Source organism: Onychomys torridus, chromosome 12 (assembly GCF_903995425.1).
Source record: "Onychomys torridus chromosome 12, mOncTor1.1, whole genome shotgun sequence".
Lineage (NCBI taxonomy): Eukaryota > Metazoa > Chordata > Mammalia > Rodentia > Cricetidae > Onychomys > Onychomys torridus.
In genome coordinates, this window is record NC_050454.1 from 11,247,066 (window position 1) to 11,319,154 (window position 72,089).

The following is a 72,089-nucleotide window of genomic DNA, read 5'->3' on the forward strand; positions in this document are numbered from 1 at the left end:
TTTTACACGACAGTAACTTCCTCTCTAAGAGACGTCCTGTGTTTCTTATCTCTGTGCTTGGCGTTTTTAAGTTCTCATAATATTTTCTAAGTTCATACATGTTGCAAATGGCAGAATTTCCTTCTTTTAGAAGGTGAACCATGGAGCTTGCTGCTTTTACAGAGGACCCTGGTTTGATCCCCAGCACCCATATGGCAGCTCTAGGAACTCCATATAACTCCAATTCCAGGGGGTCTGATTTATGTGGTGCACATAAACTAATTTGCATACACATATATCAGTAAAATAAATAAATGCACAAATCTTAAAAAAAATAAGTAAAGGGTGAATTCTCTGCCATTTTATACCCATCTGTCTGTGTCAGATTTTCTCTACCCATTTAGCCATTAGTACACTTAAATGTTCAGTACTTGCTGCTGTGAGTGAAAGATGTAATTAAACAGGATGACACGCATCTTTTTGATACACTGATTTTATTTTCCTTGAATATATACCCTGAAGTGATATTGCTGGGTTATATAGTAAATACTATTTTTAAGTTTTTGAAGACACTTGGTATTTTTATTTTTCTGTAACACCTGCATCAATTTACATTTTCACAGAGGGTGTGTCTTTTCTCTACATCCTTGTCAATAATGTCTTTGGGCATTTTGGTGACAGCCATCTTAGCAGATGTGAAATGACACCTCATTTTTGTGGTTTTGATTTTCACCCAATAATTAGTGACATTGAGGATATATTCATATACTTGCTGGCCATTTGTATGTCTTTTAAGAAATGTCTACCTAGGTCCTTTGCTCATTTTAAAATCAAGTTATTTTTAGTTTTCCTATTGAGTTTCACAAGTTCCTTATACACTTTGCACACAGATTCTTTATTGTACCTGTGCCTGGCAAATACTCAGTAGCTCACCTGCCTCTGTCTGCAGGAGGAGATGGGTTTGGAGAGCAGACAGCATTCCAAGCCATCCTGGACTGTCCTCTCCATCTGGTCTCTCATGGTTCTCTGCCCCTACCTTTGTGAGCTTGTCCCTGCCCCTGTGCCCCTGCCCCTGCCCCTGTACACCTACCCTTGTGCCCCTGCCTTGGCATCCTCTCTTTTTGGCTTGGCTTCTGCTGATTCTGCTCTCTAAGCATTTTCTGCATCTGCTTTTGTTCTGCTCTGTTTTTTCTTTTCCCCGTCTCTTTTGTTTCCTTTATTGTTTTTAACCATGTATTTATTTAATGTATATGTGTGTGTGTTTACATATGCACATGCCATGCATGTATATGCACACATGCACATACTATGATACGTGTGTGGAAGCTGGGCCAACCAGGAAGTTGGGGCACTTCCTCCACCATGTGGACGCCAGGGATTGAACTCAGGTGGCCAGGCTTGGTGGCTGGTTCAGTTAGCTGCTGAGCCATCCCACTGGCCCTGTGGCTTTCATCTGTGGTTTCTGTTTAGGCTTCAGATTCCCTCTTACCTGCGTCTACTTCTTTTTGCCTCCCGAGTCTCTCTTCCACACCTTCCCTTCCTCCCTCCCTCCCCCTCCAGTCTTGCCCCTTCCTTTTCTCTTCCCCTCTCCTGCCTTTCTGCTGCTTCTGCACTGATTTCTGCCATCCTCCCAACCACACCCGCTGCTCTCCTGTCTTCCTTCTCCACCTCCTTCCTTCTCTCTCATCTCTCTGGGTCAGTTCTTCACTATCTACTTCTGGCTTAGATGAATTGCTTCTGCTTCTGACATCTCTGCTGCTTCCGTGCCCACCTTCACTTTTCTGCTTGTTTAGAAGCAGCTGTAGATCCTCCTCTTCCTCCTCCCCTTCCTCCTCTTCTTCCTCTTCTTCTTCCTCTTCCACCTCTTCCTCTTCTTCCTCCTCCACCTCTTCCTCTTCTTCCCCTTCCTCCTTTCTCCACCTCCTCCCCTTCCTCCTCTTCTTCCTCTTCTACCTCTTCCTCTTCTTCCTCCTCCACCTCTTCCTTTTCTTCCCCTTCCTCCTTTCTCCACCTCCTCCTCTTCCTCCTCCACTTCCTCTTTCTCCACTTCCTCCTCTTCCTCCCCTTCCTCCTCCACCTCCTCCTCTTCCTCCCTTCTTCCTCCACCTCCTCTCCTTCCTCTTCTTCCTCCTCCCCCTCCTGCCCTCCCTCCTCCTCTTTCTCCTCCCCTTCCCCCCTTCTCTCTTCTTTCCATTCATGTTCAATTTTGAATGCACCAAGCAGACATCTACCTATGTTTACTTTCTCCAGGGCTTTCCAGTGTTCTTTTAAAATTACTTATTTATCATTATTGTATGTGGGGGTGCATGATTATATATGGGACATGTGTGCCGCAGCATGCATGTAGAAGTCAGGACAACTTTGTGGAGTTAGTTCTCTTTTTTCATCCTCATGTGGGTTCCGGGGATTAACTTGCTGGCCCTAGATTTCATTATTTTATTTTATTTTTTGAAAGAATGTCTTACTTAGAGTTTCTATTGATAAACATCATGGCTCAAAAGCAGCTTGGGAGAAAAGGCTTTATTTAACTTATGCTCCCATCGTCCAAGGAAGTCAGGGCAGGAACCCAAGGCAGGAACTCAGGGCAGGAACTCAGGGCAGGAAGTCAGGGCAGGAACTCAAGGCAGGAACTCAAGGCAGGAACTGAAGCAGAGGCCATGGAGGAGTGCTGCTTACTGGCTCTTCCCCATGGCTTGTTCAGCCTGCTTTCTTAATAGAACCCAGGACTACCTGCCCAGGGGTGGCTGCCCACAGTGGCCTGGGCCCTCTCACATCAATCACCAACCAATAAAATACACTACAGGCCAATCACATAGGGCCATTTTTTTTAAAACTGATATTCTCTCTTCCCAAATGACTCTAGTCTGTGTCAAGTTGATAGATTCACAGCAAAATGAAATACACAATGAGTCTCAATAGGGCCTCTTTTAAAACAAAACCAAACCCAAAAAAGATGCTTAGGAAACCCTCTAGTGTTCATGGTTTCACATGTTCAAAAAACACTTCCAACACCAGCAAGATAAGGACACCTACCTGGAGAGAGCTCCCCCAGATCTCTGTCAGAAAGGACTGGTGCCACTCAGGAAAGTGGTTGGGCAGGGAGGGGTGGGTGTGGGGTGGGGCTTCCTAAATAGATCGCCAGTCCCTCCCACTCAGGCCCTGGCACAAGAGAGATCTCAGATCTGGTTCCCCAAGCTTTTCCGTCCTTAGGGAGAATTCTAGTGACCCCATCCCCAGGGCAGAAAACCAGTAACTCCAGGAGCTCTTAAAGAACTCCGTTGATAGGCTGAGAGAGCCACTAGGTCACAGGGCAGTTAGAGTCTGCTGGGCTCCAGCTCCTGAGCAGATGCCATCTTGGTGGAGAGCCAGGCCCTGGGAAGGGAAACACCAGGCCTCCAGAGCCAGCATTGGCAGGGCCCGAGCCAGGCAGTTGGGCTCCTGTTAGACTCTTCCTTCACAGCCAGCACTGCACAGGCCCCTCGAGAATGGGGATGGAACGTGCCCAAATTCAGTCTTGTCTCTGGAGAGGAGATGGCGGTGGCATCTTGGGAAGCTGATTATAAATCAACCCCAGGAGGGAGTCTCACCTGCTTTTACTGCCCATCCTATCCCCAGGGCAGACATCTGCCCCTGGCATGAACCAGGTGCTCAATCCATGTACTCACACACTCTTTTTTCCATCCCAAGACCTCAATGTTTGTAGGGCTCTGGACTAGTTCTAATGGAGTGTCTGCTGTCACGAGGGAATCGGAGACCGTTGTTGGGACTCACAGGGTAATGGAGGCCCAGAGGATAAAGTCACAGGCTTGGAGCTTGCAGGAAAGGAGGAGAATACCCCTGAGGGCTGCTAGGCGTGGGAAGAGGCTTAGGCTTCCCTGGGGAAAGATTCTTGGAAGTGTCCCATTTGGCCATTCAGCAAACTTCTGGCTGTCTTTGGGATGGGTTTTTCCTGGGAAAGGCTTGCACCTCCATGATGGAAAAAAATGGCATCTTTCAGTAAGTTCCTTGAAGAGCATCCTTCGAAGGTGTGACTTGCAGCAGGAGGGCTGATAACTTGAGGTCCCAAGGGCTTGGAAAGGGCTGCCCCACACTTGGCTCCGCTTGGATTTGCAAATGATGATATACTGCCAAGTACACCCCCTGGCTTTGCAGGGTGGAGAAGAGGAAGTACCAGGCCTCTCCAAGAGACGGTCAGGGAGCCTCTTGCAAAATGGTGCAAGATGTCTGTGCAGGTCCGTAGGAATCCCCGTAAAAGACCACCAGACACGATGCAATCAGCAAGAGTATTTACTATCTGGAGAGTGAGGGTGCCGGTATACTGGGGCCGCACATCCAACAAAAAAGCAAAAAGGCGACCCTAAGAGAAGCTTGTAGGTCGCAAGCTCCTTTTAAGCACATTCTACTTAGGATTGGCTTACTCAAGTGGCAATCATATTAGTACATTTCTAATTGGTTAGGGCTAGCGCGGTGGGCTAAGGCTGTAGTTTCTTCATTCTTGGGCAAGTCTATTACCTGTGGGGGGCGAGGGGAGTTGGCTCAGGCTCCGTGCTTGGTCAGGTGTCAGGGGAGTTGGTGATTGCCCTTTGTGAACTTGATTGCCCTTTGTGAAGTGAGGCCTCGTTCTTAAGGAAGTTATTAGGGGCCTGTCATGATATTTGCCTGCCCCTCTCAGAGCTGAACCTGGAAGGCTGTAAGTGGGAGCTGAGGCTGGAAAATAAACTAGTTGAGATTGGAAGAGATCCTTTCCCTTGGGGATCAGCTCCATTCTCTTCTCTCCTCTCCCCTTCCTGTGCTGGCTAGTTTTTAATGTCAGCTTCATTGTTGTAATGTACGCAAAAGACGTGAGTTGTTTTTGTTTGTTTGTTTGCTTTTCAAGACAGGGTTTCTCTGTGTAGTTTTGATGCCTTTCCTGGAACTCACTCTGTAGACCAGGCTGGCCTCGAACTCACAGAAATCTGCCTGTCTCTGCTTCCCGAGTGCTGGGATTAAAGGCGTGTGCCACCACCGCCCGGCAATGATGTGAGGTTTAATGCATCTCATTCATTCTGCTTTTTTTTTTTTTTTTTTTTAACTTGGCACTAAAGTTTTCAGATTGATCTGTACTGCCTACTGTGCATCTAGACAGTGGATCCTGAATGCTACATCCCTGCAGTACCGGAAGAAATGGATCCACTGCATTTTGCTTGTCTGTGTCTCTGAATGGACAGCCACATCTCCCACAAGTGGCTCTATAGGTGGGCTGGTGGCTTTGCTGGGTTGAAGCATGCTCATCAGGTGTAACCTGAGAGCTTGGCTGACAGGTATCTAGAGTTGGGTGGCTGTGACTTCACATCCTTGAGAACTTGCTAGGTTGCTCAGAAGGCTGCCTGTATTCTTTTAACTATGTCATAGTGACTCATGGCACAACTACCAGGTCTCAGGCCTGGCTTTGAAAGGACAATGAGTTCTTTATGCATAATAGGAAGTTTAGGAAGCAAAACCCAGGATGTCTGCTTCCCTGAAGGTCCTCTGTGAGTAAACACAGTCTTTGGTTTGATGTGGAGACAGGCTTGGGGGAGGGGCAGCACACACACACACACACACACACACACACACACACACACACACACACAGCAATTTGGCAGGAATGGAAAGGAATTGGCAGGGAGGGCCCAGAGCTGGTGGTACTTGCCAGTAATTTCAGCACTTGAGGTTGAAGGATGTGGGGAGTAGAGCCAGGAAGGCTGTGAGTTTGAGGTCAGCCTGTGAACTTGTCTGAAAAAAAAAAGTGTGTGTGTGTGTGTGTGTGTGTGTGTGTGTGTGTGTGTGTGTGTACCTGTACCCTGTGTCCTTGCCATGGTTTGGAGATATGCTGCTGCTGGGTCCAGTGGCACCTTCTGACTGTAGCGCACACGGCATAAACTGCTGCTCTGTTTTAGGGGACTTGGCTTTTCGGTGTACCTCATGATTTCAGGCGAATTTGTTTTCAATTCAGAGAGGCTACCACTTTTATCAGAGCCCACAGGCTCCCTCATCAGTGAGTCTGTCTATCTGCGTGGGTAAAGAAGACGTTGAGGGACTCAGGCATGCAGTTTGTGTCTTGGCACCCTCCCATCAGGCTGCCATGGTGGTGCCTGATTGCAGGTTGGCCCTGGCTACACCAGGAACCGTGGCGGGGAAAACCTCTGTGAAGCAGTCAGGAATTCCAGGCATTTCCTCCTCCATGTTCAGGATCCAAGGGCTGAGTCCAGAAGGCGGTTGAAGTGCTTGTCCCACAGAGCCCCCAGGCACCTCAAAGTCCCCTCCAGTCACTCTTCCTGCTCTTGCCCCATCCCTTAGACATCCTTGCCAGCAAAAGGATGTGCGTGGGTCCCACCGTCTCCTCCAGTCTTCTCCGAGCAGCTGACCGCACAGTGACATCAGCATGAAGGGGGGTGGTCACAGAAGGGCCCATCTCAGTTACCGCAATAGGCAAAGTGCAGCGGGGTCTGCTAACGACGAAGCCAACAACAAACTGAGAAAACCACAAATCAAGTGACGGGCTAGGGAAGACGTCTGCTAATCTGTGGAAACGATACTGACAGAGCAGAAGGGGTTTCCTCAAGCAACACTGAATTCCCCACGGTTATTTACCGTCAGGCTTTAACTCCAGCAGCCTTCTTTTAGAAGTGGGAGCTCTTCCTGGTGAGAACCTGGATGCCTCATCCCGACTGCAGCCACGGGCCACAGAACTAGGCTCGAGCATGCGCTCTGAGCTTTGTTTGAGGGCTCCCACACATACCGCCATATTGAATCCTCATCACAGTCTTTGGAAGTTAATCTCCACCAACCAGAAAAGCCACTGAAAGTTCAGAGAGGTGAATTGCTTTTTGGGGGGGAAACTGCTGAGAGAGACCTCCTGGTATAGGGGAAACTTCAGACTCGAAGACCCTCATTTTATGGTCAACCCCGCCCTTTAGGGGGCGCCTCTACCACTTTTCAATCTCTGTCATGAGAAAGTTAACAGATAAGTCTTAGAGTCAAATGCAATTTTAAGCGGAAATCGAGACTGGACATTTTGTGGTGGACTTATTTAGACTATTTAGATACTGACACTGAATTCGTGTTAACAGAAATGATAGTGGCACTTTTAAAAAAAATTAAATCCATTGACAGATGGGAAGGGTGGGAAAAACACTCCTTGACATGACCTGGAGAGTTGCTGTATTTAGACTTTGAAAGACTCAAGAGTATACTTTCACCTCCATGATTGCCTTGGAAAGAAACAGAAATGAGAAGCAAACCCGCCAAACCCACCGTGGTCTTGTAGGCGCCTACGGGCCTTGTGAGGGCCACCAAACTCTGCTAGGCCTTCCTTAACCAGCCAAGGTTTCCTCCCTCTCTCTGATGACCTACATAATGTAGCTCTTCCGAGTTGCTCCGTTTTCTTCCCGGCCCCAGAAGTGTTACTCAACTGGCCTCTTCTTCCCTCTGAGGGACCAGCCTACTCCTACTCCTGCCCCAAGGCCCTTGCGCCACTCCATCTTCTTCTTGGGACGTTTCTCCTCCAAGATCTTTACAGGGCTGGCTCCTTACCATTGCTTAAGTCTAGTCTGGCCTCACATTCTCAGGGAAGCCTGCCTCAACCATCCTATCTAAAGGGCCTCTCTTGGGGCTGGGAAACACCACATGGCATTTGCCTGCCATGCATGGGGCCCTGGATTCATCTATAGCATCCCCAAAATAAGACAAATAAGGGATGTCTTTCTGACTCTGATCGTTCTCATCACTCACTCTCTGTTCCAGAACTCTCTTTTATCTATGACAAGTTATCTTATGTATATAATTGTTAAGGACAGTGCTTACTGCTAACTCTTCCTTTGGAACAAAGGCTTAATGAAAGCAGGCCTTGGCTCCGCCACCTCTGCTTCCCATGGGCCTATTCTGTGCTGTGCATTAACAAACATACATGTGGTTAACGTGGAACAGTAACTGAGAGAGGGACTGAGTCAGCTAAAGTGCAGGCGGTATGGGCGACCTCAGGAACGAAGTCTCTGCCCAAAGCCCTTCCTTGCCTAGCATTGATCCCCCAAAGCCCCTTAACCTATTTGAACTTCTATTTGAACCTCAGTTTCCTCTTCAGGGGCTTCCCACCAAGTGTCACCAGCTGTGAGGGATGGGTGTGGACTCTGCAGACTGGTGTGGACTGGCCTAGTCTTCTGCGCTCATTCCAGGCAGAATGCAGAGGGATATCTTCCGGTGGCTGATTCACGCATTTCCGTTTGTCTGTCAAGCAACTCCTGAGCATCATTAGATACACTGAACTCCTGAGGACTGGGGTCTATATAGGAGGCAGGAATTCACTCGATGATTTAATTGGGGAATAATTAGTAAGCAATGCTAACCAGCCCTTTATTAGTCATGGATCTAATTAGCTGAAACGAAGCATGGCTGGAAAAAAAATTCCATTGACTCTAACCATATTTACACACAATGTCAGCCGTGCCATTTGATGGTTTGAAACAAGCTGCCTTTAATTTATTTCAGCTATTAATTTTGTAGGGAGAGAAAAGAACTTGAATTTCTAAGCATACAAGCAATAACTACAGCTAAAGACAACCCATTGGTTGGTTGGGTTCTCAGCATAGTAAAATTTTCATGAAGTACAAGAGAGAAGTAGCGCAGGCTAGAGTAATAAATAGGATCCCAGGATCCATGCTTGATAAGAGGCTTTTACCTTCTTGTATATATATATGTTTTTTAATCTTAACCATTGTTCGAACAAAATCAGGAAGCTGAAGCTGAATCCTGTGAATTTTAGGGTCTGGATAACCAGGGAACCGGTATAAAACAGAACACCTGTTGTGGGATATTATTTTAAGATGTGTTATAATTTTAAGATGTGTTACATTTGTTTATGCTGCAGAACATTTGTTTTAATGACACAAAGTGTGTTGCATTCTTTTATGTTGCATTTGTTTAACTCTGTGAAGCTGTGGTACTTTGCCTGTCTAAAACACCTGATTGGTCTAATAATAGCAAGGCAGGAGAAAGGATAGGTGGGGCTGGCAGGCAGAGAGAATAAATAGGAGGAGAAATCTTGGAAGAAAAGATCGAGGAGAAGAAAAGGAGGAGGACATCAGGGGCCAGCTACCCAGCTACACAGCAAGCCATGAAGTAAGAAGTAAAGAAAGGTATACAGACATACAGAAAGATAAAGGCCTAGAGTCAAAAGATAGATGGGATAATTTAAGAAAAGCTGGCTAGAAATATGCCAAGTTAAGGCCAGGAATTCATAAGAAAGACTAAAACTCTGTGTGTGATTTATTTGGGAGCTGGGTGGTGGCCCCCCCAAAGAGCAAAGACCAAAGAGTAAGAAACAGCCAACTACAAACACCATCTACTTAGGCTGAGCTGAGTAAGGCATACTATGACACCTGCCTGCAATAGGGTTTGTGCACTGGGAGTGTCTGGGGGAGGGTTTCGAATGACAAGGCTGTGTCAGCAACAGACACTGTGTCAGATGTTTTCAAAGCTTGTTGCATCACTAAGCCCATCTTGCATATCTCCCTGGAAAGTTGACATTGATACCCCTCCCAAGGAGCATGTGTATAGGTCCATTTGTCCCCATCTTCAACCCAGACAGAGTTTTGTGGCTGCCTTGATTATTGGGGTGTGGAAGAAGCGATATTATGTGTGTCTTAGTTAAGGTTTCTGCTACGAGACATAGAACTATGAAGTAGGAATTCAGCTGATTATGACAGCGCATTTACCTGGAAGAGTCAAGGACTTTTTCCAGAGGAAGCCAAGACTCAAGGAAGTATTGGTGCTATTGACTTTTGAATACATCAGCTGTCTCCTGCAGTGAATTTCATGTGTGCTATAATAGCTTTCCCATTTGATTCTTCTAACAGTGTGATTGATCATTCTTTGGGCACAGTTTTTCCCTATATAATTAAGGTATTTGGACAACTTCTTCCAACTGTGCTAACAATAGTCACACAGTCAAGACTTCCTTTTTCCAGGCTTTTATGCCTCTTTTGAGCATTAGCATCAGATGTCTGCCTTCTGTCGATCAATCGGGTCTTTAGCTGGGATGCTGCAAAGGAGCCTCCCCATGGTCTCTGTGTATCTCTCCAGATTAGTAATAGTAACTAAAGAAACAACAAACTAGAAATGTACTATAAGTCCAACAACCAATGTGTTATCTGAGGGGAGAGAAGCTGTACCAGTGTGTGTGTCTGGGGTGGGGAGGGATGAAGGGAGGGAGGTGAGTGGGCATTAAGGCTGAAGAACTTTTCCTCTTATTTCAGCTTCAACAGCTTGGGGTTTCTTCAGGATTGCTTCACAGGACTACCCTGGCAGTAGGCTCTCTGCCAAGACATCCTGCCAGGAAGTTGACATCTGGGACCCAGCTGACCAGGGACAGGGCTGTTAGGCTGACCAAGCATCTGCTGTGGTGAGCACTGCTGTGGGTCAAGCTGTGTGCAGACCCAGCCAGGCCCTTTGAGATCACAGTGTAACTAAGAAGGTGAATACAAACGAGGGATCCAGACCTCGCAGCTGTGCCTAGCAGGAGGCAGGAGGCCAGGGGACAATGTCCATTCAGCCATACCTTCAGTTCAGTGAGTGCTTGATGCTCTGCCACATGCCGCCACTGGCCAGGCCAAATGTGTAAGACCCAGCCAGTCCCGAGGGCAGCTTTCTCATATCTTGGAAATTTACAAAGCTCTCTTTGGCTCTCTTGCTCGTCTGGAAAGCAGGTACATGTGAGAACATTTAGTATTGTAGACACATGGGCCTTGAGAGCATTTTGGCTGAAACTGAGTGTTCTTAGACATCCTTCTTGGACCCTAACTTGATGGGCCCCCAGTTCTCAGCAGCATGAGAAATAGGTTACTAGAGTAGCAGGAAGCTGGGGTATGGTTAGAACAAGAACAAGTCTGGCTGGACACACTGAAAAAAAAAATCTAACAAATGAACTTCCAGAATTATCAGCTGAATAAGCCAAGAAGACCTGAATTCTGGGGTGTTAGAACATCTGCAGGGGCTGGAAGCGCTAACCTGGGGGAGAGAGTAGGGATCATAGCTAATTTATAAAGCAGGGATTCCTGGCTATCCTCTGCTCATTCTAGGTGGCTCAAGCCACCCCACAGCTCCCTCTGAGGTAGCTTCTTCCTTCATCTGTGATGAGCATCTGTCAGGGGAACAGGATGACCCACACCCAGAGGATGTGCCCCTCAGGAAAAGGAAGGGCATTCCGTGGGACAGGGGAGTCAGGCTGGGGTGTTCGAGACCCACGGCTGGGGAGGGGACTTTCAGCCTTGGCTTTGTCGTTATCATGTTTCAGGAACATGAGGTTTAGCCTGAGCAGTCCCGCTGTCCCTGTCCCTGGACACCATCACTGTGGCTGGCATCCACTGCTTTCTTTTCTGCTTCCTGGTTTCTACTGGCATCTTCTGCTCTTTTCTCCTCCATTCTTCTAAACCAGCTCCCACCACATGCCACTCCCCGCCCCACTCCTGACTGCAGCTCACCTTTCCTCTCCCTAAAGACTTTTTCCCACAGCTCCAGCCAACTGTCCTGTCTTCTGAGCACCCCAGGTGTTACACTGAGGATCTTCAGTTTGGTCCTTAAAGCCCGTCTGCTTGATAGCCTTACCAGGTTCTGCAGAAAACCCAAAGCCTCGGCCCACCCAAAGACAACTAAACAGGTGTCCAGGGTCTCTTCAAAGCTGCCCTGGGATGTGGAGTATGCATCCAAGGCTGAGAACACAAAGTGCCTCTGATCTGTGTGTCCTGTGTGGATTCAAATCCTCCTCCTATGAAAACAAACACACAGCCCTTCAAATGCTATTCTTTTGTTTGTTTGTTTTTTTGAGATAGGGTTTCTCTGTGTAGCCCTGTTGGAACTCACTCTGTAGAGCAGGCTGGTCTTGAACTCACAGAAATTTGCCTGCCTCTGCCTCCTGAGTGCTGGGATTAAGGCGTGTGCAACCAACACCCAGCTCAAAAGCCATTTTTTTAAAAAAAAGATTTATTTATTTTTATGTGCATTGATGTTTTGCTTGCATGTATGTCTGCAAAAGGGTGACAGATCCCTTTCAGAGAGTTTCTTGTTGGGATCATATGATCCCAACAGCTATGATCACAGAGACAGTTGATAGTTGCCGTGTGGGTGCTGGGAATTGAACCCAGGTCCTCTGGAAGAACAGCCATTGCTCTTAACCGCTGAGCCATCTCTCCAGCCCCTAAATGCCCTTCTTAATGATACTGCTGGGTTACTGGGCGGTTATATCTTGTCTTCTCTCTTCTTCACACTTCTTTCTTCCCACCTTCCCTGTATTAGTTCCTTATTTATTTTAATATTTTTTGGGGGGATAGGGAGGCTCTCCCTATGTAGCCCAGGCTGCTCTTGGACATGGAATCCTCCTGTCTTAGCCTCCTAAGTAACCCTTTCTTTCCTTTAAAAAGCTTGGACCCCAAGTCCTGAGGGCTGAATCAATGGCATCCCTCAGTCTTTCATGTCACATTCTCATGGTGGCCTCTGCAAGATGTGTCTTTATTGAGTTCCAAAGGTAATTATCCCTATGGCCCAATCCTGCTCTGCTCCTTTATATAAAGATGGCTGTTTTCATTTTGTCTGAATGTGTTCTGACAAAGCCTATTCATTTGTGCATATGTATTTTAATGCAAATCACTTGTCCCTGGCTTCTTCACACCCAGATGCACATTTTTGCACACTCCTCTCCCTGACTTCTCCCTTGAACTCTCCTGTGACTTTTTGAGAGATGAGACAGTTTTTCACAAGGAGATCAAACTTCCAGGTTAAAAAAAAAATTGTGGTAGCATGTGTATCTCCCATCCCTCTGTCCCACAACAGGAAGTTCCAGAGATGCAGATGTGAAGAAATGCCTCACTTCCCACAAGATCCTAGGACCTTGATGCAGAACGGAGCGACTCAGCCTTCTGGAGCCAGAGTACCAAGTCAGCTCGGAGACATTGGCAAACAATTAGCCCAGGCCACACCTTCTCCCACTTGGCCCTGATTTTACAGCCACTAATATGGCTGTTCAAGTTCCTAGTCACCTGGGAAAGCAGGCAACAGCACATTCTCCACGCAGGGACTTGTACTAAGTCGCATAGCAAAGCTGGGATAATGATGCAGAAGCTAGTCATGCCAAGATCCCATTAGAGGGTAGCTCTGCGATCTGCACCCATCGCCCAACAGAAGGATGCCCACACCGTGTCTAGTGTTTGCAGTGCCGTTGGAAACAGAGCTCTGCAGGGGTCATGGCTGAAAGAGTGGCTCTGGGCAGGTGACCCCAGCCCTTACCGGGAGGAATGAAGTGCCCTGGTCCTCTGTCCCTGGCTATGATCTTTATAGTGCCAGCGGTGGGGTCCAGTGCTGAGATGACTTCAGGGTGTTTCCCAGTCACTTGACCACACCTTGAAGGAACTGCATTCTCTTGCCATCTCTGGGAGGTTCTGGCTTGGAGCATGCTCTCTGCAGCTTGTCTCCTACCCCAGCCTGCAGCTTTGGGATCCAGCTGGGATCCCAGAGGAAGCCAGAGGGAACAGTGATGACTGAGCTCCAACAAATGGATTATCTTTGGTCTCTTTACGTAGAACCAAATCCAAACTGTTTTTTTTTTTTTTTTCTGGTTTTGTTTGTTTTGTCTTGTAAGTGATGTGCTGGGCAGAAGGGCCGTGTGTTAGATCTTCTAGTTCAGTGCTCTGGTCTCATAGAACCAAAACTGGGGTCAGATGGACTTGCTGGGGGTGACTGAGCAAGCAGCACAGCACCCCGGGAGAGTCCAGAGTCCCGAGCCCCAAGCTATTCCCCCACAGTGTCATCTGCAGCTAAAGGTTTAATCCCCTGCAGGGCCGCTTGTCCCGAGCATATGGAAGACATCAGCTGCTCTGCAGGAAAGCGGTGGCCTCCCGCCATGAGCTGTAACACAGAGCCTGGTCGGGGCTGACTGGAGCATCTTGCTCTGTGCCTTCGTCCTTGCTTTGCTGACATTTGGCTCTGTGACCTAGGACAGGTCCCACAGTCATGCCACTTAGTTGTCAACACTGAGGGAAAGGAACAGCGGCAGCAAGGCTAAGATCCACACGCTTTGGTTCAGAACGGTCCGCAGGAGAATGAACCCAGTAGAACAACCCAAAAGCTCCCTGCCCAGAGCGTCCAGCTTTCGCCAGCGTTGGGTCCTATGTACCATGTCTACAGAGATGTCCTGAGAAACCAAAACCAGCAACAACAACAAAAAATGCGGGAAGTGCTTGAAAAAACAGCAGAAGGAATGAGAAAAACCTTCAAACAACATTCGTTTAAAAATCGTAAGGCATGTTCTCGGTTGTGTCAAAAAAACCCATTTGTTTTGTTGTTGTTGTTTATTTTGTTTTGTTTTGTTTTTTAAGGGAACGGCTGGGCACTGTGGAACAGGCCTGAAATCCCAGCTACTCAGGATGGCAAGTTGAAGATCAGACAGAGGAACGTATTGAGACCCTGTCTCACAATTAAAACAGCAAAAGGCAACTGGAGGTACATTAGCAGACGGGAAGTTCAACTCTTGCCTGCCTGGACTGCACCCCTCAACATGAGAAAGAGAAAATGCTTTAGGTTCCTAATAGTACAGATTGGTTTTGCTTTGTTTTGTTTTTCTGTTTCTGCTCTCCCTACCCCTTCCTTTTTCTTTACACACATACACAATTTTTAAAGCGGGGGGGGGGGGGGGGGGGAGGAAGGAAGAAAGAAAGAAAAGAAAATTCTAAACCTAGCCTATTCTGTGGTCTTTTAAGTACTTTCCCAGCACCTGCTGTCGGATTAACTCTTATGAGCCTCTGAACAGCCACTGGGTTTGGACTATTCACATGGGGATGCAGAGGCGACTGAGCAGAGGCATAAATGGAGAGACCAGTCAGGAACCCAGCTCCCGGCTCCAGTGGCCTGCTCCTCATAGCCACATGGACAATGGCAACCAAGGATGGTAGGCACAGGCAGCTAGACTCTGGCCTCATCCACAGAGAGGTTCCTGAATGACTGGACACGGGGCTTGGTAAAGCAGGACTTGTCTCTTGAGCTCCCGAGAACTGAGTTGGGTCATTTGAGGGGTGTGGAGGGTGCGGGGAGGACCAGGAGGCAGATATCACATGCTACTCCTCCCCCCCCCCCCCCATTGAATAGCCCTAGCCTAGAAACCAGCAGTGTTCCCTGGGCTGGGCTGCCTCTGCCAGAGTAGTGTGCCCAGGAGTCAGAGGTCATCAGCGGTCACTGGCATTTCCGGCTGCTTTAACTTCTGATTTCTTCCACCCACCTGTTGTTAGAACCCCACAGCTCTCTGGAGAAGCGTGCAGCTCTGGTGGCTCTGGGTGAGGAGAGCTTGGCCAGTTCACAAAGTGACCCACAGCAAGAGCCAAGGGCTCAGGTGTTGATGACATGTGGCTCTACCTTAGAGCCATGGAGTGGGGGGAAGTAAACCTCACACATGCTATCCTATTTCTTCCCATGTTACTTCCTCTGGTTACAGGGTATGGTCACCTCTGTCCGGTGTCCCAGTGTGCTAGTGCATGAACAGTAACTATGCAGTGGTGCCCTGAGTGATGTCACCGTGAGACCAGTGTGGTAAGGTATCCCTAGCAAAGGAGGGAAGACACAACCATTCCCAGAACAGGGTGTTTCCGAGGTCACTGGATGGATGGAATGTGGATGCGGAGGGTGTGGTGTGGGAAAACACAGGCAGCCTGTCTGGGTACTGTCCATCTGGGGCTGCTCAAGGTTCTGCCCCCTCTGCCCCCTCCCTTGGTTACAGGAGGGTGGAGTCAGACTCTGGGTGTGAGGGGGGTATGTGGTAAACACCAAGGCAGAACACAGCACCAGAGAGTCTGCTGGGTGACTTGGCTGTTTTCTTGGGACTGAGCCCGTGGCCTTCACTCACAAACCAACTTCTCCTGGATACCCGCATTCTGATGCATTGAACTCACTGGGAACCTGTTTAAAATGCTTATTCCAGGGTGGTCTTGGGTGGGGCCTAGGCATCAATGTTTAACTGTATTTTCTAGATGCTTCTGATGCGTGTGGCTGACGGATCACATTTGGGGACCACTTCTCTGAAGGTTAGTTGGACCTGCCTACAGAGATGTGTAACCTAAACAGATTCCAGAAGTTGCCTTTTGAACTCTCCGGTTCACAGGCCCCATAGTGCCCTCCGTCTTGGTTGCTCCTGAGGTGGCTTGTTGACAGTTTCTGCCAGTCCCCATGAGAAGGGGCAGCTGATAATTTTCTCAGTGTTCAGTTTGGGATGTCAAAGTGCTTCCCACCATAGGTTACCTGGAGCCACAGTGTCCCGTGGCCTCAGCAGTCAGTCCCTCAAACTGTTCGCCAGAACTGAACCATAACAAAATCTCAGTGCTCTAGAATTCCTTTGTGCACTGACTCCGCCCCCTGGCATAGCGACACTGATTGCATTCACGGCAGGGAACGCTTGTTGAGAGGTCACTGCGTGTTAGACCAGGCTAGCTCAAAGGCCGTATGTTTTCACATCACTGGTTCATCAGTGTGTGGGCAAACAAGTTAGTGTCCTCAAGCAGGCAATGTTGTCCATTACGTTGTCCCACAAAGATAGCAGTATAATAACATTTTAAAAAATGTTCGAAACCCTAGTCTAGATGTTTGTATATGGCCCCCAAAGGATTGTTAATAAATGAAAAATGTTTCACTCACCTTCCCCCTCCTTTGTTGGAAACGATAATGTGTGTTCTCCCTGCAACAATCTGTGCCCCAAACATGTTTCAGAGGTGGCAATGTTACTCATTTTGGGGCCACCTGGGAGGGACTGTTTCCAGGACTGTATCCAGACAGGGCTGCGGTCACCACTTTTGGCTGTCCCTCTCCCTGGTTCATGGTCAGGCCAGGTGTGGCTTCTGGGAGTTCTAATCACACCTGATGTATGGAGAACTTAGTGGCTACATTTAAGGTTCAAATATTAGCAGAAGACTCTCTCCCTGCCTGAAGCCAAGTGATGGATGATTCCGTGTGCCAGCGCACGCCAGCCAGCTGAAAACCCAATAGAGTTTAATTAAGCACATTCTTTCCCGGCAGCAGTGCAGACTCCTGGTGTCAAGCACTGGCATTCTTTTGGGTCTGTGGTTGCATTTCGGGCTCATTCTTTCTGCCTTCTCCAGGAGATCTCAACATCAACTCTACCTCCGGAGAACCCCTGTGGTGTGTACCAGAACCGCTCCTGAGAGGTCTTCTCCCATTGGTCTGGGCCAAGTGTGTTCCCATTTATAATCTTCTGCAGGTGACTCTGACTTGCTTTGGGGAACTACTGACCTATATAAGCTGGTGGTTCTCTTACGTCAAGGCTTTCACTCCAGATCTTCTGGGCTTCAGGCATATGTGGCCCGTTTGCTAGGCAGATCCAGCTGGGGTATCTAACAGGCACACTGGGTTCTTGGCGGACACCCGAGGATAAATTCTATACTTATCTCACCAGCTGTATTCAATTCACTGAATTTACTCTTTCTTCCAAAATGTATCTCAAGTCTGTAGAGAAACTTTGGCCTTTTGTGAACAGTCTGCTGTCACTGGATGGAAAAAGGCATGTCTTCGATTCACAAGGTTTCTTGAGCATGTGTAACCATGGCTCCCATCCCATAGCAATGTGCTAAGAGCTGTTATTCTCCTTGCGTGAACACACAGCTCTTCCTGTTCCTTCCTCTAGCGGAGCCAAGACAGAGCTGGAAAAACTCACAACTTTGTACCACCAGAGACTCATCAATAACAGAAGGGAATAAGCATGGCATAATGTAACACAGGATATGTGATATCCACAGTGCCTGGAGCCTGCACATCCTGCCTTATCCCAGCTCCCTTCCACATCCTCATAATGAACACTCTCTTGGACCTTGAGGCCCGAAGTCTCTACCCAGAAATCTGGAGCACTACCTTGCTTACCTGCTTAGTTCTGTTGTTTTTCAGGGCACTCCCCTCTCTCTCCTTCAAATAGCTGGTGGTGGAGATGAGATCTCCGATCAGGACTCTAGGGCCAAATGGTCTTACCGGCTGCAACACTGCCAACCAAACCAAACCAGGACACAATGCCCCTTAGTTTCATTGCTGTGTAAATATTTCTCCCAAACTGAAACAGAATATAAGAATAATAGAATGCAGAATATAAGAAGACTCATAAGTCTCAGGGAGCTAATGACACCTAGAAGACTCAGAAACTTCTAGATTTACAAGATACCTTCCCAGTCTTATAGAAGCAACAAACAATTCTGTCTGCAAGTTTGTCGGGGATGTCCATGGATTGGCTTTCAAACATCGTCATACAGGCTGGGGTAGGCTTTTCGGTGATGCCGCTCTATTGAGTTAGCCTTTGTTAGAGGTTTCTGTCATTGAGATGAAGACTGACCACAAAAGCAACTTAGGGGAGAAAATGGTTTGTGTCAGCTTCCTGGTCACAGTCCATCACTGAAGGAAGTCAGCAGGAACTCAAGCAGAAACCATGGAGGACTGCCGCTTACTAGCTTGCTTCTCCCACCAAAGGCTGACTTTTACATACAGCCTAGGCTGACCTCTGTAGGGATGGCGCCACCCACAGTGGGCTGGGTCCTCCAACAATAATCAGGATCAACAATCCTCACAGATACGGCCACAGGCCGATTTGATTGAAGTAGTTCTTCAACTGAGGTTTCTTCTGCCAAGGTGACTCTAGGTTGTGTCAAGTTAATAACTAAAACTGACCAAGATACCCAATGCTCATGTAAGAAAACCCAATAGATGCATTGGTTCATCACACTACACTTGAGCGGAATTATTTATCTGATCAGCAGTCGGTGCCTAGGGTAGATAGGAGTTTGTTCCTATCTTTCCAGGAAGAGTTGCATAACACAATAATGAATGCAAGTCGTACACACCCAGCCCATGGTACTGCCGCTGCCTCAGTTTCTTCTCTAACCATCCCTTGGCCAACCTGTAGCACAAGGTGCCTCCTGGCCAGTCCGTGATCTGTCTTCCCCACATTGCTAGGTCTGATCCTCATACCATAGAATCTTACAGCTTAGCAGTTTTCAAACTGCTGCTCTCAGCGTTTGCTTACTCTTTTAGAAATCTGCCAAGGATGAGCCTCCAAGATATTTTGTTTACGTGAATTATCGATTAATATTTGCAGGCAGCATTAAAAAAGAGAAATTAAGTAAAAATACCCTTTACTCTTAAGTGACTGACTGGGAGATATTGGTTCACTGAGCTGTATGCATTTTCTAAATGTTGGCACATCTCTCTATCAAATATTCAAAACCACACACACTAACATGTCTGCTGGAATGCTGCTGGGAAAGTATGTGAGTATCTGGAAGCTGTCAAGCTCACAGTGGTAAACTCAGTTTCCCCAAATCCCAATGCTCACTTAAAAGCTCCGTTTTGTTTTTGTTTTTTAACCTGCAGCAAATCCCATCAGCTGTTTTCCTTGGACTTACGGAGATCCATTTCTAGGAAAATGTCTGCCCAGACCCAGGTCTGAATAATCAGAGCCTGCTTGGCAGTTGTGTCTTTCAAATAGAAACATATTTTCTGAAGGAAAAAAAAAAGTGAATGGTGTAGCTCACTCCTCTTTCTATATGGACACACAAGTAACTTTTCATTGAGACCACCATGTTACTTCATATGTGGCAAAGCAGTGTGGGGATGATCGGACCACACTGGATATTAAAAGAACACGTGCCAGTCATGGTGGTGCACGCCTTTAATCCCAGCACTCGGGAGACAGAGGCAGGCGGATCTCTGGGTTCGAGGCCAACATGGTCTACCTAGTGAGTTCCAGGACAGCCAGGACTACATAGAGAAACCCCATCTCAAACAACAACAACAAAAAACAAAACAAACAAACAAAAAACCCGCTATCCAAGAGCTGAGAATTAAAATAAAGCTCTTGTTCTTTCACCAAGGAGAAACGTATGTGAAGCTGGCCTATTTTAATTAAAAATTGTATTGCATGTATTTATTATATATGTGTGTACACATGCATATGGCATGATGAGGAGATGTGGAGATCCGAGGATACTTTGCAGGAGTCAGTTCTCTCCTCTACCATGTGGGTCCAGGATTCTGAACTCAGATCATCAGGCTTGATGGCAATACCTTGACTCACCGAGTCATCTGACTGGCCTTGGTCTTATTTTTACATTTTTATTTTCACCATGACTGTGCTAGTAGAGAAACAGTGCAGACTCCTCCAGTGTGGTATGGCTGTCTTGATCTGCCCTGAGGGGATGGCAATCTTAACCAGCATTGCTTCCGCAGTATTACTGTGCACGTCGACCTAGAGAGCAAAGGCAGGTGACACCTTTGTTCCATAATGGAGATTGTTGTAACTTCATGGACCCCTTGACTCCGTTGTCCTCCTCGGAGCCATGGCATCCATACCTAGTACCTTCTAATAGATGAACTAACCCAGCCACTTCCAAAGGCTCCTCCTGTCCCTTCTGCAAGGACAGTCTAGACCAGACTACTCACTTTCACGGAGTCCCAAAGTGAAGTAGCAGAGTCAAGTGAGTAAACCTTCAGCATTAGTCAACCATGCATCATGGGGAGGCACCTGGTGGGAGGTGTTCCTCTGCTGCCCCAGGGCCCCTCAGTAGCTTTTGTGCAGAGCTGCAGAGCCCCGTGGGCTTTGCCTGTGAGCCATTTCCAATACTAACTTGATTTCAACGGAGTGACTAACACAAGCATCCTCTAAGGAGACCATTGACGGAGAGCTATGCCCTCGACTGTCTGGTGGGAGAAGTGTGATCTGGTTTTGCCGAAGGGGGATTGGCAAGGTGAGAGGCGGATGACTTGGTAAGTTAAAGAGTGAATCAGCCCTCCCTGCTCTGTGGGTTCAGAGACTTTTGGGGCTCACTCCTAGAGAAAGTAGAGGTGGGCAGAAAGCTGTACTGCAGGCGTGGAGAGACTGCCCTGGGGGTCCAGCACAGCTGTAGGGCAGATGTGTCAATCAGGTGGCATGTGTCTACCCCTCCCCCCCCACATAGGTGGCACTGCGTCCCCTTCTCAAATCTCTTAGTTAGAAAACCTCCTAAAAATGACGTCTGTGGTTCAGTGTATCTTTGTTCTTGGTGATAAAGATTCCAGAGGGAATGGGTAGGAAGATTTCCAGGTCAGTCAGTATTAGTTAGAGCATAGTTTATCCTATTTTATAGGCAAGGGAGATGACTCCCAGAAAGGATACTTGACTTGCCATGACCACAGTATAAGCGGCCGAGCAGGGACCTGGGCTGAGACCTCCGGGCTTGGCTCACAGGTCAATACTCTTCCCATCTAGGCCTTGTGCAAATGCTGCCTGTCATGGCAGTCGTTAAGAGACTCTTTCTACCCGAGACACTTGCTTTTCTTAGCCCATTGGCCAACCTGGCATAGCTTCCTCATAAACACAAACAAAGCGTGCCAACACCGGGAGTGGTTCCAGGCTTTGAATCCCACGACAGTCACCGAGCTTTCGTGTCTGGCTTCTTCAATGCATTTCCACTGAAAACCATAAATCCACAAGGTGTGGGATGTACGCGTATGATCCCAGCACTCGGGAGGCTAAGCATGAGAGCCTAAGAGTTTGAGGCCAGCCTAGGCTACAAAGAGAGGCTGAGACTGGAAGACTGGTGAGCTTGAGGATAGCCTGGGCTACAGAGTGAGACTCTGTCTCACAACAACAAACCAGGAAAAAAAAACAAAAAACCAAACCCAAAAAACAAACAAACAAACAAACAAAAAAACGGAAAGAAAAAGCATACATGGTATTCCCTTTTATTTCCCCTGGGCTGTCCTGAGCTAGAAGGGAGAGCACTAAACTGGAAGACAGTCGAGCAGGGCTTTGGTTCCTTGCTGTTTAGTGTCTGGTTGACTTGCTGCCTTGTCATTATCTCTGTGTGCCTTGGTTTTCTTATGTAACACGAACATATTATATACCATTTATCACAGCCTAGCTTCACACAGCATCAAAGAACATAATTGTTCTAAATGCACCTTTGCGCTGTGAATGTCTTTGAGGGAATTGGGGGTGGGGCAGCCACATGCCTGGATTATTAGCCATGCTTGGGGTGTTAAATGGGGCCATGCTTTCGTCTGAAAAGTAGGACAGACCTTTCAGCTAAGCACTGCCCTCCTAAACTGAGCTCCAGAAATCTCAGTGTCGGGCAAATCTAGACCCACTGGCTGAAGGCAGGCCCAGAGACAACAGGAGAGGCACCACCAGTGGTATTGGATTTGTTTCTTCTCCAGTAGGTTGAGATGGGTGTGGAGCTGCTGTCTGATGTCGGTGTGGCCTGGTGGAAGAATTCACAATTGCTTGGCTCAGGACTCTGGTACCATTCTAGGCTGGGATCTCCTGACCACGCCCTCCAGTACTAGTGTGCATGGTCCTGCCTGGCATACGCATCAGATGCACACTTCAGGGTCCTGCATAGAAGGAAATGGAGTCACTGATGTTTGAGCATAGCCCCCAGACGCTTGCAAAGAGCTTCCCAGCAGCCACTTAGCAACACGGCTTTTTCCAGTCATCTGGGGGGTGGGGCGGGGCTGGCTGGTAATGATTTAGGAGCAAGGACTCCAAAGTCCCAGAGTCTGAACTGGGAGGTTCCTGCCTTCTCTGCCTCTGTATCCGCTTGCTCTCTCTCTCTCTCTTTAACAGGGGTTCTGGGGCTCAGGCTTATGCCCTCATGCTTGCAAGGCAAACACGTGACCAACTGATCCACCCCCTGGCCTCTCTCTGCCTCTTTTACCTGCTTGTTGTGTTGTTATTGTTTGGCTTTTTGAATTTCACTAACCAGCTCAGCCTAGCCAGGAACTCTCCAGCCTGGGCTTTCCTCAAACTCATGGTGATTCCGCCTTAGCCTTTCAAGCGCTAGGACTATAGACGTGAGCCGCCGCCACACCAGCTCTTTAATTCTCTCTCAATTCGGAGACTTGAAAGATACCAGCCTCTTAGCATGTTATGAAAAATTTCTGTGTTAAAATACGTATAAAGGCAGTTAGGACCGTGCTCGACTCCTAGATCAATTTTAGCTACTGTATCTGTATTGGTTACTATAGATTTCAGAGTTCCCAGAGCCCAGGGCAGGTGCTGGTGCTAAAATGCACAGTACTAAGCTGAGGAGTGGCTCCGTCAATCACAGGGCTTCCTGGGGGTGGGTGCACCCAGGCTGCACGGTCAGCAGCTTCTCGGTCCCTTACAGCGTGGTTTGTGGTAGACTTTCCAATGGGGTTCAGGAAAGAGGGGTGCTGTAAAGTGTCCTGCACCTGCCACTCCTCTGCTGTGTTGTTCTACCCACAAGTTGGCCTGCCTTTAGGCCTCACTTGAAAGGAGGGTGGGCTTTTCCAGGCTGGGGGTCAGGGAGATTGGGGTCAGGCCAGAACTTTCTGTCTCCTTCAGAGAGAACTTGGGAGAAGGGTACTAGGTTGCCTCACTCCGTCATCTTTGAAGCCCTGTTCACCTTTCCCTCAGCCTCTTAGAGACATGTAGATGCACACTTAAAATTTGAATCAACACAACAATTACACAGATTTGTGAGGTACAGTACAACATTTCAACAAGTACTTAGTGTGTAATGGCCGGATCAGGTAGCCTGCCCAGCACCTTACACTGTTGCCTTGACATACAGTAAAGTCTCCCGAGTGAATCATGCCTCATTCAGGCTTAGGTGGGAAGTAAATTGGCTTCCTCCTGCAGATGACATCAGAGTGTAGGATGGGGTTGGGGAGGGTGCTGCTGGGGTTGTGGTGGTTGGGAAGAAGGGGAAGAAATGCTCTTTGCGAAAGCAGGAAGTCTTCCAGGTGGCATGATGGGATGTGCCCTGGTTCTCATTTCCTGGATGTCCCCAGGCTGAGAAGCAAACGCAATGAAGACATTTCCACGGGTGCTTTATTGCCTTTTCAGTGGAACCGGATTGAAGCTGGTGTTCTGAAGACTCTTAGCCCTTGAAGTGGTTTCCTTAGTCATGTCGTTAAGAAGACAATTAAGGAGCTATTCCTCTGCACAATAAGCCTATATAAAGTTTGTGTTTGGAAAGGATTTTGCACCAGCTTTAAAGATTAGTAAGACCCAATGGAGCTGGTGTGTGGGCTGTGGTTTATCTAACTATATTAACAGTTTAGATCACACCACTGAAGATCAGCTGTAGCCTAAAGTCTTTATCATCAAAAGACTTTAGACTCCACATACTGGCTTGCTCCTGTGAGTCAACGTGTGATGTCCTGGTGTTAAAACACAGGACCGTATAGCAGTGACTAATGTGTCACATCAAACACAATTTAGTGGAGGAAAAAAGGAGGAAATAGGGAGGGAGGAAAGACGGAAAAGAACAAAGGAGGAAGAGAGTGGGGAAGGGGGAAGATCCTAGTGAATTTCTTTAGAATTATTATTATTATTATCATTTTGTTTTGTTTTTTGAGACAGGCTTTCCCTGTATAATAGCTTTGGCTGTCCTGGAACTCACTCTGTAGACCAGGCTGGCCTTGAACTCTCAGAGATCCACCTGCCTCTGCCTTCTGAATGCTGGGATTAAAGGAGTGAGCCACCACACCTGGCTAGAATTATTTTTACGAAATACTATCCACTACAGTGTGTCTCAACCAATGGGTCTCAAGCCCTTTGGGGGTTGAATGACCCTTTCATAGGGGTCACCTAAGACCATTGGAAATGTTAGATTTGTTACGATTTATAACAGTAGCAAAATTATAGTTACGAAGTAGCAATGAAAATAATTTTGTGGTTGGGGGGCACAACATGAGGAACTGTATTAAAGGGTCGCAGCATTAGGAAGGCGGAGAACCACTACTCTAGTATTTTCTGAAGGTAAGATTTCTGGAAAATAAGATTTAAAAACTTCTTTGCTAAAACAGGTTCTTTTTCTAAATGTCTCAGAAACTCTAGCTTCAGTTAGCCCTTCCAGCTGTCAGATGGCCTGTCACCTGATTGGCTCACATTCCTGTGAGTCCCGCCCCAAGTTCTCAAGGGAAAGTTTCCATTGAGTTATTTGCTCTCAATGGTTTAACTGGAAGCTAGCCTTCTGTTTTTCTCCAAAACCACAAACACCACATTCTTTAAACTCAGTGAGGTGACATGACTTGAGCAAGTATGTGTGCGAATGTGACTTATTTCCACAGCACTGGAGAGACGTGGACGTATTTATTCCTGATGAGAGGCAGCGAGGGGCAGGGTCAGAGCAGACATGACCCCTCATCTCTTTCACTGAAAGAGAATGCTTTCTCGGGGGTGCTGACAAGCAGGCTTGTTGGGGGCAAACTGAGAAACAGGGTCAGAACTGAGGGCATGTCACCCGGAGAATGATATGAGAAAGCTGCTGCTGGCACCTGAGGGTCACCCTGGGGAAAGATTTGCTCTGGATATCCCAAGAAGAACTGGGTCAAAGGGTGGGCGTGAACCTAGGAGAAAATGTTCCTCACGCAGCTCTGTCTAGGGACAGTGATGTCAGCTCTCCTTTGGCGGCTTGTTTTAACTGAGACAAGAAGTCTGTTTGGCAAGCGTGCTGCAGGAGGGATGCCTGGATGAAAGCCAGCTTTGGGCTTCACACTTCTGGCCTTCCCAAACTGTATCGCCAACTCTGCCTCCATAAACACAAGAACACGCCTCTTTAAGAGTCAGGTGTTAGGCCAGGAGACGTCTCAGAGGGCTGTGAGGGGACCTAGAGATTTAGGATTTAGTCAGAGTCTTGCCAAGGGCCTAGAAGAGTGGTCTTGGCCATGTCAACCCAAGCTTCTCCGGCTGCTCAGAGCCTGACATCTTGGGGACTTAACCAGAATCCTTCAGAACACACATGCTTGTGGCTATCATTCCTCTTGTCCCCTCTTTTGGTCCTGAAGGTACGAGTGGAGTTGGAGTGTGGTGGGACAGAGGTGACTCAGTCCCTCCCCCTGCACACTGGGAACTATAGTCTGGTTATAAGTGATGCAACCCAAGTCAGCAATGGAGTGGGGCCTTACTCATTAGGGCTGTCTAGGGTTCAGGGATGCTTCACTGGGGAGTTGGTGTGTGAGGTGCATGCTGAATGACGGGACAGGTTTCTGAATGAGAGAAAGGGGGTGAATGTGATATTCTATCATAATGATCTTCTCTCCCTGAGTAAGATAAGGGTTGGATTCTGTAGCTTTCATTTCTTTCTGATACTCGCTAGCCATGTTTCACCCCAGAAGACACACGTGTCTGTCCCCATTCCATTTCATTGAGGAAACAAGCTCATTTATCAATGGGAACTGTAGGTAGAGGCCAGCAGTGGATGAGAGGTGGGGGCTGCAGGAGGGGGGCAAGGGACACCTTGAAGATGACTGTGAGTTTGGGGATTTAGCTCAGTGGTAGAGCACTTGCCTAGCAATTGCAAGGCCCTGGGTTCGGTCCTCAGCTCCGGAAAAAAAAAAAATGAAGATGACCGTGGATAGACATAAAGTTGACTCATGGGGCCAGTAGTCATTGGTAAGAGTGACAGTTTCAGTAGGCACTGTGCCAAAATGAAGGCAACAATACATGTACATCACGGAGTCGCCCTGCAGGGTGGCTGTGTAGGCCCTTGCGTGACCTGGACAGGCACATATGTGACAGAAGCACAGAAGGGCTGGCTGGGAGGTTCACAGGACAGAGTCCTCATGTGGGATGTGCTCCACTGTGCCTGGGAGCCGAGAGGAGAGGGCAGCCTTCCTAGAGCTGGCATGATGAGATGGTCAAGTGTCATGGCTAGACTCTTGAGCTTGGATTCCTAGGGTTAGACTTTTCTTGGTCAGGCACAAAGGGCTGGCTCTCCCCTTTCATTTACTTTCTCCCCAACCGTGCTCATCCAGACATTACTTCCTCTGTGGGTGACTGGCTCTCGTGGTCACAGGTGCCTCTTCATGGTAGAGTCTCCGTTGGCCAGACTCTGAATTCCCTGATTGTTGGTGGGAGGTGGACCTGATCTTCAGGAAGAGTCCCTGACAGAGAGAGCCATGGTCCTTAGATGACACAACCATAGAGGGGCTTGAAGGAAGGGAAGCATGGCAGGGCAGCCCATGGATAGACATATCCACTGCTAGCGAAGAATTACACACCATCTCCAGCATCCTAATCTACTAACTGCAGCTGTTATTCCTCTCTCTTCCCCCTTCTTCCCCTTCCCTCCTTCCCTCCTTCTCTATTCCCTCCCTCCCTCCCTCCCTCTCTATCCCTTCCCTCCCTTTTTATCCCCTCCCTCTCTCCTCCTTCCCTCTCTCTCTGAGAAAGCAGGTGTGACAAACTTATGACAACAGTTGACCAAGTTGCTTTTTTAGAGGCAGAGAAACAGCAGTTTCTGGGGCTCACTTTCAGCTTCACAGAAACCACATTGCCCCTTACAGGCAGCTGTTTTCAACCCCTGTACATTTGGGGCCTCTTCCTGGTCCTCTTTAATTTACATTTTTTTCTCAGATGTGTATGCAAATATTCCAGATAACTTGGAGAGAACAATTTTCACTCTTACTTTTACAAGCCTATACATATCCAATGCAAATAAGACTGTTCATATTAAGTGGTAACAGGGAGTTCCCATGCCTCGCTTCAAATAGCATCTATTTAAATTTTCATATTGGCAATAAGAACAGTCTCACTGTGCAATGCAGTGATACTTTTAAAGAGGCATTTCTAACTTTTTATGTTAATGGGCTTGAGAACCTATAATGAGTACAGAAATCATGCACATTACCAGGTGTAACGCCAGGAAGAGACCAGAGCAGGAGGAGCCAGCATCACACTGCTGAGAGGTTGGCCTAGCCTCTCAGATAATCTGAATGAAGGGCAGAACCTAGAGGATTTTTTTGTAACAGTTGGTGGTTGTCATTGGTTCCGACTGAAGATGTAGAGGGCTTTTTGGAAGAGATGACATGGAAGTTTGACAGGAAAATCATTTAAGAATTTCAAAAGTTTGTGTTGGCAGAGGGAGTGAGGTAAAGAGGCAGTGGCACTCATGGGGCATCGCCTACATCCCTTTGGCATCACCAAGCCCATGCTAGCTGGGCTTGTATGATACACAGCATGTAGGCAGCAAGCCGGACCATGTGGCTGATGGGAGTTGGTGGGTGGGTAAGTACCTGCCTTAGGTGTGGGTTTCTATTGCTGTGAAGAGACACCATGACCAAAAACAGCTTGGGGAGGAAAGGGTTTACTTCAGAATACAGTTCCATAGCATAGTCCATAACTTATAGAAGTTCAGGGCAGGATCTGAAGCAGGAGCTGATACAGAGGCCATGGAAGAGTGCTGCTTACTGGCTTGCCCCCTATAGCTTGCTCAGCCTGCTTGCTTACAGAACCCAGGACCACCAGCCCAGGGATAGCACCACTGACCGTGGCCTGGGACCTCCCCCATCAATCACTAACTAAGAAAATTCACCACCGGAAAATCTATGGAGCCTCTTCCCAAGTGGCAGTAGCTGTGTGAATTTGACACGAGATGAGCCAGTGTAGTACCTCAGTTCCTAATTCAGGATTGTGAGTTCCCCAGTAGAATCACACCACTGAGCACACCCAACCCCACGAGCTGGGCTTTCTGAGAACTAGTTGAAGCTATGGAGAAAAATCTCTGACATTAAGTGATCGTGGGATCATCAGACCTGAGATCACTAGTGCCAGCCACTCATCCCTCCACCGGTGAAGAAAGCAGCTAATTCAAGGACAACTATGGAGTGCTGCCCTCAACCGACTACGATTCTTCTTGACGCCGTTTCCTTGGAACATCTCCCTGACCTACTGTTCCAACCACACTTGCGCTTGAATCATTGTCAAAATGCAATCTAAGACAAAAGATAGTTCAGTAGCTGAAACAAAGACCCGCAGGTGGGACAAGTTGGGCATGTTTGGGGAATACAAGTGCTCGCTCCTCAATGACCAGTGACTTAGCAGTCCAGTGGGATGTGAGACTAGGGGAGAGTCATCCCATGGTTTTTTGTTTGCTTGTTTGTTTGTTTTGTTTTTTTGGAGCTGAGGACTGAACCCAGGGCCTCGTGCTTGCTAGGCAAGCGCTCTACCACTGAGCTAAATCCCCAACCCCATCCCATGGTTTTGGACAAAATAATACAACCGTTCTGCAGACAGTAGGGAACTGTGTGTCAGTGTGGGTGGTGGAAACTTTCTGCCTATGTCTTCAAGTGTCTGCTTCTCTGGCTTAGGGTCCACAGGACTGTATTTCTTCTTTTAGCCCATGCATTCTGAACACACACACATGCTCTGCGTGCACGTGGTAGAAAGTCTTCTCTCCTTAACATGTTAGAATTCCTTCAGACTGATACTCGCCCCAGCTTCCTCCCACTCCTTCGATCCTCAATCTAGCCACAGCCACAGTGGTTTGCCATGTAAAAATGACTAAGCTACCTGGAAAAAAATTATACTAAGAGCCTGGAGATGCTAGGCAAGAATCCAGTCTTGTCCAGTTTGCCTCTGTAGGTGATATGCTGGTGTATATCACCTGGCCTGCTTCTGGGCTCAGAAGAGAGAGAGAGAGAGACAGAGACAGAGACAGGAGAGAGAGACAGAGACAGAGAGAGACAAAGAAAGAGAGAGAGAGACAGAAGGGAGACAAAAAGGGGGTTGAGGGTTTAGCACAGTGGTAGAGTGCTTGCCTAGCAAGTGCAAGGCCCTGGGTTCGATCCTCAGCTCAAAAAATAAAATAAAATAAAAATTAAAAACAAAAGAGAGAGAGAGAGATAGAGAGAGAGGGGTCGACAGATCATTGAGCACTTCAGTAGTGACCTGTGAATACATTCTTCTATGTGCCAAGTCTGGCGAGGGACTTCTGAATGTGTAGAAACACTCTATCAGAGGCTACCTAGAAGACTTAACTGACACCAGGTGGGCCGTGGTCCATCCTTTCCCTTCCTGGTCATCTTACTGTGGATGGGGCGGAGGACCTTGTGGTTCTGACCTCTGGTCCAAGTTGATCTGTAGCAGGCCTGAAGCCTCATCCTTGTTAAGTCTCCTGCTTGTACGTTCTGGCTCATTTCTGCCCCTTCCTGCCAGCTGCTTCTGGCGGGCACAGGCTACTGACTGGGCCCTCTCCAAGGGTGTGCCTCAGCTCTACTCAGTTGTCTGTTCTCAGTCTTTATCTTGCCTACAGTTGACTCCTCAGATCAAAAGGACGTCTTGTATGTACTGGATATAGACACCGAGGATGATGGGTCACACCAGAAAGAAGTACTTGATGATTGCCATCAAAGACAGGATAGAACGCCACCCACAAATAAATATACAATATTAACTAAGGGCTTCAAAATGGCAGGCAGGAATTCAGAGTCTTGTCCAGTTTGTTGTTGGTGGTGTTGGGGTGGGTGCATGCTGGGAAATACAATAAAGATGAGAACTAGAAGGCATATGTAGGAGAAAGGGGTTTTAAATTGGATAAAAAGGACATAGAAAGCCAGGTGGTAGTGGTGCATGCCTTTAATTCCAGTGCTCAGGAGGCAGAGACAGGCAGATCTCTAAGTTAGAGGCCAGCCCAGTCTACAGAGTGAGTTTCAGGACAGCCAGGGCTACACAGAGAAACACTGGGGTGGGGGTTCGGGGGGACGGAGACAGAGACACAGAGACAGAGAGAGAGGACATAGACGATTTGTTAGGTAAAGATGGAGACTGAGCTAGCGGACAGGAAGATGAAAAAGCCAGGCTGGTCCTCAGAACTGTGCAGAGGACAGAGTGCCAGTGAGTCCTTCCTGAATCCTTGTCCCTCCTCTGCTCTGCTCTGGTTCTGAATTCCCCCATGAGACTTTCATGACCAAAGGTCATTTGCCATGGTGCCTACGAAGAAACTTGAGCCGGAGTGATTGGGCCTTGGGATTTTGTCTTCTCTTGCTGCTGCTCTCAGAATGTTGCCACCACGTGAATGAACATTCTGGAAAAGCAAGAGAGGCTGACTACAGATGCAGGGTGTGCTGGCCAGATTTATGCCAACTTAACAAAACATATAGTCATCCGAGAGGAGGGACTTCAGTTAGGAAAATGTTTTCATAAGATTGGGCTGTGGGCCAGTCTATAGGGCATTTTCCTTTTCCTCCCTCCCTCCCTCCCCTCCTTGTTTTCTTTCTTTGGTTTTTCAAGAAAGGGTTTCTTTGGATAGTTGTCCTGGAACTCTCTGCGTAGACCAGGCTGACCTTGAACTCACAGAGATCCACCTGCCTCTGCCTCCTGAGTGCTGGGATTAAAGGTGTGCACCACCACCAATATAGGGCATTTTCTTAATTAGTGATTGATGTGGGAGGGCCCAGACTGTTGTGGGTGGGGCTATCCTAGGTTGGTGGTCCTGGGTTCTATAAGAGGGTAGGCTGAGCGAGCCATGTGGAGCAAGCCAGTAAGCAACACCCCTGCATGGCCTCTGCATCAGCTCCTGCCTCCAGATTTCTGCCCTATTTGAGTTCCTGCCCTGGCTTCCTTCAGTGATGGACTACAAGGCAGAAGTATAAGCCCAATAGACCCTTCCCTTCCCAGCATGCTTCTTGGTTCCAGTGTTTCATTGCAGTAATAGGAACCCTGTCTAAGACACAGGGGAAGCCCTGACAGAGATTGGCCAGGCCTGGCCTGGATTGGCAGATCTGCTCAGCTGAGCCCAGCCTAATTCTCTGAATTGCCAGTTCAAAGAAGGGTGAGTTACAGAAATGATTTACAGTAAACTTCCAAGCATTGGGTGGTTTGTGACACCAAGAACTCCAGCTGCTGCAGGAATAAGCCCAGACCCAAGGAACCCAGAGTTAGCTGTCGTGGGATGCTGGGGCTACTTGCATGTGGAAATTATTGTGACCAGAGCAGTCTATGGTAGCTCGTAAAATATGGTCACATTTTCACCCCCTTGCCAAGAAATAGAATCTTCTTCTTTTTGGGGGGTGGTTGGTTCAAGACAGGGTTTCTCTGTGTAGTTTTGGTGCCTATCCTGGATCTTGCTCTGTACACCAGGCTGGCCTTGAACTCTGAGACCCGCCTGGCTCTGCCTCCCAAGTGCTGGGAATACTCCCACCCAGCAGCAATAGAATCTTTAAACAACAAAGCAAAGCAAAATAAACCAAAGCCTCAATTTGAGAAGGGCCGTGGGACTGACTTTGGCCAAATGAACAGAATGTCATTTGTGAGCAGATGTCATATAAGCAGAGGTCTGAAAAATGCTTCTGTTCTGGGGTATTTCTCCTTGCTGCTTTTGGAAATCACATTACTTTATAAAAAATAAATTATAGATATGTAGAATAAATAAATAAATACCTAGAAAATAGGCAATCTGTGTTCAGAGAGGCCCCTGAGTTTTTAATGGATTCTGGACACGCCATCCTAGAGTCGCTGGTCCTGGCAGCCTCCACCTGCCATTGATTGTAGACACAAGCACTGGCCTAGCTGAGATCAGCCAAGATCATCTCAGCGCAGACCTGGGGAACTCCTCTGAGGCCTGCCTATATTGCTGCTTTGTGAATCTCAAAATCAAGGGTGAGTGAGAAACATGGCTATCCTTTTTGTTGTTGTTGTTTATTAGTTTGTTGTTTTTAATTGGGGGGGGGGGATGAGATAAGGCCCTCATAGAATTTGCTATGTAGACCAGGCCGGCCTCAAACTCATAGAGACTCTGCCTCCTAAGTGCGAGGATTGAAGACATGAGCCACCACCGATTTGTATAGCTATTAAAGCATTCAGTTTTCAAAAACAGCCTGACACCCTCCCACCCTACCCCCTCTTCTCCCCCCTGGTCATCAGCTCACCTGGAGTGGCTCTGTCTGTGAGTTTCAATCCTTTGTTTTCTGCCAGCAAGGGGAGTCTGAGGCCCAGGCTGTTATTTTTCCACTTCTCACCTTGCTGGGCCATAGATCAGCCACAAGTCAGTTTTGGAATTGTGGTGATCATTCTTTCCCATGAGCCTTCAGGCCAGGAGGTGGTAAGTCCCTATACTTTGCCTCTGTTCTATTACTTCATGAGAGGCCAGCTGAGTCCTGAGAAGATCCTTTGTGATAAACCTCATTCTGTGTGTAAGCATCAGTGGCCGGTTTTGGCAAACTGAAGCGTGCGGCTTAGAGAGAGGGCACAGAACTCCTGCTTCGAGGAGTACTTCTGTTGTGGAATACTATATTTTAAGGTGTGTTACATTTGTTTATGCTGTGGAACATTGGTTTAATGATGCAAAGATGTGTTGCATTCTTTTATGTTGCATTTGTTTGACTCTGTGAAGCTGTGTACTTTGCCTGTCTAAAACACCTGGTTGGTCTAATAAAGGGCTGAACGGCCAATAGCAAGGTAGGAGAAAGGGTAGGCGGGGCTGGCAGGCAGAGAGAATAAGTAGAAGCAGAAATCTGAGAAGAAAGAAGAAGAAAGAGAGGAGGATGCTGGAGGCCAGCGGGCCAGCCGGCTGTGTGGAGTAAGAGTGAAAGTAAGTTATACTGAAGTAAAAGCCCAGGGGCAAAAGACAAATGAGATAACTCAGTTAAGGAAAGCTGGCTAGAAACAAGCCAAGCTAAGGCCCGGCATTTATAAGTAAAAACAAGCCTCCATGTGATTTATTTGGGAGCCGAGTGGCAGCCCCCCAACAAGCAAAAGAGCCAAAAGAGCCAAACAACCACCAACACACTTCTGGGAACCTTCTCCAAGTGCTGCTCTGGTCAAACACTTGGTAAGTCATGCTGGCGAGTCTCTCTGCCGAAGAACTTTCCCCTGCTGGACCTCGGGAGCCGTCTGGAGCGTTGCTTTCTTCAGGGAGCACTCAACGCTTCTTTTCCTGCTAACTTCTCCACATTAACAAATGGAAAACAGCCCTTCCAGTGCCCCGGCCCCTTCTGTCCCCCTGGAGACATTTTTCTTGAGCAATTTTAATCACACAGTGGGCCATACATTAAGCAAACCAAGAAATCAGTTGGCCCGAGGACCTTTAGAAGTAAATGGTGGCTTTATCATCTCTTCCTAACTGTCGTCTGTGCAGTCAGGACCCTCCAGGGGCAGGACTTCCACCAGTGTGCATCTGTTACTCATGGCGATCCACGATGCTGCTGGTAGACAACACAGCAAACAGGGACCCGCCTCTCTCACCACCATCGCCCTTGTCCCTGTGGAGAGTAATTTGGACTTCTTGGCCTTTGGGTGTATAAGGAAGTTTGGAATGAAGAAAAGCACTGGTGGGGGTGTGGGGGTTTGAGAATGGCCCCTAGAGGAGTGTGGGATGCTTGAGCTGGCTGGCAGAATTGTTTGCAAAGGATTAGGAGGTGTGGCTTGGAGGGGACAGGCTTCCAGGCTTCAAAAGTCCAGGCCATTCCCAGTTAGCGCTCTCTCTCTCTCTCTCTCTCTCTCTCTCTCTCTCTCTCTCCCTCCCTCCATCCATCCATCCCTCCCTCCTCCTTCTTCCCTCCTCCTTCCGACCCCTCCCCCCCATACTTGTGGAGCAGGTTGTTATCTCTCAGCTACTGCTCCAGCACTATGCCTGTCTACTGACTGCCATGCTCCCCATGATGATCGTAGAGTCTAGCCCTCTGGAACTGTGAGCCCCAAATTAAATGTCTTCTTCTATAAGTTGCCTTGGTCACAGTGTTTAGTCATTGTACTAGAAGAGCAACCAGGATGGGAGTGATATAAATTTCTCATCTAGAAGGCTTATTTACCCTCACAGTGATGATTCGTGATTGGTTTTAGGTCCCGTGAGAGGGTTTAATACAACCCAGTCCTTCTTGGAAGACCTCTCCGCCATTTTTCTCTGGCCTTCTCACAGGCTCAGAGCAGACCTTCTCTTTGAGGGAGCCAGTAGTCACTGAGAGCTGATGGCAGCAGAGGGCATTGGAATCTCACATCTGAGGACACTGGATTTACACGGCACACCGGGGAGGGTGATTCTTTCTGAAGATACAGATACACAGCTCAAGTGTGGGGAATAAAAGAGACTTGGTGATTTTCAGGGGGACACTGGGGAGGGGGGATAATTTCTGCATTTGCTTTGGAATTGGGACCGTTCTTTATATGAGACTGTCCTGTGTGCTAGCTTCTAAGCCACTAAAGCATGCTGTTATCTTTGTGACGATAAAAAATGTCTTCCTTCCATTCCAGCAATCCCTGTGATAGAGACAATATGGCCCCTGGGTGAGAAGCATGGTACCAAAGATAGCTTCAGATGGAAGTGGGGGCAGTGCAGCTGCTGAAGAAAGAGATGCATGTGGGCTACTTCCAAAGGCCCGGGGAAAGCTTCCCCAGGAACCCCCACTCTTCTCTTTGACTCTTGGTCCCTAGCATAGCAACCACAACCCTCAGGTGAAGAAACAGGACCTTACTAGACACTAGGAAGCCGAGGCAGTAAGGTAGGCAGAGCAGAATTTGGAACAAGTTGGGGAAATCTTTTCCGGACAGTGTTGGGGTCCTGGGTGGTAAAGACCACTGAGACCAAAGGCCTGGCTGGGGTGTGGGTGGCCTCGATCTCCTCACCCTCTCCTGTTTCAGAAGTCACAGTCTGGGGTCCCTGGGAAGGAAGGAACTAGCCGCTGTGTTATAAGAATGAATCCAGCTTATTCCTGTTGGTCCTTCGAGGAGTGCCCCCCCCTCCCTCTCCCAGACTCTGTGTGGTCAGCCTTTTCTGTTTGCTAAGTTAGAGCTCACCTGCTCACCTCCTCCCAGCTCTAGGCTTTCCTTTATCTTAGCTTATTTTCTTCAAAGGGCTTGTTGGGTTGTATGTAGGCTTTTTTTTTTTTAATTAATTTATCAAAATCAGCTTTTAGGAACACAAGACCTTTGAAACAGTAAGTTGATTTCTCCATTTCACTGAACTTCCTATTGCCTGACATGTAATAGGTGCTCAGTGAGTATGTTTTGAATACGTGGATAGAATGGCTAGTAAATACCAAGTGCTGTGCTAAGCAATTTGCATGGATTGTCTCATTTAAACCTCAAGGATATTTTTAGAGTAACTACCGTATTATGCTTGTGTTTTACACAAACTAAGACTTAAAGAAGGAACTTGCCTAGGGTCAGGCAGCTATTTCATGTCTCAATAAAGATTTGATTGACTGGAGCATCCACACTCAAGTAGAAAAACAAATATGAAGACTGAAATCACTATCCTCTAGAGAAGAAAATGCTAAATGTCCCAGGATAGCATGGCTGATGCAGGACCGTAGGTGCTTGGAATCGGGGTGATCATTTTTATCTAGAAGTAGGAATCCTTTGGAGAAAGACACTGAATTTGAGCTGAACCTTAAGTGTATTACAATGGTTAATTTTATGTACCAACTTGGCTAGGCCATTGTCTTGGTTTGCTTTCTGTTGTTATCATAAATGTCATGACCAAAACCAACACAGGAATGAGAGGGTTTGTTACATCTCATATGTTAGAGTCCATCATGGAGGAGTCAGGGCAGGAACCTGGAGGCAAGAGCCATGGAGGAGTGCTGCCTACTGGCTTGCTCTTCATGGCTTGCTTAGTCTGATTTCTTATATGACCTAGGACCATCTACCTAAGGGTGGCACTGCTTATAGTAGCCTGAACCCTCACATATCAATCATTACTCAAAAACAAACAAACAAAAAGCTCCATACACTTGCCTACAGGATGTTCTGTTGGAGGCATCTTCTCAGTTGAGTTTCTCTCTTCTCTGATGATTCTAGCAAATGTCAAGTTGACAAAAAAACAACCAAAAACAACCAAAAAACCCTAACTACTACAGCTGTAGTGTCTAGATCGTTAGCCATTCATCATTCCAGATGTTGCTATGAAGGCAATTTAAAGACATAAAAAATGATAAGTCAGTAGACTTTAAGTGAAGCATGTCATCTCCAATGATGTGAACAGGTCTCATCCACTCAAAAGGCAGTCCCCTGAGGAAAAGGACATCCTGAGTTTGTATTCGGACTGCAACATCAATTGTATCCAACATTTCCAGCCTGCCATCCTGACCTGAAGGGTTTTGACTTGCCAGTCCTTCCCACCACATGAGCTAATTTCTCTAAAGTAACCCACCTTCTCAGTCTTCACACACACACACACACACACACACACACACACACACACACACACACACACCATTGTCTGTTTTCCTGGAGAACTCTAACACACATGGACTGGTGGTGTCTTTTAGGGGTGCAGAGCTGAGGCAAAGAGAACATGAGTTGGTACTGGAGAGGTGTGTCCGAACTGGGGTGATTGGGTGGCTGTGCCATAGAAGGTCCACTTAAGAAATGGGAACTACCTTGGGCAGATGGCTGTGTCCACTGTGTGGAAGGTAGTAGACACAAGAACGAGGCTTCTAGACTTTGCTTTAGGAAATAAAACTCAGTATACAACAGAATCTACTACTCACATAAGGACACCAACACCCCACTTTCTGCAGGAAATCACTAGTCCAAGGTGAGATCCATGAAGAAAGAGAACAGCCAAAGGTAGCTGGAGGGAGCCTGGGAAGGAAGGTTCTCTAGGAAACCAGAGCTAGTTTCAGATAGCTTTGCCTCTGTTCCGGACCTCAGAGAAGGTCCAGCCTGGAGCACACCACCATCCCTGATTGATCTACTACACTCCAGTGTGAGATTCAGCTTAGCCCCAGAGCACACCTCCAGCCTCACCTCAGCTGTCCACCCTCCATGATGTGTTGTCTTGGTCCACATGGCTCACAGCCAACTTCACTTGGTGATCACCCGCCCTGTTCTAAGGGTCTTTCTGGGGTCAGCATTTCTCCTGGGGGCTCTGTGTAGTGTGAGCCTGCTGGACAGATGTCCATTTTTCTGCTGTCTTGCCATTGCCCTTGGAGCTCCTAGAAGGCATGAACCGTTTTGTAATCACCACTGAGAGGTCTAGCCCACATCTAACCTGGTGCCAAGATGGTCTGGAGGTGTGGGTGGGGTGGGTGAAATTCTTCTCTCCGCTTGCCCTCTAAAGTTGCTTTGCTTTCTCTCCAGGGGCAGGGACTGGAATGGTCGGAATGTGGCCTTGGTTTGCCTTTGGGGGTGTTTGCACCCTTGTGATTTCTGGTCTTGGGGAGAGGCAGTTCTTGCCTCCCGTCTGGAGGCTGTGGATCTGGAACCACTCCCATGGCTTTTCTCTTCCTTCTCCCTCACCCTCCTTCCTCACAGAACTTCTCTCTAGACTCATGGTCCAGATCCATCAGTACCAGTGGACGAAGCTTCTGACCACACCCTCCATAGCTACATGGCAGAATATGAGTCACATCGGTTCTTTCCTCTCTGAACCCCAACTAGGAAGGAGAAATTTTTGCCTTTGAGCAATGTCCTCCTAGGAGCCAAAGTTCCCAGACTGACATGATGCCAGGCTGGGTTCCTTGATCCCCAGGTAGATCTCTCCCAGGTTCTACCATCATTACAGACTAAACATGTTTTTCAGAATCCAGATAACTTGTTTTGTCTTTGGAAGTTCCTCAGTCTGCCTCAGTTTATCTTACCAACCTCCACCTTCCACTACTCAACCCATAGCTTGTGTGGTCACAAGACAAGCATTTCCTGATGTTTCCTTCTAGAATAACTCACCTCCACAATCCCAGCAGTGGTCCTTCTGTGAGGCTGGAGAGTGCATGGACTAATCATTGAGAGAGAGATAGAGATAGAGAGAGAAAGAGAGAGAGATAGATAGATAGATAGATAGATAGATAGATAGATAGATAGATAGATAGATATAGATAGATAGAGACTGTCTGTATGGGTATATCTGGAGGGAGCAGCATATCTAACCCACTGAAGGCCTGTAGAGATAAATGCTGACTCTTCCCCAGGGAAGAAAGAAATCTCCCTGCCTGTTGGCCTTAGGAGTGAGACACCAGCTCTTCCCATTCCTATGGCAGGTGCCAATCTTCCCACTTGAACTGGCTTATCAGCTCTTCTGATTTTGAATTCGCCAGCTTCCATCATTGCAGAAGCTGATTCCTTCTCCTAAATGTCTTTAACTCGGTATTAATGTTGATACCCATGTCAATATCGGTATCTCTTATTGGCTCCATTTTTCTAGAGAATATAACTCATATAGTAGGGCTAAATGAAATCACACATGTATGAAACAATATAGACACACAATGAACCAGCAGTGACTCACTGGGATGTTTTCTTTGCCTTACAGAGTCTAGGCAGCCAGGTTCTCACGGGTGGCTCTGTGGGTACCTTACCACCCATCAGTGTTACAGGGATTTCTCTGAGGGCAACTCCCTATCCCATTCTCTGTCACCTCCTCACTTTTAGGCTTCAGGGCTTGTGCCTTCAGCATCTGGGTGTGGCTGGGCAACCTCTAATTCGGCATCCTTGGGCAGCCTGTTGGTTGCTGGCATGCCTCCGCCAACTCTGCACTGTGGTGCTTGTTATCATGCCCCCTGTGACGTGGCCAGTGGGACATGGCACCTGACTTCAGTCCTCTCTGTCCCCAGTTCAGCCTGCCACACAGCCTGGTCTGATGTCTTCTGCTTTTGTGTGCACAGCATGCTCAGATGCTGGACCCTGGTTCCTCTTCGCTGTTCAATGAGCTGTCCAGACAGAGGGAGTCTCTGCCTCCCTCCTCCCTCCTCGCTGCTCACTGGGCCAGTACTCAGCAGGGCGCATAGATGAACTCAGTGTGAGAACCCAGCGAGTGGGCCTGGGAGTCATGGGCAGAGGGGAAAAGGCAGTGTGGGGAAGTGCAGTGGGGGAGGGGTAGCTGACATTCAGAGGCCACAGGGTAGACATTTGTCTTTCATGGTTTTTGTTTGCCCAGAATATAACCTGCTCTTTTTTATTTGGGGATCCTCAGTGGATGGCCTTACTGGAAGAGGCAGGAAGAGGCAGGCCCTGTCTCATATGTGGGAGCTGAGGATCCAGCCATCTGTTTTCAGTGTCTTGACCTTCAGGGCCTAGGAATGGAGGCAGGTTTGTTTTGGACTACCAACTTTGGTTAGTTAGTTAAAGATAACTCAGGCCATCTCCAGTTTTCTCAGGAGCCTCCGAGAGATAGGAGAGACCCGCCTATCAAGCTTATTTCCCCCATATTTCAGCCCATGATATATCCCATCCCCTTGGGACCATGAAAGTCTGGGACTGTGAAAGTTCTGGTGCTGGGCAGAATCAAAGCAGGATCAAAGCAGGTGGATGCTTTTAGCTGGTGCGTCCGCAGCTGACTTGGTTTCTCTTTGTTTTTGTTTTACAGGAAGGCATGGGAGAGGACAAAAAGGCAATTTACTGTCTGGGACTGTGTCCATATGCTCAAATTGTCACGAAGAGCTGATTGTAACTGTGGGGCTGGGGAGTTTGGGGAGCAAAACCAGACTGAAGACAAGTCCAGAAAAGTACTGTTCTTCTTCTTTTTTTTTTTTTTAAAGAAAAGGAACAGCAAGTTACAAAAACCAAGATTCTGAAATAGGAAAGAACTTTAGAAATAGAATATGAGTTGAAATCAAGCTATGGCCCTACTGTGTGACTAGCACACTTTATATAGTACCCTTCTTGTTTTTTTTTTTTTTTGTTTTTGTTTTTTTTTTTTGAGAATCAGTACCTGATGTTTGTCTTGGTATACTGGGTGTCTCACCTCTTAAGTATGGTGATTAATTTTAAGCCAATTTAGCCCACCTCTCTCTCTTCTTTGGCAGTGATTGGCTAAGATACGGGGTTGTGACCCTAACCTAGCCAATGAGATGTGAAGAGAAGTTTATTAAGGATTCTAAAAATACTTTCTTCGTTCAGAAGGAGGTACCAAATACTTCCTCTTTCAGCCTGAGTGTGATGACCTATCAGTATGAGAAAGGGTTACTTCCTGTTGAGGTTGCCATTTCAGATTACAAAGGGCCAAAGCTATCTCTCTCAGAGCCTTTTCAAGCTAAAGGTTCATATTAAGCCTTCAGAACGCCAGCACGATTTCCACTTGCCTAATGCCCTCTTGGACGCTATGAAGATTCCGGATACAGGCTTCCCTGGCTTCAGTAAGATTCTGTTTGTTTTCTTCATATTGATAGGTCATTTTGCTGATACTTTATGACCCAGCATTTAAAACCAGTAAACAATGGACGGGGTGGTACAGATCTCTCATTTACTCCAGTGTCTCAGCTTTTCTTCACCATAAGGAGGTACCTGGGCAGGTGACTTCATAATGAAAAAAAATTTTTGTTTTCATAAAGAAAAGCTTGTTGCCAGGTGGTGGTGGTGATAGCGGCGGTGCACACCTATAATCCCAGCACTCGGGAGGCAGAGACAGGCAGAGCTCTGTGAGTTCAAGGCCAGCCTGGTCTACAGAGCAAGATCCAGGAAAGGCTCCAAAACTACACAGAGAAACACTGTCTCTAAAAAAAAACAAAAAAAAACCCCAAAAAACAAAAAAGGAAGGAAGGAAGAAAGGAAGAAAGGAAGAAAGGAAGAAAGGAAGAAAAGCTTGTTTAGCTTCCAGTTTGGGAGGCTCGGGGCTTGACTCGGCTGCAGCAAGGGCTCTCCTGGCTGTTGCTTTTTCATGGTAGAGGTTCCAGGGTTGGGCTTGTTCTTACAGCAACCCATTCTGAAAAGAACCCCTGTAAGTTGGGCTTGGTGGCACACACCTGAGATTCCAGGACTGAGGGCAGAGACCGAAGAGGCCCTGCCTCACATGATCAGACCCCGTCAAACAACAAACAACAAAAAAAGGACTTCCTTTAGTCCCTTCTGAAGGCTGTGACTTTAACGACCTACACCTCTCATAGGCTCCAGCTCTTAGAGTTTCCGCTGTCACAGTGGATACGAAGTCACCAGTGCACAAGCTGTTGGGACACAAACCACATCCAAACCCTGTTATCCAGCTTAGACGGGAGGGCTGCCCATCGGCCTTCTGCCTCAGTATCTGCCGTCTTTGCATGGTGTCCTGTGGGCCTCCCATTAAACCGTGTCTTCCGCTGCTCTCACATCTTCTTGAGAGTTGGGGGTCTTTCCTGGAGCTTGAAAAAGGGGAAGCTGCCAGGTGGTGGTGGCGCACACCTTTAATCCCAGCACTCGGGAGGCAGAGGCAGGTGGATCTCTGTGAGTTCGAGGCCAGCCTGGTCTACAGAGTGAGTTCCAGGAAAGGCGCAAAACTACACAGAGAAACCCTGTCTCAAAACAAACAGACAGACAAAAAAAAAAAGAGGGGAAGCCGCAGATCTTCTCAGCAAATATCCTCTCACACCTCCTCACCTTCCTTGGGGTAATCTAATTTCTTTCAACCACTCACCCCCCAATCCATAAGTAAAAGACTAGAAACATGATGCAGAGGCAGTAGATTTGCTTCCTTGCCCCTTCATGATTTTCTTAGTTAATTCCTGAGCTTTAACAAGCCCATTCAAAACTGTCCCATCTCACCAGGCGATGGTGGCACACATCTTTAATCCCAGCACATAGGAGGCAGAAGCAGGTGGATCTCTGTGAGTTCAAGGCCAGTCTGGTCTTCATAGCTAGTTCTGGGACAGCCAGGGCTACACAGAGAAACCTTGTCTCATAAAAACAAAACAAAACAAATAAACCTGTCCCATCTCAATTTTGCTTTTACAATCCTAATTGCTTTTCCCCTTTGGGAGGGGATCACAGGCCACATTTGCTAGTACAGCCCACATTCCAGTTGGATTTGCTGTCCAACAGTTGTAGAAACCAATGCGTCTGGGAAATGGGTTCCGAGGCTTCTGTCTGATGCGTGATCTTGAGCTGAGTGATCTTGGGCTAGTCATCCCTCCTGTGAGCCTGATTTCCTTCTCTGTCAGGGAGGGGACAGTAATGGATGGTCCCCAAGGATCCTACAGCTCTTGGAGACCTCGAAGTTTATTGAAAGAAAAGGTGGGGCTGGAGAGAAGGCTCAAAGGTTAAGAGCAGTGGCTACTCAGCCAGACGTCCTGAGTTCAATTCCCAGCAACCACATGGTGGCTCACAAACATCTGTAATGAGATCTGCTGCCCTCTTCTGGCCTGCAGGCATACATATAGGCAGAGCACTGTATACATAATTAATAAATAACTTAAAAACAACAAAGAGGAAAAAAGAGGGTGGCAACCAGCCAAGGACCCCATAGCCAAAAAAAGAAAGAAAGAGAAGGCATTCGTAAGATTTTTGAGTGGTTATTTTTTTATTATGAAAACAAAACATGTTTGTTGCAAATTATTAGAACAACACAAAAGTATGCAAAGCCAAATTGCCTGCATCCTTCCTTTCTCTGCCAATCCCCAGGGACCATCTTTTGGGGCCTGTGTTTGCCAAGAGCACTCAGCGCACTTGTGAGATGCTGACCTCAGCGACCCCCCACCCCCCACCCCCACCGCCCAGTTCGCTGGCTAATGAAGGGCTGTGCTGAGAAGAAACTGTGTGCGTTTACACACACACACACACACACACACACACACACACACACACACACACACACACGGTTCTCTTTTCCTTGGAGGACAATCACAGACTTCAGTGTTGTTAAAGAATTGCAGAGCTCTGCTGCCTGTGACCTCACTTAGGTCTTTATCAGAAAAATAGAACACAGAAATCCCAGCCTTTATTTGCAGGGCCCACATCTTAAGGGCAGCTGGTGGCCAGGGATCCAACCATCCTGTAGCAGCCGAGGTGGGAAGTTCAGGTTCAGAGATTAGGCATCGATTTCGGTGCTCTGTTCTTTCCACTAGCCTATGTGTAGCCTCCTGACGCTTGCCTATGTTTTTAATCAGCTGGAGTTGGGCTCTGTGGCTGAGAAGAGAGATGATGTGTGTTGTTTTAGAATATCAACGAGATGCAGTCTACCACCTCAGTTCCGGAGATGGAGTCCGTGAGGAGAGATGGACCAAGGGCTCCCACCACCCAAACTGTCAGCTTTATCCCCTCTATTCTTGTCTCCACCTGCCTTCACAAGGGCAAAAGCAAGGTGTGTGTGTGTGGGGGGGGGATAGAACCCAGGATGGACTCAGAGATGTGCCTGTGAAGGATGGCTGGTGCTGAGGAAGGAGGAGTCCTGGGAAAGGTGTGCAAGGGAGGGACAGAGCATGGACTGTTTCTCTCTGTAAGATACAGGGGAGTGAGGAAGAGGGTAAGGGGCGAGGCCTGGGGCATTCCAATGGGCTAGATAGAGAAGCTGGGTGATTAGACCTGACTTACAGCACAGAGTAAGTGATTCAGTCTTCAAAGGGACTGGAGCTCATTAGGGATTGAAGAACCAGGGAGTAAAAAAAAAAAAATCATAAATCATTATTACAATACTGCTCATCCACCCATCTATCATCCATCCATTCGTTTATTCGATACTAGGTGGACATTTCTTCCAGTTTTCATCTTCCCCCTCCCCTAGGCTGGCCTCAAGCTCCAAGTGTAGCCCAAGATGACCTTGAGCTTCTGATCTTCTTGCTTCTGCTGGAATTACAAGCATGAGTCACCACGCCCAGCTTAAGTGATGTCAGGAACCAAACTCAGGACTTCCTACAAACTCTGAGTACTCTGCCAACTGAGCTACATCCTCAGCCCCACCTCCTGTCTTGAAGGAGAGATTTCAGCTGAGAGACACAGGCAGTTTAAGACGTTTTCTTAGCAAAGCAAAGTACAATAAGGCAAAGGATAGGCGGGGGTGGGGGGTGGGAGGGGGGTGAGGGCTGTTGACCCTAAAGGCCTGTGGTTGGCAGACCATTGGGTTCTGTATTGTGGATTTTAAAGGCATTTTATGAATAGTTATGAAATGAGTGACAGCTTTACAAGGTACCATGACCTGGTTCACCTCCCAAGTCAGGGTAGACCAGATCTTCCTTCTAGGGTACTTCTTCCCATTATTCTCTTGAAAAGCCCACTGGGAGTCGGGGGTGGAGAGGTGGGGGTGGGGTCAAAACCATAATGCAAATGATTTTTTTTCTTTTCTCCCTCCCCCACCCCCAGCTGAGGACCGAACCCAGGGCCTTGTGTTTGCTAGGCAAGCGCTCTACCACTGAGCTAAATAATCCCCAAGCCTGCAAATGATTTTATAATGAAGTGGGGGTCTTTGATGATACAGACCCTTCTTTGGTGTTCATGTACAGCACCCAAGAAAGCACCCTGGTGCCTGAGTTTCTGATACAGTAGGAGGGACATGCATGTTTCAAGTGTGTTTTATCACAAGGGGCGTTCTGACCCTCAAGAGCCACAGCTACGCTGGTACAATGCTTGTGTCCTTGGCTCTCTCCCAACTAGCCCCTTGTCTAACCCAGGAGACCCAGCTACCATGATACAGCCTTGGTGTCTCTTGGTTACCTTATATCTAACTCCTTGCCTACCCAGTCTTATAATCATTCGCTAATTCATTCATCCACACATCCATCAAATGGTACCGAGGCTGTGTTTTGTGCTGGGTACTGTGCTAGGTCCTGAGGATACAAGACAGATAATGAAATGGTTCTGGGTCTCATGAAAGGGAGGAGGCCAGTGCTGGATTTCAAGAAGAGGCCAGGAAGAAGGGTGGGAAGAGATGGGCTGGAGCTTGAGGCCTGGGGCCATGAAAGAGGGTGGAGGAAACAGATATTTACAAGAAAGAAAGAACTATGGGATGGGGTAGGAGGGTTGCTGCATCTTCTCGGAATCTCGCCGGGTCTAGGGCAGGGTCAGACCTGTGGGGCATGGAGAAGAGGTGATAGTTAGTTTCTGAGTTTACGATTTAGGGGTCTCAGAGTATTGGGGTGGGAAGAGGGACCAAAGTTGGAGGAGGGGAGATAACTCCAGGGGCCTTAGCTCTGAGTCATCGCCTCATGGTCTCTCATCTCCAGACAGGCTCCTGGGAGGGCCAGCTGTCCCTCGGCTCCTATCGGGAACCAATCACTCTCTCTGTTTTCTTCGCAGCGGTGAATAGAGACAACCGACTCTGAGTACTTTAATTGGGGAGCCTCGGGGCTGCTCCTTACAAGGAATGCTGGTTGAAGTGGATGGAAAATTAGAGAATTCCAGGAATGGCAGGACAGAGACAGTGTAAAACATCTCAACCACACTCTGGGAGGATCTGTTTTTTATATGGTCTCACCTCACACTGTGTGCTTAGATTTGTCGTCTATAAAAATGGATGCCCTGATGTCATCACACAGGACCCCATCGAGAATTAAGTTGCCGCCTCCAGCACACCATCCTGCAGCAGGGCAGGTGCTTGCCAAGCGCCAGCTTCCATCCTCAGCCTCAGCCTCAGCCTCAACTGAGGAATGGCCCCAGTGGAAAGAGAGTACTCTGGACTGTCTTACCTTGGGATGTGAGCCCATGAAAGTCCTTGACATCCCACACCTACCCATGTGTAATTACCATTGAGATGTAGTAATTAATGACAATTACCATGAAGAGTGGCCTGAGGGGTCAACAGGTTTGTAAAGAGCAGGGAGAACTGAGGTCCCCCAACAGCTCTCTGTACAACAAATACGGGTGAGAAGTGACGTCACGGGGCTTGAAAGAGCCTGGGTGGCCAGAGGATTTAGAAGATGGTTGTGACTCTGCTGTTGTTAGCTACATAATCGTATGACACGATTCGATATCTTTGGGTTTCACTTCCTCACTTAAAGGACACACACGGCTAGTGTCAATTGGCTCTATTTACCACGTAGAGCTCATGCACACACTGGGAAGAGCAACACACTGTGAACTCCAGGTCAAGGAGTTAATAGTGCTTCTGTTTCCTCATTGGTGGAGGGTGGGGTATTCACAGAGCTTTCCCCTCTCCTCCCTCGCCTACCAGGCCCCAAAAGCTGACCAGACACACTCTTCAATCCATACAGAAGCCTTTGGCCTCTTACTGTCCTTGCCGTGGAAAATCAGCTGTTTGTAAAAGTCCTTCTACTCTCTTAAACTTGCAGCACACTCCCGGCCACATGGCCACCTTCTGTTGAGCCAACTGGAGTATGGAGAGCAAGGACCTTGGTTTGCCCTGCGGAGGAGTTGGTAATTTTCCCTTTCCGATCTTAGGCCTGTGGTAAGATAAAGATCTCAGCTTCTTCTTCTTCTTCTTCTTTTAAATCTCCTTTGCAGAAAATCCTCAAAATCTTAGAAACTTCTAGAAGCCTTTATTCTATCCCATTCTCCATTTTTTTGCAGAGGAAAGCACAAAGGACCCGGAGTGGGGAGATGAAGAGCCTTAGAAAGCTTAGCAATCGACTGTCCTCAGTCTCCTTCCTGGACCCTGTCTTTGGCCAGGAGGAGCCTGACTGACTGATGTAGAGAGGAATGAGAGGAGAGCTCTTGGGGGGCTTACCCCCATAGTCCAGTATGATGTGATGGAGGCCTGTGTGCAGTGGGAAGGGGGTTAGATGTTTAATCCAATGACAATTGTCTTAGTAAATTGGTGACTGGTGACTGGATGTGTGAGCTTAAGCAGGAACAGAAGATGCCTGTTGTTGGTTGGTGCAGGACAAGGCATGTGTAGGAGGTGAGAGTTTGGAGGGTGGGCAGCGAACTTTAGGCATGCTTGGGGAAGTAACCGTGGGACATCCAGAGAAAGGCTTCCTGGATAGTGACAGTGTGGCCAGAGCCCTAAGCACAGGTGGAGCATGAGATGTGGTGCTCCACCTACATGGTCTAGAAACTGAACCATGGGAGGGGAGGGTCAGTAGAGGAGAATTCTGGGCAAGGTATAAATAGAGCCATAGATACCTTCCCTGGGAGGGTTATTCCTACTCTCCCATCATCTTTCTCTCCGACCAGCACTGCACACAATGGTGTGTGTGTGTGTGTGTGTGTGTGTGTGTGTGTGTGTGTGTGTGTGTGTGTATCAGAGCTAACCGCTGAGAGGCTAAGTGGCTTTCTCTGATGCCCTGAATACAGCATTAAAAATTGTCCCCGCTAACCTGCCATCTGATTTCTCTCCAGCTGGTTGGTAATTTCTGTTAAATCCCAAATGACCATGTGTGAGGCTCCTGGTGACTTTCAAAGAACACAGGTCACAAGAACACAAAAATGCCCGGGAGATTTCTCAGCTCAGGGAGCTTAAGCTTCTTTTTCTTTAATTTTTAAATAACTCATTCCAGATTTAGCAAAAGATCCATTCAGAAGGAGCCTGGCAAGGCAGTGTGAGTTGACAACTCTGTTTCTGAACAATCCATTACTTATTCAGCGCCAGTCACGAAGCCAGCAGGTGCTGAGCTAAACTAAACTTGTAGGAACACACACAGAGAGATGAGGGACAGAGAGAATGATGCAGCCTGGGCTCAAGGTTGTAGCAGGAATCTTAAAGAGTCTTATTAATGACATCAAACCTGGAGCCAAGTATTGGAGTGAATGCTGGAAGATCAGAGAAGCAGAACATGCCACAGCCACCTCACCTCGCCAATTCCTCAGCTAATCCTGTTTCTTCAGACTGGATGCCTCTCAGCTGAACTGTGCTGCTCCAAAGCCTAAATGCTTAACCAGCCAAATGCTTCTCGTCTCTGGTCTTCACGCCTTATATATCTTTCTCTTTCTGCCATCACTCCCTGGGATTAAAGGCTTGCTTTCTGGGATTAAAGGCTTGAGTCACCATGTTTAGCTATATCCTTGAACAGATGGATTTCTGCCTCTGAAATGCTAGGATTAAAGGCATGTGCTACCACTGCCTAATCTCTATGTTTAATATTGTGGCTGTTCTGTCTCTGACCCCAGATAAGTTTATTAGAGTGCACAATATTTTGGGGAACACAATACCACCACACAGGGTGGTCCCTCCCCTCCAAAGAGGGAGACAAGAGGGTTGTGGTGTCTTATCCCACTTGGTATAGGGGAACTCACGTGTTCGCCAGTGTTCTGGGTATTTCATTAGACCTTTCCACATGTGATGACTTAGTCCTCCTCCGTGACCTGTGGAGCACGGGACCTTTGCAGGTGGTGGGTGTATTCGAGGGTAGACAGTGAAGAGACTGCCAACATGATGACTCCATGGTATGGTTAAGGTTTTTATTGAAGATACAAGAGAGAGAGAACAGCCAGAGTCATGTGGAAGAGTCCAGAGCAGAGAGAGAAAGAAGCAGACTGGACATGGCTGGACCTAGGGAAGCAGGACAGTGGGGGAGAGAATAGTGAGATAGATAGATAGATAGATAGATAGATAGATAGATAGATAGATAGATAGATAAAGTCTGAGCGGGAGATGAAGATATGTATAGTGAGAATAGCTGGTTTATAAGAAGGATGTGTAGCTGTGGAGGGGAAGCCTGTAAACTGGAGGGAGTTTAGGGTAGGGAAGAGATGAGAAGGGCCAGGACTCTAGCATGGACTTTGAAACGTGTAACAGGTACTTGTGATGCTGAAGGAGCCTAGAGGCTGCATGGGCTTTGATATGATGATAGTCCCCACAGCCCTAGCCAGATGTCCCTTCTGTCAGAGGCAAGGGGAATGGCTCCTTTTGGTAGATGGGAACCGGTTTCACAAGTTTCTGAGGAGTTCTGGCTTTTATCTAACCACCAGAAATCCTCCTATAGTCCAGGCTGAGGTCATTTCTGACTGTTTGGACAGCCTTTGAGACCCAACAGTGATTGGTTACAAAAGGCCATTGCACTCAAGCATCTAATTCCAGGTCCAGAGCTCTCTTCTAAGTGGCCTATAAGCAGGGCAGGAGGATGGTGTGGTTACTGCTCTTCTCCAAAACTGTCCCAGGGAACTGATTTCCGTATTCATCCCCTCTTGTATCTCCTTTCCACAGGGTATCTGGGCTGGCCCTATGTGGCTGCTGTGGAGTAAATGATGCTAGATATTCTGAAGCTAGGGCCAGATTCCATACAGCTTGTTCTCTGAGATGCTTAGATGTTGGGAGAAGCCAGTAGCTATGGAAGACGTCTGACTTCTAGGAGTCTAACTACCATGCTGTTCTGAAGCCCAAGCTAATCACGAGAAAGGGGGTATAGAGGAAGATGCTCAGTCTCCCTCCAGCTGCTCAAGCTATCCCAGCTGAGGCATAAATCACATGAGTAAATAGTCATTTGAGATGACATTCCCAGCAGTGTCTCCACATGACTCCACCTTAGCTGTTTTCTGATGGTAATTGTGAGAGGCATCGTGGAACAGCTACCCATCAAGGCCCAGGTGACCCTCAAGATTGTGGGAAATAATCTTTGCTGTCCACAACCAAGTTTTAGAGTAACTCATTTTTCAGTGTCTTAGTGATATGTCAAAACTCAACCAAAACAACTAATTTTCAGGATTATTTTACCCATAACAGACATTATGACCAGTTTGTATTGGCCATTTATTATGTGTCAGGGACTATGCTAAATATTCTTTTAAAAAAGGATTTTGAAAACTTTAAAGTATGTGTGTGTGTGTGTGTGCGTGTGCACGCATGCTCACACATGTGCACACACATGAGTACAGGTACCTGCAAAGGCCAGAAGAGGGTGTGAGATCCACTGGGGTTATAGGTGGCTGTATGCCACCTGATGTGGGTGCTGGGAACCAAATTCCAGTCTGCCGCAGGAGGATCAAGTGTTTTCAACCACTGAACATTTTCAGGGTCCCACACTAAATATTCTAGTTTATTATTCCACTTAGTTTCCAGAGAAGCCTTATGACCATGTCTGTTCTTTGGCATTGGCATATAATGTTATAATTCTACCTAGTTATGGAGTAAAGTATGACAGTTTGATTGATATATATATTTTTTTCACTTTTTTATTTTTTATTTTTGATCTGAGGATCAAACCCAGGGCCTTGTGCTTGGTAGGCAAGTGGTTTACCGCTGAGTTAAATCCCCAACCCTATATGGTGATATTTTATTTGTGCTGAAATGCGATTCTTTATTTGTGCTTTGATAAATAAAGCTTGCCTGGAGATCAGGGGGGAAAGGCCATCCATTTTAAGTAAACAAAGTCAGGCAGCACATGCCCTTAATCTGATCACTTAGCAGGCAGGGTCTCTGTGTGTTCAAGGCCACACTAGGGAACAGAGCCAAGCGTGGTGACACACACCTTTAATCCCAGTACTAACCATAGAGGCCTGGAGGTCTGTACAGACAGGCCATGACAAGGAAGTGAGGTAGCTGGGCTAAGAGCCAATGAGAGGGCAGAAAAGCAAGGCATATAAAGGTGTGGGTAGACAGGAAGTAGCTCACATTTGGAAGTTGCAGAGTTGGTGGGTAAGATTGGCTGGTGGCTTTTCCTACTTCCCTGATCTCTAAGGCTTTCACCCCTATATTTGGCTCTGTGTTTTTTATTTAATAAGACCATTTAGAAATTCTCCATCTGTCTATCTATCTATCTATCTATCTATCTATCTATCTATCTATCTATCTATCTACACACACACACACACACACATATATACATGTATGGTGTAAAATTAGAAACTCGGGATAATTAGTACACCCACCACTTCAAACATTTACCACTTATGTGTGCTGGGAGCATTCAAAATCCTCTCTTATAGCTACTTGGAAACATATAAGTTGCTGTTGTCTCTAGTCATCCAGCTGAAGGACACTAGACCTCAATGCCCCTCCTTAACTGTATGTTTGTCTTCATTACCCAATGCTTCCCTAACCTCTATCTCAGACCCCCGCCCAGTCTTTAGTAGTCTTTGAGTTTTGACATATCATCTTACTTCTGTGGCTCCCATACAGGAGGAAGATCTCAATGTATCTGTCTTTCTGTGCTCCACTTATTTTACTTAATGTGACATCCTCCAATTCTAACCACAATACTAACAATGGCAGGATTTCATTCTTTTTCCTAAGCCTATCTTACTGTGTATAGTTATCCAGTAAACTTGCTTCTCATACTAGGAAGGTCCAGGGATGTTCTATATTAAGCCCAAGGTCACACACAGGCTAGTAAGTGGAAAGGTCAGGCTTTAAATCCCCCATATGCAAACTCAACTCATGTGTAGCGCCATTGCATTTTAAGCTTCTTGATAGGAGGCAGGCAACTCTCAGGGGACCAGATTGATGGGTGGACTCAGATCTAGGGGCTGGCCTCGGAAAGCCTCACCGAGCTTAGAGGGCTTGTCCTGGGAAGGGTAAAGCAACTGTCGAGACCTACAGCTCTGGCTTTGTGGATTCATTCACATGGAGAAACAAATAGATGTGACCTTTTCCTTTTGAAATGTTTTTTCAAGGGAAGCCAGTGCTGCCAGCAGGGTCTAGATTGATGGCATTGGATGCCGAGACACGGAGCCTCTACCTTCTGTCACTTTGCTTGGCACGTCGGGTCCGATCAGCCAGAACCACAGCCGGGCTCAGAAATGTCACGTCAATTGCCTACTCAGAACGCGTTTCTCAGGCCTTTCCTCCCGTCCAGTCTGTGGAACGTGGGGCCTGCTGTGGATTGCATGTCTGCAGGGCAAAGGAGCAGAAATGGAGACCTGAGTCACAAATCAGGAGGCACAGATAAGGGAAGGTGGAAGGTTAAGTCTCAGATGAGATGAGGCTGCTCCCTCTCCCTCCGGGTGGGCCTTGGGGAGCCCCAGGTGAATGAACATGCAGAGGCTGTGTCACTGTGTAGCATGGCCCTTGCAGGACGGCTTGAGAACAGAGTACCAGGCAGGGCTGACTTTCTGTGACTTCACATCAGGGCCTCTGTGTGCAAAGATGCTTCCCACCAGCCCCGACTTCATCTCCTATGCATCTACAGCTCCTCAGAAGCAGCGGGCATTTGAGGGCAGGTGAGCATGGAAGCCACCCAGAAAACAGCATGAGACGGCGTTGAAAAGCACTAGATGACTCCTGTTACAAGAAGAATCAGCTCGGTGGGGCCAGATCTTATACTCTCGGGCTCCCAGGCCTCCATCCTGTACCCAGATTCCCTTCTTATTGGAACCCTTCCTGCTCCTCAGAGCCAGCCTGGCCTTCCCCACCATTGGGAAAGACTACTTCCCACCCCGGGCATTTTGCTTCCCAAGCCTCCCTTTGAGTTCTGCTTACCTTTTGTTTTCTGTACCCACACACCACATGTGTGATTACATTGACTTAGTCTTCCATACATTGATTCTTTTATTGTCCTTAAATTGACTGATTTTTGAAAGAGAAACAGTATGATGCAAACCAGAACCATTTGCTATAAATAGGAGTCACCTGTATGAACAAATACAGTGTTGGCTGCCAAGGACCTGGGCTTGCAACTTACTCTGTGTTTACGGAAAGGAGTATTACCATCTGTGAAAGATACACCAATGAGACATTCTACAGGGAACCAAGGTAGTCCAGCGGAGTGGCATTGGCTGCTGACTCTTCCATTAATGCTAATTAATTAATGAATTAATGTTTGGGCTGAAGATCTCTTCTCCCACCCATGGCTTAATTTTCATATTTTGATAAGCATGGTCATTCCAAATTTAGCCTTGCCTCCAAATTTAGGTTTTCTTGCTGTTCTGTGGACATCGCTGACTTCTTTTTCCAAATATTTATAGTGACAGGGTCCTATTTTATAGTAAGCAAACAACACTCACAGTGATCTGTCTGTCATCTGGATGTCCTTAGTCCTAGTTCTAGCCTGCTAGAGGTCTCGGGCCCTGTGAGTCAGCAACCGTGCTCTTCCTGGTGTGTATGCAGGAGATGAGTGAGCTGCAGGATGAGTGAGCTGCAGGGTGAGTGAGCTGCAGAAGATGAGTGAGCTGCAGGATGAGTGAGCTGCAGAAGATGAGTGAGCTGCAGGATGAGTGAGCTACAGGATGAGTGAGCTACAGGATGAGTGAGCTGCAGGATGAGTGAGCTGCAGGATGAGTGAGCTGCAGGATGAGTGAGCTGCAGGATGAGTGAGGTGCAGGAGATGAGTGAGCTGCAGGATGAGTGAGCTGCAGATGAGTGAGCTGCAAGAGATGAGTGAGCTGCAGGATGAGTGAGCTGCAGGATGAGTGAGCTGCAGGATGAGTGAGCTACAGGATGAGTGGGCTGCAGGAGATGAGTGAGCTGCAAGAGATGAGTGAGCTGCAAGAGATGAGTGAGCTGCAGGATGAGTGAGCTGCAGGAGATGAGTGAGCTGCAGGAGATGAGTGAGCTGCAGGATGAGTGAGCTGCAGGATGAGTGAGCTGCAGGTTTGCACGCAGCATATTCTGTGCTGCCTGCTGACCACTCAGGTTTGTCCTGCTGAATGGAATTCAAGGCCTTAGGACTGCTTAACTGGCCGGGGCTACTCTGAAGCTGATTTCACAGCACCATATCAAATGCTATGCACACAAGCCACTTCCTGGCTCAGATCCATCATTCCTTGCAGTGTACAGTTCAACAAATTTTGTGCAATGAAAAGAATTTGCAAAATCAAATGCATCATGCATGAAGGCTTATTGTCTGGAGTTGTACACATTAGTGAGAGGAAGCACTTGAAATCGGTGGACCCACTACATGCATTCATTGCTCCCTCACCCATTCAGCAAGCTCTAGCAAAGTACCTACTGTGTGCCAGGCCTTGAGGGGTGGGGGATGGATAAGTAAGTTGTGTTTCTACTCTGGAGAGGCTCATCATTCAGAAAGGGTGACAGCCTGAGACCAGAACAATTGTTGCAATCCAATGCAACCCATGGACGAGCCAAGTGCATGGAGAGTCGGAGAACCCTGAGTTCCCACTGAAAGACCTGGAAAAAGTAACACAAAGCGATGCCCTTTGAATGAAGCTTTGAAATTGAGCCAGGCTTGTCAGAGAAAGGGCATTCCAGGCTAACAAACAACCAGGGAGCAAGAGCCCGAGGCTCCTGTCTTGTGTTTTCTAAAAGTGATCAATTGCCAGAGCTGGTTACAGTCTAGGAGATCTGTGGGGAGGAACAGGAGGAGCTAGAGAGAGAGGTAGTAGCCAGACCTGGAAAGGCTTTCGGTGTCTAGCAAAGGGGAGCTGTTGGGGGTTCTTAAAGGGGGAATGTAACAGAGATGGCTAATTCCTGACTCACAGAGTTCTGCTGGGCCTGTGAGTTCCTGGCACAGGACCTCAGCTTCCCATGATGGATGAGGCACATGGGGGTGAGCAGAGAGCAGTGTACAGGGATTCTAGAGAGGTGCTCACACGGGGAGCAGTCACCCAGGAGAGATGGACCCCTTGTGACAGTCTGTATTCACTTTTCTTTGGGGTTCAGAAATGATGGTTGGAGTTTCAGCAGCCCTTTGGGGCCCCAAGCTGCCTTGAGGATGAAAGTCAGGCATGGGGATGGCCGAAGAAAAAGAGCAGCCGCCAACCTTGTGTGTAATCCCTTCTGCGTGCAAAATATACAAGGTGTGTGTGTGTGTGTGTGTGTGTGTGTGTGTGTGTGTGTGTGTATGTGTGTATGTGCATGTGATTGTGTGTGTATACATGTGTGCAAATGCAGGTGTGTGTGCAATTGAGACCAGGGTTTAATGACTGATGTCTTCCTCACTTTTCACCTGGCTCACACCAATTAGGCTAGCCCGGCTGGCCAGCGAGCGCCAGGGATTTTCCTGTTTCCACCCTCCCGGTACTGAGATCACAGGCTACACTGAGCTTTTAAAATAGATTCTGGAGATTCAAACTCAGGTCTCTGTGCTTGTATGGCAGGCACTTTACTCCCAGGCTTTTATTTAAATTAGCATTACTTTGGGGGTTCTAGGGTGCTCAGCCAAACCTAACAGCAATTCATGAGTGCCTCTGACTTCTAGGCCATGGTTGATAACTTTCTTTTTTTTTTTTTTTTTTTTTTTTTTTTGGTTTTTTGAGACAGGGTTTCTCTGTGTAGTTTGGTGCCTGTCCTGGACTAGCTCTGTAGACCAGGCTGGCCTCGAACTCACAGAGATCCACCTGCCTGTGCCTCCCGAGTGCTGGGATGACAGGCGTGTGCCACCACTGCCCGGCGGTTGATAACTTTCATATCTGGATCTCCTTTTTACCTACTGATGTTATTTGTGTGTTGGGTTTTGTTTGTTTGTTTTCTGTTTCTTGATCTTACCTCTTGATTTCCCTGGTGATTTTGCTGATTTTTGTTTTGTTGTTTTGTTTTTACCAGATAGATGGAATTTCACTGTGCTATCCAGACTCATTTTTAACTCATGGATGGGCTCACGTGGTCCCCCTGCTTCATCCTTTCCAGTCCAGCAAGGACTGCAGGAGGGCCTGGCTTTCTGGTCATTTTTAATGGAATGCTGGACAGTGTATAAAGCAGTATTATCAAAGGCAGGACCTACCAGTGTGTGGAGCTTTAAAATTGACAGAGACACAGAATTTAAACTTCAGGCCCCATTTCCCCAAGAGAACGCTGGGTGTTCAGCTCTAGTTCCCCAAGCCTGAGCTGCTGAGTACGAAAGGGCAGATGGCTCACGGGGCTCATGCCAAGCTCATTGATTCCATTTCCCTTCTCTCTGGGATCTTGGCCTTTCTGGGACCTTCGGTCTTGGTAACTCTCCAATGACTTTAAGTGGACTTTAAAAGTTCACATTTTACATAATTTTCAAGCTATTGTTGGCAGTACGGTTGGTCTGATATGATCTAGTTGGTCATAGCTGGGATCTGAAGTCACATTTCTACCACAGGCAGGTAGAGCTGAGGAAGTCTTGGGGAATCATCTAGGGAAAAGCAATTGGAGATTGAAGGCAGGTCAGGGAGGGAGGGAAGACAGTGTGAAGACATCTGGGTGATTGAGGAAAGCAGACCTGGCTGGGTCAGCCTCGGGTGGGACATGAGGTTTGTGTATAATGGGGGGAGGGTGTTCAAGACAGATTCCCAGGCCCTGGCTCTCAGCTGGCTTGGGCCAAAGGGTGGGTGCACCATTTTAACATTATCTAAAGGAGTGGAGCTTGGGAAGAAGTCTTTCTGATGGAAGTGGGTGCCGGTGCATCAAATGCACTGCGGACAGTGTCCTGGGCCAGTGACATTGACTATGCCAGCTGTGGCTTCTCAGTGGTCTAATACGTGTGCTTCTGCTGTCTAGCAGCTGCAGCCCTCCTCCCCACCCCCCTCACCTTCTTCCACCCTTTCCTGTTCTGCTTGCTTCTCCAGCCTTCAGGACAATTATGAGTGAGCCTCTAGGACTCATAATATCCAACGTCAGATCACAGAGTTTTTCTCCTTGTGGATAAGAGTTAATATAAAGGTTGAGGATTTAGCTCAGTGGTAGAGCACTTGCCTAGCAAGCACAAGGCCCTGGGTTTGATCCTCAGCTCCAAAAAAAACCAAAAGAGTTAATATAAATCTAGCACGTAAGCGCATCTCCTCAGATGCTTGCAGAACTGATAGGAAAGGACTGGAGGAGAAACAGGGAAGGTGGATCAGGGCAGCTCTTTCAAGTAGTCGATAGTATTATGTGTACCTACGTGTCACTGAAGCCATGAGAATAGCCAATATTTCCCTGCATCTGTGAAACCCAAGAAAGAAAAGGAGCTTCTAGGTGTGCATTTGTCCTATCTTCTCTCCCAGCCCAGGTGTCAGGGTCCCTTGAGTGATGCTGAGCCACTTCCAGGGCTCAGTGTGACCTCCTTCATACGTGCTGCTATGCAGGCTAAACAGAGGTTCGCTCACATTTACCCTTCAGTTGGGGAGTATCAGGGGCCACGTCAGGTTTGAGTGACCCTCCCTCCTGGTGGTGGCTTGTCTAACCAAAGAGCAGGCTCTGCTCTCCACCTGGCTGAAAGGCTGCCTGGGGCACAAACCATTCATTCAGGGACAGGTGCCCTGAGCTGAAGGCCCAGAGGCACAGCCAGACTTAAGGAGCCACGGGGCCAACGTGGCTCTTAAAGTCTACCAGAGGGTGGGAAGGGACCAGGACATTGCCTATAGATCAGTTTCTGCCTTCCTGATCCAAGGCTTGATCATGGAAGACCCTTCCTACTGGCATTTGACTTTTCTCTGGGCACAGTGAGGAGTCAGTCAGGAAGTTAAGTGGCTTGATTTATTCTTTGGAAATTTGGCTGTAGATAAAAATGGATGGGATGGGAAGAGACTGTGAAAACGGTTTGGATCTGCTATATCAGGAAAGTTCAAGGGAACATCGGCTCTTCTCTTCACTCAGCCGAGTCGGGGGCCATGCAGAAGACAAAGACACAAGAGGATGTGGGCAAGGTCGGGGCGACCTCTGGATGCTCTCCTCTGAGTTAGAGTCTCAGGTATAACCACAGGATTAGGGAACAAGTTAGTTCTGTTTGGGCCTGTGGTTTCAAGTGTCTGTGGAAGATTTAAGAAGCTGGATAGAGCCTGGCACCAGGCAGTGGGGGTACACACCTTTAATCCCAGCTCCCAGGAGGCAGAGGTAAGGGGATCTCTGAGTTCAGGGCTAGCCTGGTCTACAGAGGGAGATCCAGAACTGCCAAGGCTACTCAGAGAAACCCTGTCTCGAAAAATCAAAGGAGGAGGATGGATTGACAGCTAAGGGCTATACGAGAGATTTGGATTTGGTCTTTGCTCAGAGTGGGCCTCTCTGGTCCCCCATGCTCCATACTGCCTAAGGTGGGTGTTGACTGTGTGTGGGTTGGTCCTTAGCTTTCACCCCTGTCCACGTTTCCTAAAACTGTCTTTAGGCCTCTCCAGAAGGCCACGCTCTGTGGCTGGCTGGCCCTGTCTGTGATCCCCAGTCCTCCTGATAATCCATCCAGCGATGCCTGTGGGGAGCTGGAGTTTGGACTGGGGTGTGCCTATCTTTAATTTTTAAAAAGGATTCTTTTATTATTATTATTATTAATTTTATAAGTTATTTGAGCATTTCATACAATGTATTGTGATCGCATTCATTTCCCATTCCTCATCCAACTTCTCCCAAATCCACTCCCACCTTCTAGGCCCCTCCCAACTTCATGTCCACTTATTTATGTATTTATTTTCCCGTGTCCTTTAAAAAAATTCTTTAAAGTTTATTGTTTTGTGTATGAGCATTTTGCCTGCATGCATGTTTCTGCATTGTGTGTGTGCCTGGTGCCTGCTGAGATCAGAAGAGGGCGTTAGATTCCACCAGGACTGCAGTTACAGATAACTGTGAGCCCGCATGTGGTGCTGGGAATTGAACCCAGGTCCTCTGCAAGAGCAACAAGTGCTTTTGACGGCTGAGTCATCTCTCCAGCCCCTCCTCCTCCTCCTTTTTATTTTTATTTTTTATTAAATAACTCACTGAGTCCAATTTGTGTTGACTAATAGCCTCATGAATGTGGATCTAGTCACAGGAATGGGGTCAACCCACCAGGGCCCACATCCTTAAAGAAAACTGGTTTGCCCTCTCCCAGAAGCTTTCCATTGCCCGCAGCTTATGTATGACCTCCTGCTCCCTCCATGATAGACCGTTGACTGGCTTGATCTTGTACAGCTCTTGTGCAGACAGCCCCAGCTGCGGCGAGCACATGAACTACATGAGTACAGGAATCTTGATGTTCTAATGGGAGACCAAGAGCTCATAAGTGAATCGGCTTTCTAACTTCTCAAGGCTGACTCAGCCCTTGTGGGAATCATGGAGGAGGGCACATGTGGAAAAGGCATTGTTGGGGGAAGCTCGGTGGTACTGGAAGAATCTTGAGGGATGTGCTCTAAACTTAAATTGCAGTGCACAGGCTATGGTCCAGTATTTGGCTCCCATTAACACCTGCTTCACGATGTACTCATATATGCATGTAGCCTTGTCCTATGGGATGGGCTTCCCCACATCTCCTTCTAATACACCAGGACGTACCCAAATGTCATCACCTCTCCACTGCTTCCCTGTGATGCCATGGATGGGTTCTAATCTGGTGTAACTGAGGGCACAACCTGGCCCCTTATGTTTATACACTTGTCTCACCTGCTCCCTTGCAAACTCTCCAAAGACCCCTTTTCATCCTTCTAGAGGTGCTACCTCAAGCAAGGCCAGTCACACAGGTACGTAAGCATTGTTGGAGACAACTGTCAATAAAACCATCACACACGCACTCTAGAAAACTCTTTAGCTTGGCTGCGGAAGACTTGACCTCAGGCCTCATCTCTCTCTTTCATACTTGGCTCCCTGAGTCACCCAGGATGGGGCATTTCTCTAAAGGAAAGTAGAATCCGATGGTTCAGATCGAACCCTATCCGAATGCTCTGAAATTGACAGGCTCATTCCACTTCCTACAGACTGAGAGTGAAGACCCCCCAAAACACAATGCCCTTCTATCCACAGCTCAGAGGCTTGCAGATCTGGCCAGTCTATGTAGCAATGGGAGTCAGGGAAAGCTTCAAGGAAGAGGTGCTGGGGGCAGCAAAAGAGGGGAGGGCAGCCATTCACAATAGCACACGAGAAACAGTGTATGCGTGGGGGGGGGGGCTGGCTTTGTGGGCCATGTGGCTCTCCGTCCATCCGTCCGTCCATCTGTCCATCGGAGTTGCTTGTCACCTCTTAGCCTTTTAAAAGACTGACGAGGAAGATGACAAGAAATGAAGATCCCGGTGTCCTCCCTACCTAGAGGGAAAGGAGACAGCCGAGCTGGCCCAGGGCCTCAAGGAAGGTATGCTGACCACACTCTGGGGCTTGTTTTGTGTCCCAAGTTTATTTGCGAGTCATCGGAGGCTTGGCACATCTGTCTTTCATATTTGCCAGGTGCCGCATGCCGGGTTCTGTGCCCAGAAGGTGTTTCGTAAAGGCTCAGCAGGGAGTTAGCAATCAACCAAACAGCCTTGGAGGATTTTGTTCAGTGCACTTGGGGGCAGGGATGAGGGTTGAATCATTTTCCAAAGCTCCGGAGGCCTGGCAAGGCTGGCGGTGAGCTCACAGGGGTAAATTGCTCACCCCTGTGAAGTGAATGAGCTCTCCCAGGGCACCCAGTGGTTAGAGAGAGAAGTAATTCACTAAATGGTGCCTCCTGCCGCAGACGTGCAGGAGCTTGGAAATTAACTTATCACCGAACATTTCAGAAGAGAATTATTTTATCAGGATGGCTGTAATAGAGACTGGAGCTAGTCTTGTGACACCTCAGGCTGGCAGATCTTGAGAGGCCCAGGCAACATCTGTTCATGTAACCATGCTTGTGACAATAAAACTTTGTCTTTTGACTCCAGTGATGGTTGCTAGGAAACTGAGAACCAGAAAGTGGGAGGACCCCAGGGCCATTCAAGGACCCTTGGCTCCCAGAGTGATGTCTGTGCTCTACTGACTTCTCATAGCCCTGGGGATGTTCTCTCTGTTAGGAGGTCCCTGGATGTGTGGCTGGGTCCTTTTGTGGCACCCAACTTTTCATTGTACGAACTTCCCCCTGTCTGCAGGTCCCTGCTGCATGCACTGTGACTGGTTCATGGTGTCTCTGAACAACGAGAGCCTGTAAAGAGTCAGAACTCTCATCCTTTGGAATGAGAATTTGGAAAAGAAGCCAGGAACACAGGCAGGGGAGTGTCCTGGTGTCTGCCCAGGGCTATGTGTGACCCTTAGCTCTGGGTACTTCATGATATAGAGTATGCTGGGAATAGTGGCATGGTTATAAAACTCTGTGGAGGTAAGCACTGAAAACCCTTTGACAGGGCCTGTGAGATGACCGGAGAGGATAAAGGTGTTTGCTACAAGCCTGACAACCTAAGTTCCATCCCTAGAACCCACAAGGTGGAAGAAGAGAGCCAGATGTCTGTTGACTTCCACATGTGTGCTATCACACACACACACACACACACGCACGCACGCACGCACGCACGCACACACACACACACACACACACACACACACACACAAATAAATAAATAAATGTAATCTAAAAGGAACCTGTGACTGACTCAGTAATGGCCAACAAATTGTCCATGTTCCCTGCCTACAAAGGAAGCCTGCTGGGGAGACCCTCTAGTGGTTCTCAACCTGTGGGTCATGACCCCTGGGGGTGCCAAATGACCCTTTCACAGGGCTTGCCTAAGATCATCCTGAATGTCAGATATTTACAATTCATAACAGTAGCAAAATTATAGTGGTGAAATAGCAACAAAATAATTTTATGACGGGGGCGGCACCACAACATAAGGAACCGTAGTAAAGGGTCACAGCCTTGGGAAGGTTGAGAACCACTATCTAGAGCCTTGGGTTGGAACTGCCCTTAAAACTCACCCATAGTTGCTGGGCAGTGGTATTGCATGCCTTTAATCTCAGCACTCGGGAGGCAGAGCCAGGCGGATCTCTGTGAGTTCGAGGCCAGCCTGGTCTACAGAGCGAGATCCAGGACAGGCACCAAAACCACGTGGAGAAATCCTGTCTCGAAAAACCAAAGAAACCCCCATTGCCTTCCTCCCCAGCCTCCTGATGTTGCTCTGTGTTGGCATCCCAGCCTTACTATGTTTTTGTTCAATCAGCAATTACTATAATCCAGACCTTTGGGGTTATGAAATCACCGCTCTGGACAGCTGCCTACTAGTTCAGGACGCCTGCTCATAGATGAGTCGAAAGCCCGTTTGAGCTCAGGGACCTACTGGAGCACTTTCAGGGACCCTAGTGGGAAATTATATCCATGACTCCCCCCAACCCCATAGGTTACTATGCAGTGAGTCCTGCTGTGTCTCTCTCCCCTGTTCTTGCTGAGCGGTTGACTTGAGGAAGTCAGCATGGGTTGGCATGCCGAGACACTGGCTGGGATGCAGGCAGAGGCCAGAAGATCACAGAGGTAGGGACACAGGTTGAGGCCCAGCCTCTCACCTCAAGTGTTAGGAAGCTGAACTGAGCCTGCTCATGCTTCCCAGACATGGTCAGGAGGAAGGGGCTGGAAGGAAGAGCTCAGAGATGGCCCCAGGGAGTAGGGATTCTGCCATCTCTGTCGCCCCGGGCCATTTATTCTACGGGGGGGCCCCTCTTCCCCCCTCCCCCAGACAGGGTTTCTCTGTGTAGCTTTGTGCCTTTCCTAGAACTCACTTGGTAGCCCAGGCTGGCCTCGAACTCACAGAGATCAGCCTGCCTCTGCCTCCCGAGTGCTGGGATTAAAGGCGTGCGCCACCACCGCTTGGCGCCCCTCTTTCTGTATCTTTGTTCTATCCATTCACCTTGCTGGGATGGGAACACCAGAAAGTGGTGAGGAGGCGCTCGCTAGGCAGAGCAAGGTGGCTGACTCAGTGGCCTTCCCAGAGGTGCCTGCGTTCCGGAACGAGCTCTCCAGGGATAGGAAAGCCCAGCTTGCTCAACAGGTATTGGCCCCAGTTTCTTTTCTCGTTTCCTTTAAGGATCTGGCCTGGCTACTCTATCGGCTGTGGTGACAGGACCCAGCCTTCTGGCAAGGTCATACGTCCTTCTGTGTGGAGAGGAGTAATACCCCGGCTTCTCCTCTCTGGGGACTAAGGAGCGAGTCTACCTGGTTGTTGGAAAGTAAACACTGGTTGGGCCTTGTGGGTTCTTCTCACTTCCTGTTAGGTGAGCTGGAGGCCCCACTGTCCAGTCTTCAGGGGCCCTGTTCCCCTGGCCCAGCCAAGGTGTTTCTGTTTCAAGGTTCTGCAGTCAGAGGCTAGTTCTGCAGGAAAAGGCCAACCTCTAATCCACCTATCTTTATCTCCACGTGTCTTACTTCTTTGTCTTTCCTCAGCTGATTCAGAACTCAGGGGGGGAAGGTGAGGTTTGTTTTAAAAAGAAATATGGATTCCCGAGCGGAACAAGGTCTTCGGAGGTCTCTCCCCTGGAATTTTTGAGTCCGGAGACAGACAGGAAGCAAAGTAGGTCAGGGTTATTGGTAGGCTGTGCCCGAGAGGGAAAGTGGTGAGGTTACCTGCTGAGGGCCCTGCACCTGCTTTGCACAGCCTAAACACTTAGCTCCTGTTTCTCAGAAGAACCGCAGCAGCTTCAGGCCTGTGGCCAGATTCTGAAGAACAAACATGATTTCAGGCAGCCAGGGAGAGGGAGGGCAGAGGGCGTTCCAGGCAAGGAGGATGAGGCAAGAGTCGCCCACTATACTCACCACGCAGAAAGGCAAGCAGAGATGCTGACTGCGCCTGCTCCTGGCAGTGCTGAACGGTAGGATAAAGGGTTTGGGTCTCATTATGTGGGGATACGAAGACCACACCACAGGAAATAGAAAGATGGTGCCAAGGGAGCAGATGGAAGACCAGGAAGAGGCTGCTGCAGGGACCCGCGTTACAGTCTTGTCAAGGTCACCTTCTGCTCCCCACCACCTCTCCAGTCCCATTCTTCTGAGATACTCAGTGTGAATGGCTGGAGTATCTCCCCCCAACCCCCACTTGTGTATGCTCAAACAAAACCAACTGTAGCACCCTTGCCTCCTCTTGGGAAAGCTGATGGTGACCATACCACACTCGTTCTTCTAGAACATGCTTTTCCCACTTCGCATCATCCAGCAAGCATTGTCCATCTGCTTCAATTGTGCTACTAATGATTGTATTTTACTCTGCATATAGGGCGTCCATAATTTAGTCAACCCATTTCCTCCAGATGGGTATTCAGATTATTTCAACCTTTTATTAATATAAAAGGAAAGGGGGTATAATAGATGTTCTTAAAATTCACTCCTGTGTACTTACTTTAATATTTATTTTAGTACAACAGATGTTCAAAAGTTAATGCCTTGGGGGCCAATGAAGTAGCTCAGAGAGTAAAGGGGCTTGCTGCCAAGCCTGACGACCCGAGTTCAATCTCTGGGATCCATGTGGTGGAAGAACTAATTCCTGCAAGCTGTCCTCTCGTTTCCACCCACCCACCGTGGCACACGCATGTGAGCACACACACACATAAGTAGATAGACATGAATAAAATACTTTTTTTTTTTTTTTTTTACAAACTACTATTCATGGATGAAAGAGCAGTTCCATTTAAAATTTTAGTAGCTATCTCCACAGTGCCTTTTGAAATTGTTTAGCAAATGAATTCCCACGGCTATGAGCATACGTTTGGTGGCGAAAGGGGCAAAGTCTGGGGAGACCACGGTGGGAGAATATTTTCATTAACCAGATCTTGTTTTGTCCTCATAGAGGTTCAGATTGGAGTAATTATCTTGACAAGTGATTTAGCAATTATCTTACAAAATTGCATTCATATTTACAGCGACCTGACAATTTCATCGCGAGGCGAACACACAAGGAAAATTCTTTCTTCATACAGCCCTGCTCTAGCATCATTTGCTCCTATCAGCCAAACTGAGGACAGCCTTGCCCTTTGACACGCGTCCTGGTTAGTTTTAGGTCAACTTGACACAAGCTGGAGTCACCAGAGAGGAAGGTCTGAGAAAATACCTCCATAAGGCAAGCCTGTGCTTATTTTCTTAACTGGTAATTGATGGGGGAAGGGCCCAGCCCATTGTGGGTGGGGCTGCCCCTTGGCTGGTGGTTCAGGCCGAGCAAGCCAACAAGCAGCACCCCTCCATGGCCTCTGCATTGGCTCCTGCCTCCAGGTTCCTGCCCTGTGTGAGTTCCTGTCCTGACTTCCTTCAGTGATGAACAGTGACGTGGACATGTAAGCCAAATAAACCCTGTCCTCCTCGGTTTGCTTTGGGTCACAGTGTTTCATCACAGCAGTAGTAAAGTAACCATAGGACAACATGATATCAGTTATATAAATTGTGGTAATAAAAATGAGTGAATGAATTTAGCTGCATACCCCTAAATTTAGCAAATACAAATACTGTGTAATGGACACAATGTATTTACATGCATAGAATATTTGTAATTAAAAAAAATCATCCCTCTTACTGACCTATCCCAGTCTCTACATGTGTAGAATAGTGAATAAAAATTAAGACTTGGGGAACTATTGCTTACTATTACTTATTGACCTACTTAGAAACAACTAAATCTAAACAAAGCTATTTTTAAAAAGCTATGCATAGCCGGGCAGTGGTGGCACATGCCTTTAATCCCAGCACTCGGGAGGCAGAAGCAGGTGGATCTCTGTGAGTTCGAGGCCAGTCTGGTCTACAGAGCGAGTTCCAGGACAGCCAGGGATACACAGAGAAACCCTGTCTTGAAAGAAAGAAAAGAAAAGAAAAAGCAGCTAAAAATAGGTAAGAGGTTGTCAAACGTGTGTGTGTGTGTGTGTGTGTGTGTGTGTGTGTGTGTGTGTGTGTGTGTTTGTGTGTGTTGGGGAGGAGGTCTGATGGAGAAGAGATGCACAGTTAAATATACATTAATATTGATGCTCTGGCCCTTTGAAGCCGTTTGTTGGCATTACTTACATATAATTACTTACAAATAAATGACAACTAATTAGTTAACTTGCAAGTCAATCAGTTGATGATGTAAACTAGAAGGTTTGTGGGAGTGTGCTAGAAGAGAAATAGGAGAAAGATGAAGCAATGAGACTCCAGTACTAGGAGGCAAGGTCTCTGCCTCACGGCACCACAGGATTCCCAGCCTCTAAGATCGGGATTAGGGTGATGCTGAGGGATATTGACACTCAATACAGGATTCTTGTTAGGACTGGAGAACTCTGTCATAAGAAAGGGCACAGGTCCCCCATCATGGAAGTCCTCGGTGTGTCCATGACATCAGGAGCTGTTCTTTTGAAGGTTTGGGAATGACTACTTTCTTCCTATTCTGTATGTTTCATCCTTTGGAAATTGTTATCTTATCTTGGGATGATTTACCATGTATTAGGGTTCCTCTATGTAGCCTGGGCTTCAGCATGAGGCTGTCTGGAGTTGGGTGAGTTGACTAGAGGGAAGCCCCATTCTTACTTTGCAAGACATGCTCACCTCCACATCACCTCTCTGCTGCCTCAGCCAGTTGGCAACACCCTGAGGTTCAGGAGGGGCATGGCAAAAGGGTGTAGCAGATCGGAATGGGGAAGACTGTCACCGGGAAGAATTAAGAGGGACCTCATCTAGGTTGGGGCCTTTGGCTTTAAGACAGGGATACCTGATCCCTCCCCAAGGGATTTCTGTACCGAAACAATCAGCCTCCCTCACGATCTGGCTCATGCCAGCCTTCTGTGGTAAGAAAGGGACTGAGCAGCTCCTTGGGGTTGGGTTGGGGTAGGTGGGCCAGGATGGTAGAGAGGACTCTTATCTGTGCCTTTGCCCTGAGACTTAGGGCAGAGTGTCTCAGAGAACAGCAGTAATTGTTTAATGACAGATGAAATACTCACTCTGCCCAGCAGCAGGAGAAGATGGTGAGCTGTTACTGTTATTATTTTTGATTTACAAAAGAGCGAGTCATAAAGCCCTGGGCCACTTAGCTAATGGACACATAATTCACCAGGTGCTTGCTAATGCATCATGATGTAGGCATCAGTGCTAGCTCTCTGTTTCTTTCCAGTCTCAGCCTGGTAGACCTGAACAGCACAGTTGGGACTGCTCCAAACAGAGGATGCTCCTGTTCCTCTTCCATTCCAGATCCATGCTTCATGGCCTCGGCACCAAGATCTTAATCTATAAGCAATTAGATCACTCACCAAAGAAGACAGAGCCACAGTTCTCATTATAACCATTTCGGGGACTGCAGACACAGGGACCTGTTCTGACCACCACCTAAACCACCTCTCAGTAAACACCTCTTGCTGACATGGTCTGTGCAACTTGCCATGTACTCTACCCATGGCGACTGGACGCCCCTTCCAAGCTGCCTTGAAACTGCTCCTTCCTAAGTTCCAGATCAAATGGTGCCTCCTCTGTGGAACACATTGCCTCTCCTGCTTGAACTCAAGTACTTCTGCCCGTCCTCCTCTGCGGGCATCTGAATAGTTCCGTGGTGTGCACAGCTCCACCCTTCTCCATGGCTTGAGGCTCCCTAGAGGGCAGGGTCTGAGGTTTCCCGAGGTAAGAGGTGTGACAGGTTTAGCAGAGAGAGGCCATTGACACTGTGCTCTGAACAGCACCTTGGCACGGTGTAGGAAAATTCAGCTCTTTGCTGAACATGTGGAACTGAGAGAAGGCTAAATAGGCCATCAAGAAGCAGGATGCGGGTTTGTGAGACTTCTGAATTACTTTTTCTGGGAAAGGAGAGAGAGAATTGTAATTTTGTTATGATAAAATTTGTTGTAACTCGGGGGTTTGTTCCAATTGCCAGGCTGTTTGGGAGTTTGACGTGTTCCCAATTTGGATTCGCTGAGTACAGGAAACTAATTAGACTGTGTGATTTGAGCTGGTTGTGTTTGAACATTCCCTGGCCTCCGGGAATTGAAAGCATGTGTATTGTCAGTAGGATAGAGGAAGGTAACTGCTCCTTTAACCATAATGTACCCACATATGTGGGTTTCTTTTTAATTCCAGGTAAGGAAGGTGTCATCACTTAGATTTCAAGATATTTTGTTATACATGATTTTAATTTTTGAAACATTTATAATAATAATATTTGGCCTCCATACCCAGCTGAAGAATCCAATATTGTACTGCCAAGGTCAATCTGTTGGAATTATTGCTTGTTAAGTTCAAATAGTCATGAACTTGGACTATTTGGGGAAGATGAGTACTAACAGCTGCCTCCATTGCCACCCCCAAACATAGCACTTAGAGAGTACCCACTTCTCTCTAAACTACAAAAGAATTCATCAAAATGAGTAATATTTCCTGCATTTTAAGAGGAGGAAACCGGAACCCCAAAAGGACAAGTGGCTTTAGCTTAAGCATGAAGTAGGATTCAAACTCAGGCCCACCAGTCCTCAAAGCTCCACAGATCTCCCAGGAGGCCAGGCTGAATTCTGGGTGGTACACACAGTGCAGCAGGAAGGCTGCTTGCTACAGAGTTTGTGGAGGGCTGGGTCCTTTCTTAGGAGAGGGGCCCTCCTCATCTTTTGATATCCACTCAAAGGCAAATCAGGACAAGAGCTGCCATTGCCTGTAGTCTGAGCTCTGGTGTCTCTGTGAGCCTCTGCATTTGCCCTGAGATCTGGTTCCTTCCGGTTGTAGACTCAAAGCTGTTTCCCGTGGGGAAGATATTTCGTGTTTTTGAGATTTAGTCTCCTCTTAAAAATGAAACTAATAAAATTCTCTTGCTTGGGTCATAAAATGATTATACTATTTATTGAGTGGTGGTGCTGGAAATAGTACATGAAACATGTGACCATGTCCTTGATAGGGTTGATGTAGATACTGAGTGACAGGATTCAGACCAAAGGCTTAGTTAATGAAAAGTACTGGCTGCGTCTGTGGACAATAGGAACCCTGAGCCTCAGGAAAAGCATGTGATTTAGTCGGGGTTTTTCCATTTGTGCATTGAGGAACTGGATCTATGTCCCTCCACCGTACTATGAAGCTCCCCTCCCCCCACTTACTGTCCTTCATGGGGCAGGGTTGGACAGAAGGCAGGTGGGAAGGTGGTCTGAGCACAGCATCTGCAGCAGAGAGAAAAATGAAGACACTCCTCAGGAGCGCGGGTCTCTTGTGGGTGGCTTTCGTGAGATACTCCAAACAGTCACCAAAGGCTCCTAGCCTATTCACGTGGCACAAACAGTGAGTCAAAGGAGACACAAGAGTAGTTAAAACTCAGCTGACGTTTGTCAGTTCCAGAAGCACTACCTCTAATGCTCCTCCCAGCAAGCTGCAGGCAGGCTGCACATGGGGCATAGGTGATGGATGGACGTAATATACCACAATGGCTCTGGGCTGGGCCTTGACTGCATTAGCTCCCACATCCTGGAGTGTGATACATAGATTCAATTTGCTTCTCTGGAGGATGGGCCTGATCTTACACTGGGGCCTGCCCAGTCACATGTGAGAGCCAGGGAGGGGATCATGATCAAAGATCACATGGTAGGGGTAAGGTAGGGGACACGGGCTACATTGCTGCCACCCATGATGGCACAGTTCACCTTGGACTGGAGGACCATGGGAACAATGGACCTTCCTGTAAAAATGGACCATTCCTTCCTGTGGTTGACTCATCCCAGACCATTCACTCCATTTAAGACACAGTGGGTGAGGCAGTCGGAGAATAGTTAGCAATGCACATTTCTGGAACCTTCCTAGTTTGTTTAAAAATTGTTTTCTTTTGTGCTTCTGGCTTATTTTTCTTAGCAATATTGCAGTTTTGCAATATTTTGCAGTGTTGCAAAATCCGTTGATTGTTTTTCAGAGCCTTTGGCTCACTCAGACAAAAAGGGAGCTTGGATTAGTGAGGAGAACATTTGATTAGCAACTCATAAATCTAACTGGCTCTGTGATCTTGGCAAGTCCACTCTTTCAACAAACATTAGAGCCCTGGTTATGTGCAGGGGTGTTGCTACCCAATGGCTTGGAAGATGTCAAGATTTACAAAACACCTCCTGCCCTCAGGGCAGCGCCTCTCATTTTCCCTGAAAGATAAGTATCATGGGATAGTCACAAGCTTCCCATCAGATTCTAGTGAGGACCAAGCATGGTAGTGCTCAGCACCCAGGGGACTCAGCACAATGGGTGCTCAGCACATCTGACAATGCCATGGGAAAAATTTGCTTTTTTTTTCATCCTTATCCACCAATTGTCTTAGTAGCAGAAGTGTTATGAAGGAAACTTTTCTACTTTTATTTGATGGTGACTTTTATTTTAATAAAAGGCACGTGGTCAAGGGAGATGCTTGGTCAGCAAGGCAAGTCATGGCATCATAACCTCAGCATCCTCATAAGAAGTGTAAGGTGTCACAGTGCTCATCTGTGACCCCAGCATTCAGGGTTTGGGGCAGGCATATTCTTGGGGCTGTTTGGGTTGTCAGCCTAGCTAATCTGTGAGCTTCAGGCTCAATCTTAAGGAAGGACATGAAAGAATAGGATACCTGACAACCTCCTCTGGCCTCCATGCTCACACATGGTACATACACTCACACACACATGTGCATTCCTCCCTCCAATAAAATACATTGTTTGTAATCTTCTTTGTTGACCTAAGGATATAGACTTCAAGAACAAAATTGATAAACTCAACCTTTAAATAAGTCTGAGGAAACTGGCTGTTAGGACAGAAACTGGCCGCAGGTGTAGGGGACTGCCTGCCAGGGTCATTGTTTCCATGAGGGGCCATAGAAAGATGTACAGTTTGCTAAAAGAGAAGAAGAAAGTCCCAACTTATCCTGTCAGCAGGCAACTGGACAGCGGGGCCATAGAATGGGTGTGAGAACATCTTGAGTCTGCCAGGCTCTTCATCACAGGATGGGAAGAGAGAGGTCCATAGAGACAGCTTGATGAGCACAGGAGATGGACAGAGGAGGTGCTTAAATTCCCTTGTGATCCATCAACACCAGGAAGCACATGTTGAGTCTAAAAAGCCCAGGCAGGCAGAGGGCTGAGTGCTCTTTGGGGGACGAGGGTAAATGTGGCTTATAGAAGTGTTTTCTCTATCAGTTATATTGCCTATGGGTACATGAGTGAAGCAGGGCACACTCCCTGGATCCAGAGCTCTAGCTTTGTCGGCATAGCAGAAAGGGCCAAGCTCAGGGAATGGCCATCTCCATGTACACTTCTGCTGCCCCCTAGATCAGTCAGATTTCTGTCACTATAAAAAAAATTACCCAACTTAATTTTTTAAAGAGGTTTTTTGGGCTCATGGTTTTCTTTGAGTCTCTAGTAGGGCTGTTAGAGGCAACAATGAGGAGTATGTGGCAGAGATAAACTACTCATTCCATGGCCAGGAAGCAAAAGGAAGAGAGGATACCACAACCCCACAATCTCTTTTGAGAGCACATCCTTAATGGCAGAGGGATTCCCGTTAGCCTGCCTACAAATGTTCACCACCTCTTAACGGGACTAACCTGGCGACCGAGCTCTAAATACATGAGCCTTTGGGAGACATTCAACACTCAAACCATCATACTCTGCCCATGTCCTGAATCTCTCAAGACTACCCTGGTAAACTTCCCTTGTCAACCACAAGTCAGTTCAGGAGGAGGCTGAGGGCTACCAAACCACAGCCAACATAATGAAGGATGGAAAGAGAAGTCCTAATATCATTGTGGGCCACAGTGAAAGATCCTATAGTTGGTTGAACAAGAAATAGAGGTCCAAATACAGCCATGCTGTGGTTTTAAATGCAGCACTTATTACCATGCGAGAAAGGTCATGAGGCATGACAAAACCCAGTACCAGAGCTTTATTGGGGAGGGAGACAGAAGAGAGTGACCAGGCCTGTAGAAGACACATGTGGAGGGGAGGGAGGGAGAGAGCAGAAGAGAAACAAGGAGTCTGTGACCAGCTTTTAAGGATTCTCCTGCACATGCACATGTGTGTTTACAGAGCTACACCATGCATTCACAGATTGCATAATCATGCACAGATTGCATAATCACACAATGCACTGATGATGTAAGACATAAGACCCCTTGCTTAGCTACTGAACTGTGCATGTGCAGTCATATAGCTGGAGGAATGGCAGAATCCTAACATTCGAGACTTTTTGCTTATTATAAAAAGGCAGGTGAACAGGAATAGGGGTGTTGTTCCCTCCAAAAACCTGCTTCCAGCTGACTTTGGTGGGTGTTGGTTGACTTTTGTGGGGGTGGTGGTAGGGAAAGGGGTTGCATCTATCTGAAGCAGATCTGACCTGTCCAGATGCATTCACGCTGATTCCGGAGCTCGCTGACCTGTCCAGATGAATTCAATCTGGTTTCTGGA